This window comes from Bubalus bubalis, chromosome 2, assembly GCF_019923935.1.
Source record: "Bubalus bubalis isolate 160015118507 breed Murrah chromosome 2, NDDB_SH_1, whole genome shotgun sequence".
Lineage (NCBI taxonomy): Eukaryota > Metazoa > Chordata > Mammalia > Artiodactyla > Bovidae > Bubalus > Bubalus bubalis.
In genome coordinates this window covers 117565069-117637157 of record NC_059158.1, presented here as the reverse complement: position 1 = coordinate 117637157, position 72089 = coordinate 117565069, and the positions used below count along the sequence as shown (strand labels likewise).

The window sequence follows — 72089 nt, the reverse complement described above, 5'->3', positions numbered from 1 at the left end:
ACATAACAAACAAAAAAAGAAATGTGATGTTTCTAAGACACATTATTTTGTGCTCCGATATTCAAAACACACAATGTGTTTTACTTAATTCCATCACTGTTAATGTTTGCTGGTCAGGACTGAGATAAAATTCTTGACTTACCTATAAATATATGTCATTGGCACAGATATTTTGTCACTGTACCACCAGGCAAGTCCTGGTATAGAAATTTTGGATGCAGCTAGATATCTACATAGCTTATTTGCGTGGTCATAATGAGATGGTCAGTCTGCCACCCTTAGGTTGTAGCAGCTGAGTGTCTCTAGCTTGAGCTTTTGCTACATGGACAGCCTCCTGAAGATGACAATTGAAATAGCCTGAAACAAAAGACAGAACTCTGGCTCACATAAAGCCATGTGTGTGTGCTAAGTCGCTTTAGTTGTGTCCAAATCTGTGCGACACTATGGACCATAGCCTGCCAGGCTCCTCTGTCCATGGGATTCTCCAGGCAAGAATACTGGAGTGGGTTTCCATTTCCTCCTCCAGGGGATACTCCTGACCCAGGGATCGAACCCATGTCTCTTGTGTGTGTTGCATTGGCAGGTGGGTTCTTTACCACTAGTGCTACCTGGGAATACTGTCTTTTCTAAGACATCTTGTTTGATGGCTAGGAAGGCATCCTTCGATCTGTGGACTGGAGCATTGGTTTCTATGCCCTGCTACAGTTATACCGTCTCTGTCTCTATTTGGCCAGGGATAGTTGAGGCTCAGATGTACCCTGGCAGAGGCAGCTGAGAAGATGGTGGCTGCTGTTATGGGCCATTGCATGTCCCTGGAGATGCTTTCTGTTGTACTGGTAGATGTTTCTGAGTTTGAGCTGGCTGCACTCACTAGTGCTGATGATTAATTGCATTTGGGAAGAGGAGCTTGATAGCTATTAGCTTAAACCTGGCAGGAACTTTTAGAGATTTGGTAGAAAGATGACAGAAAGACATCCTGCTTATCTTATTTGGCATAAGAACCAGCATGTCTGCTTAACGTTATGTTCCGAGAGAAACATACATATGTCACGAATCGTTTATCATGGGGAAGAGGGGAGTGCTCTTAATATCAATACCCCAATATCAATGGGGGAGTGAAGAGGCAGAAGGAAAAGATGAATTGCTATCCAGTCACAACAGAGGACTCAACTGATAGCTTATGGAGCTCTGGACCTATGAATTGTCCTGATGGAGGTAAGCGTGTCTTCATTTTCATCTTCCTCCCACCCCATCTTTAGATGAGGGTTGCCTACAGGGCAGTGACCTTGGGTGAGGCAATTCTCTGGTGATTTAGCTGAGAGTCATCAGCCTTCAATATGCTGGTAGCTAGAGAAGTGAAGGCTGTATTCCTGAAAAGATGATGCCAGAAGAGGGGAGAGTTAAACCTTGCAGCATATGACCACATCCACCACAGTCTGTTTTATGTTGGAAGGAACAAATGTGTCCCAGATAAGAGATGTTTGTAATAAGTTTATAAAATTAGGCAACTCAGGCAACAAAGGAGAACTCTTGGCAGTTTGCCTATGACCACATGTATCAGTACAACCGTCATTCAGCATTCAACAATAATTGTGTTGCCCAGTGAGCTCATGGCCACCTCAGAAGCAGGCACATTGTTCCTACTCTTGCTTTCAACTCCAGAATGATTGCAATTTAGCTCTTCTCTCTGAACATGCCCTCCTCTGACCTTTTCTACTGTCCTGTCTTTCCACGTTTTCCAACTGCTCTTTCTTTTGCATTCATATCTTCCAAAAAGAGGCTATATTGGGGTTCATTATTGAAGTTGCTCAGTCGTGTCCGACTCTTTGCGACTCCATGGACTGTAGCCTATGAGGCTCCTCCATCTATGGGATTTTCCAAGCAAGAATACTGGAGTGGGTTGCCATTTTCTTCTCCAGATTGGGGTTCATTAGTCACCCTCTAATATAGATTGTCCCAGTTAAGTTGATTTTGAGACAGGACCACCCCAACCTATGTAAATTGGTTGCCTTTGGTCAGTGAACCCATTTTTATTTCATTTCAGCTGTGGTCTTATGACACTAAGCAAGTCAAGATATTTTTAAGGAACTGCCTAGAATCCCTCTGCTCAGAAGGAACCAGCATCCTGCCAGGTATTCAGTGTTTGAATGCTTGTTACACAGTGGCTTCCAACTTCTCTGAAGTTTAATACTGACACATGACTTTTTATGAATAGCACCAGAAGTAGCAAAGGCTGAAATGTTTAGAATAGTATAGAGATGGTCCTTCCTTTAAGAAAAACAGGGCTCTGTCCCTACCTCCCCACTCTTCTTTCCGTGCTTATAATCTTTTGGCTATTCCTTTTATTTGTTACAGTTCATATTGCTGTTTCTTTATCAATTCTAGGCATTGTCACATTTTTATTATAGTATATGGGAATTATGAGTTATCTTAGCCTTTCTTTGGATTGGAAAATTATACTAAATTCAACTGTCCGTAAAGAATTTTGAACACTAAATTTCTAAAAGCCATTAATATTTAATATGAAAGAACCCTTCAAGTTTTTCCCCATTTGATGGCTAGCTGAGAGCACTTTGGAGAAAGTTTAGTGTTTACACAGGAAAATAAATCCAACTGAGAGACACAGAGTGAAGAGAAAGATGAAGGATGATTTCTACTCTTTTAGCTGATGGTTTTGATGTTTGCCTCTGAACCCCTAAATAACCTGTCACTATATTCGGCGTAGTCACAAGATCACAACTAGCTGTAATATTGGACAGAAAATACAATCTTTTAGCTGGGCACCTGGTCACAGTGAATAAAATCTGGGTTCTATTGGAATAGAAGGAGAGAGGTGACCACTGATCACTTCCATGTCAGTGTAATTTAAAATATTTTTCCTATTCTTAAAAATGATGGCATCTGATTCTCTAATGGAAAAAAATGGTGGGGAATGCTAAAAGAATTGGAAACAAAAATTTCTTTTTGAATAAAATAGCTCTAGATTTCCTTTAAAAAAACATTTTTCATGTATGTAGAATAGTACTAATTCCAGCAATTCTTGCTATTACAGAAAGCTCTAAGGTTTCAAAGTTGTTTCAGAGAACATTGTGGCCACTGATGGTCCTAATAGTCCTGCATGGTAGATGAGACAGAAATTGTCATCTTTATCATACAGGTGATGAAACCAAGGCACAGAAAGAATATGTCTTCCCCAGGGTCCCATGGCTGTAAGTTCTAAATCATTCTTTAATTTCCCCACTTCAGCATCAGGTGGGAGCATTGCAGAAAAGAGAATCTTCCATGAAAGGCCTTGGTAGTGTTGTGAAGGGGAGGGAAGTTGGTTCATGCAAACATAGCCGTCAATGTCAAAAATATTTGTCTTTTCCTCAAGCATTTCTTCTTCAGAATCATTGCATACTTCTCAAATAAGGCTGGACACCCCCTATCTGCTGCTTAGGACTCTCACTCACGGTAGTGTAACAAATTTTAGCATCAAATCTTGTACAGATACGGGATAGATTTGGGATCCTCTGTAAGGCACAATGCCAATTTGGTAGTCATAGACATTTAGCTATATAGTAATATAAATGTTAGTCGCCTGGCCTCTGTATTTTTATGCATAGAGAGAGATCAATATAGAAAACTGATTGTTAAGGATTGCAGATTGTTCAAAAATAGACCTAGTAATATGAAAATTCAGAGTTTGGGAAACAGAAAATCCAAGGTACATTTTACGCACTCAGATGTCATGCAATTCCTGTTTTTCTCTAGTTATTCATTGAGTTGTGCTTGCATTAGAGATTTCGCAAGTGATAGATCTAAATGAAAGGAAAAAATGCAGTCATAGTGTTATGCCTAAAGGGAAAAATGTGTTTACTAAAGCAGGTAAATTTTTAACTGAAAAATAGTTGAGTTTCCTGGAAGGATTTTACCACTGTAACTATTTAAAAGTAAACTTTTAAAACCTCATAATCAAGCAGTCAGTTGAGGTTTGTGCTGTACTAGGTATCGAAAGCACTTTACACACCATTAAAAGTATTGACAATATTTCAAATACAAGATATTTGTAAATTCATATCATATATACAATTGTACACCAGCAATCTAAGGAAATAAAATTTTCTCCTTCAAATTCCAAATACCTAAGTTCCTAGCTATAAAAGTAATTTATTTCAGTTTTCTCAATATTTAATATCAGTAAAGATACACCAAATGCATCATACAGAAATGTTTCTAGTGATCTTTTCTTTCTTTCGCTATTGCATAGCTTTCAGATAAAAGAAAACTTGAACTTTTAAAAATAACTTTTTTGTGAAATTCCCTGGCAGTCCAGTGGTTAGGACTATGTGCTTTCAATGCTGAGGACTCAGGTTCAATATCTGGCTGGGGAACTAAGATCTCATAAAGCCACAGGGTGTGGCCAAAAAAATAAAACAGGTAAAAATCGGAGCTTCTCTGGTGATCCAGTGGTTAAGAATCTGCTTTGCAACGCAAGGGACACCGGTTCAATCCCTGGTCCCAGAAGGTCCCACTTGCCTTGGAACAACTAAGCCCAGGCTCCTCACTACTGAGGCTGCATGCCTAGAGCCCGTGCTCCACAACAAGAGAAGCCACTGCAATGAGAAGCCTGTGCACTGCAACTAAGAGTAGCCTGGCAACTAGGGAAAGCCCTTGGGCAGCAATGAAAACCCACCACCGCCAAATAAATAAATAAATCTTTAAAATATTTTATTTAAAAAATGCTGTTAAAAAGCATTTCTTTTTATGGGAAATTTCAAACATATATGAAAATAGAATAATACAGTGAACCCCACAAAGCTATCATCCAGCTCCAGTAATATTCATGACGTCCTGTTTCATCAACACCCTTATCCCCTCCTCACCCCAATCATTTTGAAGTAAAGCTCAGGCAGCATACTTTTCATCTGTAAACCCTTTGATATATATGTCTAAAAATAAAGCTTATTCTTTTGAAAACATAGCTTCTGTGGTAGATTATAGATGACCCCACATTTTTACCACTCCCTCCATTGAGAGGTGGAGTCTAACTCCCTGCACCTTGCATTTCATCCATAGTGACTAGCTTGACCAGTAGAATATGGCAGAAATATCAGACTGGCATTTTCAAGGTTAGCCCTTATCTGGATCTCTTGGGGCTTGAGCTGCCAAGTAAAGTCTGACAACCTTGAAACCACCACACCGAACAGGTCACACGTAGGTGCTCTGGTCAGAAGTTTCAAGAATCCAGTCTTTCTTTCTTGAAAATTAAAGAAAAAAAAATTTTGGCCCACCACACAGCATGCAGGATCTTAGTTCCTTGACCATGCCCCCTGCAGTGGACCACCTGAAAATTACCAACTTAATTTTTAATGTATCTGGACTTTGTTTATAATTGAGAGATTAAGTACTTTTGTTACCAGCATGAATTATGTAAAAAGCATGCTTTAAACATTTATATTACTTAATATGGGTTTCCCAGGTGGTGCAGTGGTTAAGTGGTTAAGAATTTGCCTACCAAGGCAGGAGAGGCAGGAGGCACGGGTTCCATCCCTGGATTGGGAAGATCCCCTGGAGGAGGAAATGGCAACCCACTCCAGTATTCTTGCCTGGAGAATCCCATGGACAAAGGAGCCTGGTGGGCTACAGTCCATTGGGTCGCAAACAGGTGGACATGACTGAGCATGCATGCAATTACATAATATGGTGATGAGATTGTTTTCCTTATATTTCAGAAAAAGAAGCTAAGCTATATTTGGTGAGGACTGACTTCAGGAGAATAAGGTAGAAAGAGCACCATCATGTCTTATGTAGCTTCATCCTCTTTTCTGTCTTGCAACAGGGACCTAAGATGGGATGTCTTGCTTATTATTTATGCCAAGACCTGGAACTTATCTTTGGCTTTATCCAAACTGTTTTAGAGAGCAGGTATATTTCTCCTGTCACAAATGTATTTAATTCGTACTCAGTGTAATTCAGCAAGTACTAACTGATCTCTGCTGCTGCTGCTGCTAAGTAGCTTCAGTCATGTCTGACTCTGTGCGACCCCAGAGATGGCAGCCCACCAGGCTCTGCCGTCCCTGGGATTCTCCAGGCAAGAACACTGGAGCCATTTCCCTCTCCAATGCATGAAAGTGAAAAGTGAAAGTGAAGTCACTCAGTCCCCCGTCCGACTCTTCGCGACCGCATGAACTGCAGCCCACCAGGCTCCTCCGCCCATGGGATTTTCCAGGCAAGAGTACTGGAGTGGGGTGCCATTGCCTTCTCCAAATAGATCTCTAGTATTATGCAAAAGCAACCAGCTGGGCTCTGTGTGAAATTTAGAGGAAATACAGAAGAAAAATAAAATATATATATTCACTGCTCATACAATCAAACTGGAGAGACAAAATAAATTTCAGGAAGATCATGTTCCAGGGTAATATGTAATTTTGTGTTCAAACAAGTGGTACCAACACTTATTATTATTAGATTTCAGAAGCAAGCTAGATTAATTAGTGTGGTCTGAGATATTCTTTGATCCAAACCCTGAAGAATGAGTGTTATTTCCATGGGCTGAAGAAGGCAGGGGGTAGAGGAACAAATAAGCAGTTTTAAAGGTGAGAATAAAAATGACACAGAGGACATGGGAAGGCAAGCCACCTCACTATGGAGGGAAGGTGGGTGGGCATTAATACATTTGGAACACATGGGCCAGAATAAGTTCTCTGGCAAGTCTGAGTGGGAGGCTGAAGAGATTAGATTTCAGAAAACTGTCTGTGCCCTTCATTTCAGATGCCAAGGTCTTTGCTGTTAACCAGCATATATATTTCTGGAAAAAATCCAGGTGTATAATTAAAGATGGAAAAGAACTATCAGAGTTTGAAGTGGTAGAGGAGAGACATGCATAATAGAGACTTAAGTGCATGGCAAGGAAAATGAGGTGGTAAACTCAAGGAGGAAAGTCTGTATTTATTCAACAAATATTTATTGAATACATACACATGCAAGTCATGCGTTAGGCACAGAGGAGAGAGAAGAACATTAGTCATTAAGAATTTGTTTGTTGTCTGAAAAATTGAAGAAGAATCAGCACTTTGATGTTGATGACTTGATAATTTAATCCTTAACAGTAGAATTTCAGGGTATATAATAGTCCAGTAGAGAAGGTATTTTTTGTCACAGTTGCTGTTCCTATCACCTCAGTAGATGGGCATCTATCTACTTTACCACCAATGTGTAATGTCAAACTTGAAAAGTAAATGGATCTTTTCCAAATTGTTACTCTCTTTTTTCCCTCTTCTTGAACCTTTGGCCTTTATGAGCTCCAAGGATTGTAAATCAATCATACTCTGATAAACAACAACAACCAGTTCCCAGGAGAACAAGTGAACAGTTAACAGCAAGAGTTCTGAGGACAGTGGTTCTGAAAACATTAACTGTAGGTTAACTACTCTGGAGTAGGGAGCTTTGTTTAGAAAATTTGTCAGAAAGTATTAGTCATGAATTAACTCCATCAGTCAATATTAATTTAGCTCCTTATAAGCTTTAGGCCCTATCTAGAGGTGGGGCATGCAGTGGTGAACAAAACAGAAAAAGTTCCTGCACTCCTGGAGTTGATATTCTGATGGAAAACAAAAAAATGCATAAATATATACTGTATTTCCAGTTGGTGATAATTGCTATGAAAAAAAAAAGTATATAACAGAGTAGGAAAATGAAAAGTGATGATGGTGTGGGGTGGGGTGGGGGGGAATAACTGTAGATTGCGTGGGTTGTGGAAAATCTCTGAGGAGATGACCTGGAACACTTCAGGAGTGGTGTTGCAGGGGAAAGCAATGGCCAGTGCAAAGGCCCTGTGGCAGGAAGGGCTAGGGGTGATGGAAGAACAATCATCATAGAAGGTAGTGTGGTTGGAATCTTGTGAGCTAGGTGGTAAATGATAGGAGAGATAGTAGGAATGCCTTTGGTTGTCAAGGTGAGAGGTGATAGTGGGTTGGGATGAGGGTGTGAGAAGTAGCTGGACTTGCATTTTGAAAGTGGAGCTGGTAGAACTTGATATCCTTGGGATGAAAAAAAGAGGTGAACAAGATTAACACTGCTCCACAGAGAATGAGGCTGGGAGAGGAGGAGGTTTGGCACTCAAATATTTGTTGAATGATCCAATAACTCAATCAATGATGTTCCAAACTTATGGTGATGAGAAAGAGAAGTTGTTTACTTCTTTGCTGTTAGGAGATGTGAGTACATAATTGTCTGGAATCACTCTAGATTGTGATAGAGTTTTTGGAGTTTCAGGTATTGGTGGTATAGATATCTTTGAAGAAATACAGAGCATTTAGAAATGCCATGACAGAAAAAAATTAAACTAGTAGTCTAAAAGAATTAGCCCTGGACTGGAGTCAGAATATTTTCAGTGCTTGAGGTGAGGGATGGAAAAAAAAAAGCAACAGGCCTCTAATTACTTTTACCATGCATGCATGCTAAGTCGCTTCAGTTGTGTCCGACTCTTTGCAACCCCATGGTATAGCCTGTCAGCCTCCTCTGTCCATGGGATTCTCCAGGCAAGAATACTGGAGTGGGTTGCCGTTTCCTCCTCCAGGGTACTTTGACCATGTTCTTCCACTAATCTACCATTTTAGAGGTTCAAGGAGGAATACAAAACACATTTTTTTTTTCTTGAGAGTATAGGAATAAGCATTTGGACACTGCCCTTTCAGCTGGAATAGGGAACTATAGAGTCTCTCCATCCAAATTTTATAGGCTCTCATCCAGCTTTAGATTTGGGAGACGTTGCCTAATCAGAAAACATGACACTTCTTAATTGGCTAAATTCCATCTCACACTTGAACCTTGCTGTTTCCACTGTAGCCACATAAGTAATTCATGCTTATAGCAGATGGCAAAGGTGTAACTTTCAGGAAAGTATCTTTCAATCTTCTTTGCTCTATGGCATTCAGGCAACTACCAAGCTCCAGTTAATATTTCTCAGAATATTATACATATGTAGATTGTAAGTCTTTATTTTGAAAGCTTTACAGGACAATTGCAAAGCAGAATACAATAAAGAGTCATACACTCTTCCTCTAGAGTCTCTAATTGTTAACATTCCACCATATTTGCTTTATCACCAACTTTTTATATCTATCCGTACATACAAGTGCACATATACATGTATTATTTTTACTACTATTTGTGTTGTTGAATCTTTTAATAGTAAGCTGCAGATATCTTAACCCTTTACCCTTTCCTAATATATCTCCAAGAACAAGGACATTCTCATACATAATCACAGGATGATGACCAAATGTGGTCAGTTTAACTTTGACGCCATAATACTACCTAATGGTCAATCTGTATTCAAATTGCACCAGCTGGCCCAATAATAGTCTTTCTAGGGTTTTCCCTTTCTGAACCACCTCATTGTGCTTAGTTATCATCTTATGACATATTTGATACTCTCCTCCTCCTATCTCTGTATTTGGAGCTTTTATGAGTCTTTCTTTCGTCTATTTAAGTCCTTAAGCACCAATTGTTTAGCACTTGTTAAATGGTTAGCATTACATTAGGCCAAAGGAGGACCAAAAGAAGATGAGATGAAATTTCATATTGTATCATCTCTTGGAAAGACAATATTTCCATTCATAAAATGATTAGACTATAGCTTCAAAGCTTTATATAGTAAAGTGTGAAGTAGATTGTACCTAACTGCTCAAGGAATTTAGAGGAGAAAGAAAGAAAGGAAAAGAAGGAAAGAAAGAAAGTTTAAATATCCCTATAAGTTTTACTGGACTGTCTCCACTACAGTTTTTCCCTGTGGGTAGGACCTGAGATAGCCCTCAACTCTGTGTTAGGTTTCACATTTCCCTACTATATACCTAGTACAGGTGCAAACTGGTCATCAGAAGTTTTTAAAACTCTCTTTGGAATTCTACATCAGACCTTAGGTTGAGAATCATTGCACTAGAATTGGAAAACATCACAGTGAGCAAAACCTCCTATATATTCTTATACCTTCTTCTGATGTTGGCTGGACTTATTTCTGTTTGCAGGTTTGAGATGTCTATATAAATCCCAAACACTTCATTCTAAGTGATGATTTCCTGCTGGGAATCTTCCACAGAGGATTTAGTTTACTGTCCAGTAAATCTGTAACATATTTCCATTCATTAGATCAAAGCAGCTCAACCTCAGCACTATTGACGTTTGGGGCAGTGGCTATTTGGGGGCACCATTGGCATTATTATGGAGCTGTCCTGTGTATTAGAGGCATTGAGAAGCCTTTCTTGCATCTACCTACTAGAGGTTAGTAGTGCCTTTCCTGTTGTAACAACCAAAAATTGTGTCCAGATGTTGCTAGATATTCTTTGTAGGGGGATAAAATTAGCCCATTGAGAACAAGCACATTAGATGGAGCTCTGCAAGAATGGGGGCCATTGCTGATTTATTTACTATTATGTGGCAAGCACCACACCTGGCACAAAGTAAGTACAGGATAAAGAGCAAGCTAATGAATCAAAGCACTAGATTCCTGCTAATCTGTTTAATTAATCCCACTGTGTTTGTACTGAACTGTCTCCACAACAGTTTTTTTCCAAGAACTGTGTGAGAAAGGGTTGGGTTGAATCCAAGTAATCTTTCTCTTTTCATTTTACTAATTTTTTATTGGAGTATAGTTGCTTTACAATGTTGTGTTAGTTTTTGCTGTATGGCTAAGTGAATCAGCTATATGTATATCCACTTTTTAAATTTCCTTCCCAGTTAGGTCACCACAGAGAACTGAGTAGGGTTCCCTGTGCTATACAGTAAGTTCTCATTAGTTATCTATTTTATACATAGTATATATATATATATATTTCGGAGAAGGCAATGGCACCCCACTCCAGCACTCTTGCCTGGAAAATCCCACGGATTGAGGAGCCTGGTGGGCTGCAGTCCATGGGGTTGCTAAGAGTCAGATATGACTGAACGATTTCACTTTTACTTTTCACTTTCATGCATTGGAGAAGGAAATGGCAACCCACTCCAGTGTTCTTGCCTGGAGAATCCCAGGGACGGAGGAGCCTGGTGGGCTGCCGTCTATGGGGTCACACAGAGTCGGACACGACTGAAGTGACTTAGCAGCAGCATATATATATATTTGGAGAAGGAAATGGCAACCCACTCCAGTATTCTTGCCTGGAGAATCCCAAGGATGGGTGAGCCTGGTGGGCTGCCGTCTGGGGTCGCACAGAGGCGGACACGACTGAAGCGACTTAGCAGCAGCAGCAGTATATATATATCAATCCCAATCTCCTAAATCAGTCCACCCACCCCTTCTCCCCCTTGGTTTCCATACATTTATTCTCTACATCTGTGTCTCAGTTTCTGCTTTGCAAATAAATTAATCTGTACCATTTTTCTAGATTCCATATATAAATGATATCATACAATCTTTGTTTTTCTCTTTCTGAATTACTTTACCCTGTATGATGGTACATTTTGATTAAAGTTCAAGGCTTTAGTTGACCAATAAGGCACAGGCAGATACATCCAGCATGGTATGCGATTAGTTTCAGAAAATGTATTCCTTTCATTTACTTAAGGAAAAAAGATCATTGACAGTGTAAGTCTGGCTGGGAAGGTGGGGGAATGAAGGCAGCTGATACATCCTACTGATAACAGGAAAGTCTGTGAAATAGCATAGGAGCTGCTTTAGTGACCAAGGGGCAGTGATCGACTTGGTCTATGAGGAAAATCGAAGGGTAATCATGATGAAATATCAGAGACTTATCTTAGCTGCAATAAATGCATGTTGTGAAAAACAAGTCTTCACTTGTTTATCTTTGTCAGTCAAGAAAGGCATGAAAAATTGTATTCATGTAGAATTTAAAATACTGTTGATCTGTTTAGGGATGTTGGTAGAGGGGAGAAGTTGAGTTGGAAGGATTACAGAGAAATTCTTTGTATTTTCTACTTAATCTGATTGTGAAAATAAAACTGCTCTAAAAAAGTAAAAAAATTAACCTTTGCTAAGATGTTAATGCTAAATTTAGTGCACTCTAACCACATTTTTCAAATGTTTCTAGTTTATGTGTCCTTCTCATACCTAATGACCTCAAAAGTCTATTTCAGTGACAACAGCTGCTTCAAGGAGCCATTAATGAGGCAAATTCCTGGAGGGGAAGAATCTGAAGTTAAGGTCATTCTAAGATGAGGATTTTCTGAGAATTTTGGCTGCTTGGTCTTCTCACCACTCAAAAATTCTTGATTTTAAAAGTAACTATTTTATATCTTAATGCTTAACTGAACTGCAATTAACAATTCTGGAAATCACAATACAGAGGACTTCGGAAGGTGAAGCAGGACTGTGGGTAATTTAAAGTTTGCAAGGTTTAACTTTTAAAATCTAACCTAACAATATCCATGAAAGCAAATTGCTCAGTGCATAAAAAATTTCAACCTAGAGATTCTTTTAGAAGGCAAATTAAGGACATTTTCTATAGGATTTACATTCCCTACCTCTTGCAAGACATGTCTTGGTTGCTGTGTATGTATGCCCTCAGTCACTCAGTTGTGTCCGACTCTTTGTGACCTGGAAGTTTTCCAGGCAAGAATGCTGGAGTGGGTTGCCACTTCCTCCTCCGTGGGATCTTCCCGACCCAGAGATCGAAACCGTGTCTCCTGTGTCTCTGCATTGCAGGAGGATTCTTTACCCGATGAGCCATAGGGACTCCTTATCAAATCCAAGACTGTCATCTTCCTCAGAACTCGGAAAATAATCTTTTAATTTCTTCCTTTTCCCTGTATCCACCCTCCTATTCATTCTTTATATGGCAGCCAGAGTATTTTTTTTTTTTTTAATTTTGTGTTGGCCAGTGCTTACCAGTTAACCCATCTTATACCTCTTCTTGGGAGAAGGCAATGGCACCCCACTCCAGTACTCTTGCCTGGAAAATCCCATGGACGAAGGAGCCTGGTGGGCTGCCGTCTATGGGGTCGCACAGAGTCAGACATGACTGAAGTGACTTAGCAGCAGCAGCAGCAGCAGCAGCAGCATACCTCATCTTGCCCACTGAGGCCTCAGCCACACCTGGTCTTACTTCTTAAACCACCTGTTATTTTCTCCATTCCCACAGCTATTCACATTTATGGTTCAATCTCAGCCTTCTGAACACAAGTCACCTCTTTAGACAGGCCTTCCCTAACAGGTCCACTGGAAACTGGTCTCTTCTACTTACTATCACATCTCCATCTTTATTTTCTTCAGAGTACTTATCACAGTCTGTGTTTACTTGTTTTTGGTTTTGTTTATTTATTGTCTACTCCCCACCTCTAGAAAATAAATTCCAGAATATAAGGGCTTTATTTATTTATTTTTAAATATTTATTTATTTATTGCTTGACTGATTTGGCTGTGCTGGTCTTAGTAGGGCCATGTGGGATCTACTTTTCTGACCAGGGACTGAACCTGGGCCCTTGGTGTTGTAAGCACAGAGTCCTAGCCACTGTACTACCAGGGAAGTCCCCAGGGGCTTATTTATCTTATTTACTGTTATGTCTCCAGTGCTTTGAAGTTAAGGTCATTTTCAGATAGTCTATTGTCTTGAATAGAGGGTGGAACGTAACAGGCTCTCAATAAATATTTGTGAGTCAATGAATATATTCCCCACATTGTCAGTGGTTATAAAAGAGAGCATCAATAAATAATTTTTGATCAATGGCCATATGAGGACCTATGGTAGGAAACAGTATCTTTTCAGACTTACAAAATGTTTTAAGTTATAATTCTAGACTATTTTATTCCTTGGAATTACCAAGAATTATAGTGTTATAAACTTATGGTGTAAAATATTTAGTATAGTAAATAATATATATATACATACATTTGTACATACTTGTATTGCACACTTTTTAAAGGATATTCTGTGCATAAAAAGGTACTTCTAAATATTTAAAAATGTTAAAAATTTAAAAATTAAACCCCTTCTTGGATCACAGCCTTGTCATGGTGAAGGGGCCTGTGTATCTGAATGAAGCAATGAGCCATGCTGTGCAGGGCCACCCAAGATGGATGGATCATGGTGAAAAGTTCTGACAAAACATAGTCCACTGGAGGAGGGAATGGTAAACCACTTAAGTATTCTTGCTGCAAAAACTCCATGATCAGTATGAAAAGGCAAAAAGATATGACACCAGAAGATGAGGCCCTCAGGTCAGAAGTTGTCCAATATGCTACTGGAAAAGAGCATATTACTAATAGCAATTAGCTCCAGAGAGAATGGCACCTGGGCCAAAGCAGAAACAGCCCTCAGTTGTGGATGCACCTGGTGGTGAAAGTCCGATACTGTAAAGAACAATATTGTATATGAACCTGGAATGTTAGGTACATGAATCAAGGTAAACTGGATGTGGTCAAGCAGGAGATGGCAAGAGTGTAACATTGACATTTTAGGTATCAGTGACCTAAAATGGATGGAAATGGGCAAATTTAATTCAGATGATCATTATATCCTACTGTGAGCAAGAATCCCTTAATAAAAATGGAATAGCCCTCATAGTCAACAAGAGAGTCCTGCAATGCAGTACTTGGGTGCAATCTCAAAAACAATAGAATGATCTCGAATAACTGACTAGTTCCAAATTGGGAAAGGAGTACAGCAAGGCTGTATATTGTCATCCTGTTTCTGAAGCCTCCATGGATAAAGGATAAGGCAGAGCAAGGGTACCAGGGAAGGGACAGAAAAGGTCTTGGCTGTAATATGACATCTGTGACTTCTGAGAATAGTACAGTGATGGATGCTGAAGTTTGCCTATGTCATTTCTCAAGCACTAATTGTTCAGTTATTAGGAATTTTGTATGGTTGTTAAATCCAGTCATCATTAAAAACTAAATTATGGACTTCCCTAGTTTTTCAGTGGTTAAGAATCCACCTGCCAACACAGGAGACGTGGGTTTGATCCTTGGTCCAGGAGGATTCCACATGCCATGGTGCAATTAAGCCCATGCACCACAGCTATTGAGCCTGCACTCTAGAGACTCTGATCCACAACTACTGAAGCCGCTACAATGAGAAGCCTCTGCACAACAATTAGAGAGTAATCCCTGCTTGCTGCAACTAGAGAAAGCATGTGTTCAGCATTGAAGACTCAGCACAGCCAACAATAAATAAAATGAAAGACTTTAAAAAAAAACTAAATTATACATAATGTGCTTAGTCGTTCAGTCATGTCCAACTCTTTGTGACCCCATGGACTGTAGCCTGTCAGGGTCCTCTGTCCATAGGATTTTCCAGTCAAGAATTCTAGAGTGGATTGCCATTTCCTACTCCATTTATATATATATATATACTTACAGTTAAATAATTTTTTAAAAATCAGGGATAATATGCAATAGCTCCTAGCTGCTTGATTACATTTTTCTATTATGTCTGGGGCTTCCCCAGTGGCTTGGTGATAAAGAGTCTGCCTGCAATGCCAAAGATGCAAGTTCAATCCTTAGGTCAGGAAGATCCCTTGAAGGATGGCTTGGCAACCCACTCCAGTATTCTTGCCTGGACAATGCCATGGACAGAGGAGCCTGGCAGGCTACAGTTCATGTGGTGCAAAGAGCTAGCTGGATATGACTGAGCAACTGAGCACACACTTTATCTCTGTTCTTGTCTTGAGTTTATTTACATCTACTGTATCTGCATGGTAAAAACACTTTATAATGGTGTCCTACCATGCATCTTTCCCACATAAGTTGGCTGTGGCAGGAGACAGGAGCCAAACAATCACACCATGGAAGGCAGAAATGCTACAAATCTGGACTCTTCCTGACGACCAGGTGGTAAACCTTTACTGGAACACCACTGGCATGGTATACTCCAAATGCAGATCTTGATCTCATGGAATGCTTCTGCTGGGAAATATTTTCCTTTTGTTCCCTTGGCACAATCCTGTTTCATTTACTCGACCGCTTACAATTCCCCTCACCCACCAAGTAGTCCTCTGTTACAGACCTCATCTCTCTAGGCAGACCTAGTTGGTAGAGTCACTCTTAAGAAGCCCAGTATGCAATAAAAACTCATTTCCTGCTGTTGATAATATATATAAAAAAAATAAGGTAAATAAGTAATAGGGATGTGATGTAACAACATGATAAATACAATTAACATGGCTGAATGTTATATATGAAAGTTGTTGAGAGCAAATCCTTAGTCCTCATCACAAGGAAGAAATTGTTTTTCTGTTTCTTTAATATTCTTTCTATGTGAGACAATGGATGTTCACTAAACTTATTGTGGTAATAATTTTATGATGTATGTAAATCAAATCATTATGCTTAAACTTATACAGTGTCATATGTCAATTATATGCCAATAAAACTTAAAGAAAAAGGGAAGAAAAAGAAAGAAACCCAGTATGCTTCCTTCCTATGTGGTCCACTTTTGGCCCAGGAGAAGTTCATCTTAATTTTTGTGCCTGGAAATATAGGCCATTCCCATCAGAATTCTCTTTCCTTGTCCTGCAGACCAAGCAGCAAGGCTCCTATAGGCCCTAGTTACATCCTCTTGCCCCTGAACTTGGGCACCATACTTTGTGTTCCTTAAATTAAGAGAACGTGTGCCAAGACTCTGGAATACTCTCTTGAAGTGCCTGCCTCCTCCCTTGCTTTTCTTGAGATGGGGAGAAGCAGACCTTCCAAATCTATACAGGGATGCTGATGGGAATATTCAGATCATGTGGCAACCCTCTTGAAACAAATGCATATTTTCCCATCTTTAGATCCTTCTCATGGATTCATAGTGTACATATACACCCTGGATACAAGCGGTGTGCTAACAGTAAAACTGGGTTAGGACACCCTCTTTGCAGTCTAATACCTCACCTTAGAACATGACTGTCTCTGCTACTTATTTTTATTCTGTGTTTTGGGGCCTCTGCTCAAAGCAGGAGACAATACAAAGAGTCACATCTAAGAACCTATTATATATATCACAGCCTCAGTTTGCTTTTTGTAAATTTTCTCATTTGAACATTGAGGGAACCTGGGCTATTCAGGGGCCACATGGGCTGTGGAAGTGTTCCAGGTACTGTGAGGCACAGGCTGTGTGGTTTGCTTATAGCCTGGCAGCAGATGGGAGTGCAGGTGTTGGTGAAATGATAAGAAAGACCCAAGGTTGTACTGGTAGAGTGGTATCAGATATCAAGTTGTTGATATCAAGTATCAGAATCAGAGCATAAGACCAAAATGGGAGAAGAAGAGAGAAGCTGAGGAGGTCAGGATCATATTGGGAAGTGGATGCAGCTGTCAACGAGCTCCTCATTACTATGCTGTAACCTGCTGCTGAGGCTTCCCTGGTGGCTCAGACGGTAAAGAATCTGCCTGCAGTGCAGGAGACTCAGGTTCAATCTCTGAGTTGGGAAGATCCCCTGGAGAAGGGAATGGCTACCCACTCCAGTATTCTTGGAATTCCACAGACCGAGGAGCCTGGTGGGCTACAGTCCCTGGGGTCACAGAGTCAGGCATGACTGAGTGACTAACAACCACAACCACAGCCTGCTGGCATGGGCGACTCAGTTGGCAGGAAGCTGATCAGCTGGCTGAAAGCACAGGGTGAGCATGCACAGTGCCACATTAGATTCCTCAGCACCAGTCAGACGGGGCCCTTATTTCCTTATCTACATCCTTACCAAGTATGCCTTCAACAGTAAGATATAAAATGAAGTCATACTCAAGTGAGACCATTTTCAAAAAAAGAGCATCAGCGTCAATCTGGTGTCTGGCATGGTGCAGAGTGCTAAGAGGATACTAGACATATATGTTTAGATTCAGTATTTTCTAGCTTAGCAAATACCTGCCTTAATTAGATAATCAGTTTTGTCTATAACATGGTTTCCTCAAGTGTGATGTCTTATGTAGTGCTCTCTTATTTAAAAGCTCTTAGTTTCTCAAAGTCCAAACTCTCTGAATTAGTTTCTGCAGCTAGTAGAACCTTGCCATGATATCTGCAACCCTTGACGAAATTTTAATTCCTATTGCTTCTCTACATACATGCTGTGTTCTGCCAAGTGTTTTAGTTTTTATTTGGCTGTGCCAGGTCTTTGTGTGTGTGTGTGTGTGTGTGTGTGTGTGTGTGTGTGTGTGTGCCAGGTCTTAATTGTGGCACGTGAGATCCTTAGTTGCAACATGTGAACTTGCAGTTGTGGCATGTGGGATCTAGTTCCCTTCAGTTCAGTTCAGTTCAGTCGCTCAATCGTGTCTGACTCTTTGCAACCCCATGAATTGCAACACACCAGGCCTCCCTGTCCATCCCCAACTCCCGGAGCTCATTCAAACTCACGTCCATCGAGTCAGTGATGCCATCCAGCCATCTCATCCTCTGTCGTCCCCTTTTCCTCCTGTCCCCAATCCCTCCCAGCATCAGAGTCTTTTCCAATGAGTCAACTCTTTGCATAAGTTCCCTTACCACGGATCAAACTGGGGCCACCTGCATTGTGAGTGCAGAGTCTTAGCTACTGGCCCACCGGGCAAGTTCCCAGCCAATTTTTTAAGTTGCCTCTGGACATGTCTTTTTCTCTTGCTCATGTTGAGGACCAGAATATGTCACTTTGATATAAGGAATATATTAAGGGCTTCCCTGGTGGCTCAGATGGTAAAGCATCTGCCTGTAATGCGGGAGACCTGGGTTTGATCCCTGGGTCAGGAAGATCCCCTGGAGAAGGAAATGGCAACCCACTCCAGTACTCTTGCCTGGAAAATTCTATGGAGGGAGGAGCCTGGTACATGACAGTCCATGGACTTGCAAAGAATCAGACACGACTGAGCAGCTTCACTGGTTCACTGCATTGTGAATGCAGAGTCTTAGCCACTGGCCCACCAGGCAAGTTCCCTGCCAAGTGTTTTATAAGTTGCCTCTGGACACGTCTTTTTCTCTTGCTCATGTTGAGAACAAGAATATGTCACTTTGGCATAAGGAATATTTTAAATGAAAGTGAAGTCTCTCAGTCGTGTCTGACCCTCAGCGACCCCATGGACTGCAGCCTACCAGGCTCCTCCGCCCATGGGACTTTCCAGGCAAGAGTACTGGAGTGGGGTGCCATTGCCTTCTCCATTCATCTCCATAAGCAACTGCTTCTCCCAAAACTCGAGTCTTTGAGTTGGGAGTCAGCATTTGTCCCAAGATATATATCACATCCTTCCAAGTGAGGTCATAAAGCAGAGTAACACCTTTAAAAGCTCTAATATATTTTTCTGGGTCCTCTAGTCTCCCAGATCCTCCTTGATTCTTTGTATTTCTTGATAAGAAAAAGGCTTATTAACTCTCACAGACTGATTATTTCTCCAGGTGGGTGTTTCATAAAGAGGCAACAGCTTGTGTGGCTGTTCCTCAGTCTCTCTGGCTGCTCTGCGCCTATGATCCCAGGGATAGATTGGAGAAACCTGTTTTTCTTCTTCTCTTTGTCTCCTGTCCTCCATCTCATCTCTTACTTTGATGGTCTGAGTTTCTACTGAAACCAGAGTAGTCTGAGGTCGTACTGAGATAGGAGTTGTTTGGACCTCCACGTGGGCAGCTTGAATCTCAGTTTGGATTTCCACTGAGACCAAGGCAACCCTTCTGAGGGGGGTTCTCTGGCTTTCAGTTTGCTCAGCTTGGAGCCCCAGGTGCGGGGGCAAAGTAGGAGGACAGGAGGGAGCTGAAGGTTTCACGCCCAAATCTATACCCTTAGGACATAAGTCTGGCATATTTCGCAGAGAGATAAAGGGCAACACATATGCTACTTCTACCCATTTCCCTTGTTCCTTACAGAACTGGTCTAATTGTGGAACAGTATTATACTTACAAGATCCTCCAACTGGCCACCGTTCGCCGTCCTCCAGTGGGTACCGTGGCCATGCAGTAAGGAATATTTTAAGTTGGAGGCAAATTAAAATCAATAGATGCGGACTAAGTTCCTGACTAAAAGCATAAACTTCTGAAAAGGACTGCCATACACACATTCCCTCTCCTTGGTAAGTTTTTAAAAAAAAAAATTAATTTTTTTGCTATGGTGGGTCTTCATCGCTGCTCAAGAGGTCTTTCTCTAGCTGCAGCGAGTGGGGGCTACTTTCTAGTTGTGGTACATGGGCTTCTCATTGTTGTGGTTTCTCTTGTTGTGGAGCATAGGCTCCGGGCATGCGGGCTTCAGTAGTTGTGGCTCATGGGCTCTAGAGTGCGAGCTCAGCAGCTGTGGCACATAGACTTAGTTGCTCCACAGCACATGGGATCTTCCCAGACCAGGGATGGAATGGGGGAAGCCCTCCTTGGGAAGTTTTACAGCCATGAAGATGACAGAAAGCCAAGATGGAGCTGCACAAACAAACCTTATTCTATTAGCAGCCCCACATATTAATATTTACCTTCCCATGGTTTGCCACTCCTGAGAGTCTGAAACTCTTTTTCTTTATCACATCTCTATGAATTATTCTTGTTTTGTTAAAGATGCTATATTAGCCCACATTCTAACCACCAGTTTGAGTTACTCTTCATTTAGATTCCTCCCTAATGATATGCCCTCTATGTGTTAATAAACTGCTTGTTTTTCCCTTGTTCACGTGGCTTTTGTCAGTCTAATTTTGTAGGACCCCAGCTGGAAAACCAGGAGGGTAAAAGGAAAACAGACTTTTCCTCCCCTACACTCATATTCTTTTATTCTTAGAAAAAAAATCATTCCTCTATTCCATCCCCATCAAAATTCTACCCATTATTAAAATGAAGTTCAGATCCACCTGTTTTCTAAAGCTTTCTTTATATTTACCTGAAGAGATCATGCCTGCAGAACTCTGGTCCATACCCTCAAGGGCATGGCAACGAGTGGCCATGAATCAAGCGTTGTCTTAAGATGCCTATTTTATGGGTGTTTAGAACTTTTATTCAATTCTCTGTTGATATTTTTCTCCTCCAAACTGCCTGTAAACCCTTTAAAATGTAGGACTTGATTGTACACAATAAACCCTTAGGACCTTAGATTTAAATCTCAGAACCTCTCAAGGTTCTGACTTACCCCGTAAAATGCAGTAATTCAAATTCAAAAGCAGTCTCTTGTGTACAGTAATGAAAACTGAATCGTGAACGCCAATCCATTAGACCATGTGTTAGATACAAATCAAATCAATTATTTATTGAGCTTTTGTGCCCAGCATTCTAGTAGAGAATATGATGAAATACAAGCGACAAGAGTAGACTGTTGGTCAGCACTTGATCAATAACTGCCAGCTTCCTAAGTTTTTGTCTTGTTTCCAACTTAGAACCACAGCAAGGTAAATATGTATCCCTCCAACCACAAAGGATGCCTTGTTTCTGGTTAGCTTTCCTTGTTTCCCCATGCCAACCATCAGGGTATACCTGAAGCCTTTCCCTGTTTCTACTGGAAAACTTTTACACTTCCCCGTCTTTGAATCTCTGCCAAATGCAAGTGATGTGGGCTGACTGCCTTGCTATAGCAAGCTCTGAATAAATGTCTTATGCTTGTTCTCACTTGAGTGTTCTTTATTTCCACGCTTGGAATTCACAGAACTATTATAAGTGGTTTCAACTATTAACTGGAAGCTCCAAAGACTCATGACATAGCCATTTGTGATTTTACTAAGGCTTGTATTTGAAATGTAATCTTTGATACTGGTGTACAGGAGTGAACTACTGACTGCCCTGTACACTCACACATGATCTTATCTTCATATTCATATTGTGACACATGTAATTACTGAGGAAATTATATTCTCTATATTTCAGGTAACTTTTTTTTAAGATATTAGACTTAATAACATGAATTTTAAGGGTCTACTACTGAGAGATTTCAAAAGGACTTAAAGAGTGATCAACTTTGAAGAGTAAAAAGGAAATTAATAAAAATGAAAAATCAATCTTTTAAGACTGTGAGACTACAAAAATAGTGGTACCAACAAAAATGAAGATATGAGGAAGAAAATAGGCTTTAAAATGTCAAGAGACAGTGACATGTTCCAGTTCATCCAAGACATTGACCACTCTTCTGTGTTAAGCCCTAGTCTAGATGCTGAGGGTATAGTGGAGGATAATAAAGGCAAAAATTCTTGTTCTTGTGGAATTTATATTTGAAAATGTAGACAGTTGGGATTTTTTAGGGAGGGAAATGTAAAGTTCTTGCATCTAAGAATTAATCACAGAAATAAGAGTGAAAGTTATACCAGAAAGCAGCTTTCTAAGACTTCGAAGTTACTAAGGGCTTGGCCTTGGACAAGACGTGGGGACACAAGAAAGAAATGCCTGAGTTCAGGATGCCACACCAGAGAAATCACACCAGGGTCTGTTGACTCAGAGTAGTCCAGTGGAATTTTCCTCAGAGTGTGCTGGGAAAACATGTTAATGGAAGATTAACCTAGGACTAGAGGCACTGTCCTTTAACAGATGCTCTGGAAATAAGTGGTAATAATGGTAATTTATATACATTTACAAAGTACGTACATTTGCATTATTTATTTAAGAAATAGGTAACAGTATCAGCATATTTCTAATGAATTGAGGTAGAGAGAATAATAGTCCTCAAGATCACGGAATAAAGTGTGGTCAGATTAAGAAGTACAACCTAATTTTCCTGGTTCTTAGATCCTGGAAGGTATTCATAATGCTATTATTTTTTTCAGTCTACTATGGGTCTGCTACTCTAAAGAAACAAGAATAAAGCATCTACTGGAATAATTTGATCAATGTCTGCAAACAAATTTCCCCTAAGTAATTTAAATGGTTAAGATTTTTTTATTCTGCATGATACTTTTCTAAATATTTATTAGAGGACCTTAATGCTGATAGTTTATTAGAAACTGGGTCAACAAAAAATGTTCAATGGTATTGCTTTACTAGTTAACGGAACAAATTCAATATATTCAATTTCAATAAAACAGGAGAAATATAGAAGGTAAGAAATGCACTACATTGTGATTACAAAAGAAAACTTAAATTTCTTCACACCACCTCATAAAGACGTTACAAATGTGCTGGTAGTAGACAACTCCAGTGAAGAAACTTCTGGTCTCATTTTCATTTTCTAAATACATATCAGGACGCTGGTCAAGGCTTTTTCTTATGGGATATTCAAAAGCTAATCTAAAAAATCTGTATAATTTAATAATTATTAACATTTGTGTTCTACTGTATGAATTATCTAAACCCTTCACATTTGTATGCTCAAGTAACCCTAGCATATATACAAATTAATAGACGAGGCAGGTCCTATTATTATGCCTACTTTTCAGTAATCTGAGGACCAGGGAGATGAAATAGTTTGGCTTTACTGACAGAACTTCTAATTCCCGAACCTGGAATCTATTTTACATACAAGAGTTTCCAGAAAGCAAAAGTTCTCCCAGGCCATTCTGCTCTTCCGTCCTCTTCTCGAGAAAGAACTACTGAGAGTTTCCTGACCGAATTTTGTTAACAACTGCAGTTGTTAGCTCTTGTCTTGGTGCGGGGCCATCTGGAGGCTCAGGCACCTCCCTCGCTCCACTTCAACCACCCACGTCTTCTTCCCTCTTCTCATTCCACCGCGCCCTGCTTCCCTTCGTCCCATCTCCTCTCTGCCTTCCCAGCGGCGTCTTCTCGCTCTGTGCCCAGCGCCTGTCAATAGACAAACCAACCTAGGGGTACACCCTTCCGCGGCCTGCAGTCGCGCAGTCGTGACGAAACCCGTGCGCCACCGCCCTTGGGCTGGAGAGAGGGGCGGGGCCGCAGGGCGGGCTGGCAGGCTGGCCGGCCGGAGGCGGGGCCGGGACCAGGGTCCAGCTCCGGGCCTCCGCGGCCATCGCTGCCTGCGCGGTTCCTTACCTTCGCCCGCCCCCAGCCCTCCCGAACCGAGTGGAGCCGGTTGGCGTCCGCAGCGTCGCCCCGAGGCCCACCGCGGCTTCAGGGGCTAGGCCTGCGCGCAGCGCAATGACAGGCGGCGCGAGAGCTCTGTGAGTCCGAGGCCGCGGCCGTGGCCCTGGGCGGCGGCGGGTCCGGGCCGGGTCCGCTCATGGTGCCGCCACGACACCATCCCGGGGCAGGAAGGCCAGGTAAGTAGGCACAGGAGGGCCGCGAAATCACTCGGAACTGAAGCCGGGGACCAAGGGCCCCGAACAGCCCCACTCTTCAGCCTCTGGTAGCAGCCGAGGTGCTCTGACCGAAATGGCCACAGTGTCTGGGGACCTATCGAGGTGGAGGCTGACAGGGGCGCTCGAGCCCAGTCTAGACTCTGGTAGTTGAGGAAGCTGCCCGGCGCCGCCGCCTCAGGGCTTTAATCTCCCTCCGGGGAGACCTCACTGCCTTAACTTTCTTTTTTTCCCTCCTCGAAAAAAGGAAGATTCCCTTGAACAGCTGTTTCCCCACCCACCTCCTGAATGACTATTTCGGATCGAAATAGTAGACACACTGAAGGGTGGGTGGGGGAAGCGTGGAGGATCCTTTCCCTTGACCACGTGAGGTGCTTGGAAACGTGCCCTCAATACACAAAACAAATCACTTCCTCTCAAATCTGCCAAGTCCACTCAAGATCTGGGACGGAGAAGACACTTAGAAACAGGCGCGTGTCTAGACACTGTCCGGGGGTTGGGTACCTCTGGAGAGTAGCAAGAGCGGCGAATCCAGTTCTGTCTTTATGAAACTATTATGAAGCTGTTCTTCACTAGCGAAGTATTCTTAAATATGCTGTTTGTTGAATTTTGCTATTTTTCTTTGTACCGTGTTCTTTGAGTATAATTTGAAATGTATAGTAGATAACATAAAAGTGTAGAGAAAAATGTCAGTTATATTTCACATACTTCCATATTCTTTCATTTGCTTTCATTTTAAAGGTGAAGAGTGAAAAAGAGCTTATGAGTCTTATTTTGAGTGGTTGATGTTTTCACAAGCATTATTCTGTGGTGATTTTTAGGTGCGCTGAGTTCTTCACCTCCGTTTAGACTCAGATCTGCTAAGTTTTCAGGCATTGCTCTTCAAGATCTCAGAAAGGCCTTTAAAATAAGGTAAATTCAACACTTTAAAAAAACAAAAATTGTATGACTTTGAACATTAGCTTAACAAATGTCATACTTCTGTTGTACTTATATTCTCATTTTTATATGGTTATTTTTTAAAGATCCTTTCTAATGTGATCTGTGTTTTTCTAAAAACAGACTGCAAATGGTGTGTGTGTTTATCATGAACCGAATGAATTCCCAGAGCAGTGGTTTCACTCAGCGGAAGCGAATGGCTCTTGGGATTGTTATTCTCCTACTTGTTGATGTGATATGGGTTGCATCCTCAGAACTTACTTCGGTATGTAAGCCTTATCTAGGAATGATGCTGTGTTACCGAAATATCATTATATATATCTCTAGCCATTACTGTCTCTTATGCCCACTTAAGCGGTATTTTGAATATTGTTAAATTTTCTTTTTTTTTTTTTAATTTTATTTTATTTTTAAACTTAACATAACTGTATTAGATTTGCCAAATATCAAAATGAATCCGCCACAGGTATACATGTGTTCCCCATCCTGAACCCTCCTCCCTCCTCCCTCCCCATTCCATCCCTCTGGGTCGTCCCAGTGCACCAGCCCCAAGCATCCAGTATCGTGCATCGAACCTGGACTGGCAACTCATTTCATACATGATATTTTACATGTTTCAATGCCATTCTCCCAAATCTTCCCACCCTCTCCCTCTCCCACAGAGTCCATAAGACTGTTCTATACATCAGTGTCTCTTTTGTTGTCTCGTACACATAAAATTTTCTTTTATAACGAACTAGTATCAATTCAAGTTGAAGCTGAAAGGATACTGTTTTTATTGTTTCATACAGTTTTCTTAAATCCCTAAAAGGAGGTTATGTAGAAAATGAGATACATGCCTATTTTCTTAATATTTGTGGGGTTTTTGTGTTTTTTTTCCCCTAAATTTATTTCTTTTTTTATAAATGCTATTTTCTAGTGGAACAGCCATCCAGGAGTCACCATTTAGTAGAAAGTAAAAATACTTTTGGACAAACGAGTGAAAGTGATCCGAGTTTTCATGTATGGTCACTATTGTACACATACATTGGTGCATGGACATTTATGTGTTTGCTGATTTAAACGTTCTTGTGAAGTACATGTATAGAGTGATTGCCTTTAATTAAATTTTATTTTGTTTTTATTGATGACCTATTGGTAGTAATGTGGTATTTTGAGTTCACAAGCTAGTTTTTCTTTCAACTTGTATAGGTACTTTATTCACTTTAGTTAATGGTCCCTGCAAAAATTTATTTTCAGAAATTACTGTTTCAACTTACATGTTGCTATCTTAAGGCAAAAGGAAGACTAGCATTTATAAAATGAATTTAAATGTCAAAGGAAGCAGTGTGATACTGCTGGTCATCCCACATGGTAGCTAAGTAAATAGTTGACATTGGCATTGTATCTGATGAATAAATTTTTAGCCTTTTTGGAGTTAGACTCTGGAATACATTAGGCCATTGATTTTTCACTCTTCTACAAACTTTTTTTTAAGATTAGCATCCTGTAGTTTAACTACAAAGAAATCTGTTTAATATTGATAGGGAAATAAGCTTATCTTTAAAATTTTATTTTAGTTTTAAATAGTTTAGTTTTTATTTATTGTGTTGGTTACTTCCTTTGACATCATAGCATGAGGCTGGTAATGGCTACAAGTCTTACTTTGAATGATGCCAATTTGAGCACTGTAAGTTCCTCATCAGTCTTTACGTAGTTGTTGAGTATCCATTATGATTATTGTCCAGATAGAGTATTTCACTGCTGCTGCTGCTACTGCTGCTAAGTCGCTTCGGTCGTGTCTGACCCTGTGTGACCCCATAGATGGCAGCCCACCAGGCTCCCCCATCCCTGGGATTCTCCAGGCAAGAACACTGGAGTGGGTTGCCATTTCCTTCTCCAATGCATGAAAGTGAAAAGTGAAAGTGAGGTCGCTCAGTCCTGTCCGACTCCTAGCGACCCCATGGACTGCCTACCAGGCTCCTCCGTCCATGGGATTTTCCAGGCAAGAGTACTGGAGAGTGTTTCACTAGAGGTTATAAAATGTTGATTTTTCTAAGGATCATTCCTTCTGCATTTATTAGTTGGAATTCTTTAAGGAGAACTTTTCTGCAACTACTGTTTGGTTATCCTGAAACATGGTTCATATAGGAAAGTTTGGATACATCTTTATTCCTTTTCTTTATTCATTTTGAATTAATGTTACCTAGCAACTTCCAGAAATAATCATTGAGCATTTTTTGTATATCATTATACATTTAGGGATTTTTGTATGTTTGATGTGTTTTAAACAGTTGTGGTTATTATTTTATGTAAAATTAGATAGCCAATGGAAATTTGCTGTATTTGCTATATGACACAGGGAGCTCAAATCCACTGCTTTGTGACAACTTAATGGATTGGTTGGGGTGAGAGGCGGGAGGGAGGCCCAAGGGGGTGGGGATATACATATATACCTATGGCTGATTCATGTTGATATATGGCAGAAACCATTACAATATTTTAAAGCGATTATCCTCCAATTAAAAATAAATAAATTTAAATTTAAAAAAAGAAATAGGATTGTGCTTATTATCCCTTTGATGCTTAAACTGCCCTATCTTTGGCCAGTGAGAGCACCTTTAAATTGTCTCTAGTGTCCTTTTTCAGTAGGACCCCATCCTGTTTGCCTTCTGACACAAAATGTCCTAGACTTATGTCATACATTCCTGCCTTGGATTTGACCCTTTTCTTCAAGGATCAATGGTTTTTTTGTTTTCAAAATGGTACAGATTATCATCTGGATTCTTGTGGTGCTCATTCCTTATGGGTTATTTTTTTCTAGGGCTTTCAATGTGCATAACTAGGATTTTTGTTTGTTTATTTGTTTTTATTCTTTTTTTTCTTATTTTTTAACTTTACAATATTGTATTGGTTTTGCCATATACCAACATGAATCTGCCACAGGTATACACGTGTTCACCATCCTGAACCCTCCTCCCTCCTCCCTCCCCGTACCATCCCTCTGGGTCGTCCCAGTGCACCAGCCCCAACCATCCAGTATCATGCATCGAACCTGGACTGGCGACTCGTTTCATATATGATATTATACATGTTTCAGTGCCATTCTCCCAAATCATCCCACCCACTCCCTCTCCCACAGAGTCCAAAAGACTGTTCTATACATCAGTGTCTCTTTTGCTGTCTCGTATACAGGGTTATTGTTACCATCTTTCTAAATTCCATATAGATGTGTTAGTATACTGTATTGGTGTTTTTCTTTCTGGCTTACTTCACTCTGTATAATAGGCTCCAGTTTCATCCACCTCATTAGAACTGATTCAAATGTATTCTTTTTAATGGCTGACTAATACTCCATTGTGTATATGTACCACAGCTTTCTTATCCATTCATCTGCTGATGGACATCTAGGTTGCTTCCATGTCCTGGCTATTATAAACAGTGCTGCGATGAACAGTGGGGTACACGTGTCTTTTTCAATTCTGATTTCCTCAGTGTGTATGCCCAGCAGTGGGATTGCTGGATCATAAGGCAGTTCTATTTCCAGTTTTTTAAGGAATCTCCACACTGTTTTCCATAGTGGCCATACTAGTTTGCATTCCCACCAACAGTGTAAGAGGGTTCCTTTTTCTCCACACCCTCTCCAGCATTTATTGCTTGTAGACTTTTGGATCGCAGCCATTCTGACTGGTGTGAAATGGTACCTCATAGTGGTTTTGATTTGCATTTCTCTGATAATGAGTGATGTTGAGCATCTTTTCATGTGTTTGTTAGCCATCTGTCTGTCTTCTTTGGAGAAATGTCTATTTAGTTCTTTGGCCCATTTTTTGGGTCATTTATTTTTCTGGAATTGAGCTGCAAGAGTTGCTTGTATATTTTTGAGAAAAGTTGTTTGTCAGTTGCTTCATTTGCTATTATCGTCTTCCATTCTGAAGGCTGTCTTTTCACCTTGCTTATAGTTTCCTTTGATGTGCAGAAGCTTTAAAGGTTAATTAGGTCCCATTTGTTTATTTTTGCTTTTATTTCCAATATTCTGGGAGGTGGGTCATAGAGGATCCTGCTGTGATGTATGTCGGAGAGTGTTTTGTCTATGTTTTCCTCTAGGAGTTTTATAGTTTCTGGTCTTACGTTTAGATCTTTAATCCATTTTGAGTTTATTTTTGTGTATGGTGTTAGAAAGTGTTTTAGTTTCATTCTTTTACAAGTGGTTGACCCGTTTTCCCAGCACCACTTATTAAAGAGATTGTCTTTAAGATTTTTTTTTTTTGAAATAAAAATTATGAGTTCTTTCTGATATTTTCAATTTAAATGATGATAACAAGGATATCCTATGTAGTGCAGGGAACTATATTCAATACAATGTAATAACTTATAATGGAAAAGAATCTGAAAAAATAGGTAGTTTATATATATACACACACACACACACACACACACACAACTGAATCATCTTGCTGTATACCTGAAACTAAGACAGCATTGTAAATCAACTATACTTTTAAAAAAATCAAATACTTTCAAAAAAATGATAATTGCAGGGTTGTTTTTTTTTAATAACTTCCTAATAACTTTAAACTTCATGCAGTTTTCTTAATAGCCCATACTTTTTCATTGGCTTTCTTTGTGCTATTTCCTCTGTTTGGGCTATTATTTAGCCTTTCAGATACGGATCAAGAATAGCTTCTTTTGGAAAACTTCTATAACCTTCAGAATGATCTTTGTTTGGTATTCCCGTGGTACCCTGTACCCCACTGTCATGGTATTAGCATATTACACTGTGTATTCTTCTTATCTATATCTATCTATATATAAAATTTGGATCTTTATATCTCCTCTCAGGAAAGCCTGTCTTATTTTGCCTTAGTCCCTAATATAGATACTGTTGCATAGTAGGTTTTCAGTGCAAACTAAAAACTTTTTTTGCAAGTTGTTTAGAAATATTATGCTTTGCATGTAAGAAAAAGACAATATTCAGAAATGAATTAAAAATATTTTTGTAATCTCTTTTGATCTTTCCAAATGAACATTTAGAGCTAAAAATCATGTAATAATCTTATTTTATTGGAAATGAGTAATGAGGTTTGTCTCATAGTTTGTGTAACTGTTTTCCTCCACAGTATGTTTTTACTCAGTACAACAAACCATTCTTCAGCACCTTTGCAAAAACGTCTATGTTCGTTCTGTACCTTTTGGGCTTTATAGTTTGGAAGCCTTGGAGACAACAGTGTACAAGAGGATTTCGAGGAAAGCATGCTACTTTTGTAAGTTTTAAATTTCAAGTGTTTGTTGGAGAGGGGGTTTTCAATTTTTCAAAGTACTAGTTTCTCGAAAGATGTCAGATTTTAAGTTGTTCAGTTAAATGAATGAAAATAGTATGATATAAGAAAAACCTACTTTTATCGATACTTTAAAATTTTTTCTAATCAGCTTGGTGTCAGAATATTTTGTGAAAGATCAAAGGTACATAATCAGTTTCTTTCCCTTACCTTGTGATATCCTCTGAGTTGTTAAATATTATTTCAGTTCAGTTCAGAACATGTGGAGAAAATGATGGAAGAGAAGGGATAAGAAGAGTATCTAAAGTTTTGGTCATTTGCAGACCAGATGAATATCATCTAATTAGTTGATTATAGAAGAAAATAATTCAAAGTTTGTATGTTAAAATGAAAATAACATATTTCAGAGCATTTTTCAGATATTTGGCTAATCAAATTATATTCTTTCATTAATGTGACATACATGCTTGTTTTTAAGTGTTGGAAAAAAATGACAGTTTATATAGTGATATATCTTCCTTGTAGTGGAAACTCAAATTTTGATAATAAAGAATATAAAACTATCTCTTACATTATTCTTTTCTTTTTCTTTTGTTTTTAGATTCTCTATCCCTCTCTTTCTTTGTAAAATTTTGGTAACATATACATACCATCATATTTACCATTTTAATCATTTTTTTCTTTTACCCTATTTCTATTGTATTCAAATATATATAACATAAAATTTACTATTTTAACCATTTTAAAATGTGTAGTGCAGTGGAATTAAGTACATTTATTTTTCTGTATAACCATTACCACTATCCATCTCCAGAACTTTTTTGTCATCCCAAGCAGAAACTCTGCTTGAATGCCCATTCTTTCCTTCCCCCAGCGTCTGGTAACCTATGTTTTATTTTCTGTTTCCATAAATCCTTTTCTTTTATGTGTACTACTTTTTGTGAATTAAAACAATATTATTTCTTGTCTTAGCTAATGAATGCATGCTTGAGAAATGAACTTTTTAGATTTTTATCGGGCTTTTCAGTAATTTTGGGGGTAAAGACTGGACATTATACTCCTGTGCACAAAAACTTACCAAAATTATGAATATGTGTAGTTTTTACTTTGTAAAAGTTAAGATGTATACATTATAGAAATGCACATTCATTGTAGTATTACATGTAGGAATATGTTACATGTGTATTAATACATGTACATTGTTGAAAATTTTAAAGATATAGACGAACAAAACAAAGAATTCAAGGAATAATCTCTAACACTATTTTGGCATATATACTATCATTCTTTTACATGTGTGTATTTTTGTTTCACTTTTTATAAAAATGAAATTATACTGTTACATCCTGTTTTATTACTTGCTTTTTGTGCTTGATAGTATATCACGAACAACTTTTTATGAAACTTAACATTGCTGGAACATTTTTCAGTGTTAAGTATTTTTTAATTGCAGTAGTAATAAAGTTCATTGTTGGAGACAAATTATGTTAACAGGAAGAATAAGAATAATCTATTCGTACTCTTACCATTCTAAGACCACTATAAATATTTGATACTATCTGTAGATATCTATTTATATGTATATATATTAAAAAAGATTTATAGCAGAAATAGGTTTGGTCTATATATATTGCTTTCTAACCTGACTTGATTTTTCATTTACCATATCATGAATACTTTTCCAGACAAATAAACATTTGTTATCATTGTTTCCTATTTTATTTAACAATTTTTAGAGTTGTTTTCACTTTCTCTTTTGTTGTAAATAAATAGGAATGCCTTTGTATTCATATGTAGTTATTTAGTTAGGCTGAATTCCTGAAAGCATAATTGCTGGGTACAACACCAGTGTCATTTTATGGCTTTTGATTCCTTTCACTAAATTAGCATCTGTAGTAGTTTCACCGGATTCATGTCTGTTAGCAGTGCATAAGATTGAACTGTCAGCAAAACCCTAATCATCTGCCAGTAGGGTAGGTAGGCAGTGGTATCATGTTTAATTTGCATGTTTTTGGTTACTTTTTTCATGTATTTGTTGCATAGAAGAATTCTTCTGTGAGTTGTCCATATCTTCTCCATTTTTCTACATTGACTCTTTCTTACTGATTTGAGCTGTGACTCACATCAGTTCTAGTTTGTAACATGAGTTTAATTGAATTTTATGTCTCATAATTTGTAGTTTGCAGATGCTGAAGGGTACTTTGCTGCTTGCACAACAGATACAACTATGAATAGTTCTTTGGTAAGTGTTTCTTTTCTCGTCAGGGAGAGACTGGGTGGAGTTGACCGTGGTGGGAAGGACTGAAATAACTTTGATAGCACCACAGCTATGTTAAGATACTTATATCTCCATGTTTGGTGCTCTCCACAAGAGTTGTAATTTGGTACTTTCTTTTTTTTTTTTTTTTTTGGTACTTTCTTTCCTTAGCCATACCTGGGGCCCAGAAGCAAGCAATTCAGCCACCTCTAAGGGGAGAAGGGAAGAGGAAATTAGTTAAGGAGTGAAAAGAGAAAAGGAATTCCTTTGTTTCTTACCAGCTTTGTCACATCATGTTTGCTATATTTTATCACTTAGAAGCAAATGCATTTACTTGAAACAGACTCTGTAAGCAGATTGTGTATTCATTTCACAAATTTTTAAGAGCACTTAATATATTAAATATTTCTTCTAGACTCTTGAAATACAGCTTATGCTCCAGGGTGTGTTTGAGGAAGGGAGAGAGACAGATAATAAACAAGCTTACAAAGGAATTAACATAGTCACTATTGAATCTTGTTGGAGACAGTATGTAAGAATACTCTTTTTAGATCATTACTAAGTTATGTATTTAAAATGTATCATTCCAAGTGTGGTATTCTATTTGAGAAAGATTTTAAAGTAACTCTAAAATTTAGTACCAATTTATGAAGCACTATAGGTGACCTTATTGACTGTTTTTTAGTTCATCTGGCTCTTAGAACTACGGTTGCTTGCAAGATAGGGTATTCGGCACAGTGTAGGCTTTGTTAAACTTAGAAAAAGTGTCATTTATTTTCTCTCTCTGATCTTTAGTGTCAACAAGACTAGTAATTGGGAATTCCCTGATGGTCGAGTGGTTAGGATCCTGTGCTTTTAGTACTAAGGGTATGTGTTTGATCCATGATCAGGGAACTAAGATATCACAAAGCTGTGCAGCGCAGCAAAAAACAAAACAAAACACAAAATAACAACAAAAAGAAAACTAAGGGAAGAAAACACAAGACTAATATCAGTTGTCTCTGTTAGCGTAGAAGACAAGAGTTGAAATGGCAACCTACTCTTCTGCTGCTGTGCTGTGCTCATTTATGTCTGACTCTTGGGACCCCATGAACTATAGGACCCCATGAATTGTAGAGCCCTCTAGGCTCCTCTGTCCATGGGATTTTCCAGGCAAAAATACTGGAGTGGATTGGTCTTCCTGACCAAGGGATCAAACCCCATCTCTTGCGTCTCTTGCATTGCAATATTGTAGATGAATTCTTTACCACTGTGCCACCTGGGAAGCCCTACTATTTTGCTAAGTTTTGCCGTTATCTGTAAGATGGACATGTCAAATTGTTTTAGGTCAAATGCTGTAATGCAACAAAGAGACTCTATTTCCAAATCCTGTTATCTCTTCATTTACTGAATGTTTTTAATTGACAGAGTCTGTATCAGGAGTTAAATAAAAATAAAAAATATTTTATGTTGATTTAAGAAACAGTGTCTTTGAAGAATTGTACCTTGAATACAGATCATCTGAGAAACATTTGCAAAATCAGTTGAGGTGTTTAGAACCACTTAAAATGTAGAAAGAAAGCTGAGCGCTGAAGAATTGATGCTTTTGAACTGTGGTGTTGGAGAGGACTCTTGAGAGTCCCTTGGACTCCAAGGAGATCCAACCAGTCCATCCTAAAGGAGATCAGTCCTGGGTGTTCACTGGAAGGACTGATGTTGAAGCTGAGACTCCAGTCCTTTGGCCACCTGATACGAAGAGCTGATTCACTGGAAAAGACCCTGATGCTGGGAGGTATTGAGGGCAGGAGCAGAAGGGGACGACAGAGGATGAGATGGTTGGATGGCATCACCAACTCAATGGACATGAGTTTGGGTGAACTCTGGGAGTTGGTGATGGACAGGGAGGCCTGGCGTGCTGCAATTCATGGGTTCTCAACGAGTCGGACACGACTGAGCGACTGAATTGAACTGAACTGAAAAATGTAGATCTTTAGAGCATGGTTAGACAAACCTGAATTTAATTCTGTTGTCTACCACTCGATTATTTTATATCTCAACTTCTAGAAAAGTTCCATTAAAATTCCATTTTATAAAGTTGTTGTGAGGACTAATGAGAAATGTAAGTTTACCTGCTATGGACATGAGAAGTAAGAACTGGTAAGAGGAAGCTATTTTTCTATCTATTAATCTAGTTCAGATTTTTAGGAATTTTTGGTTTTAGGTGACTCAAGTAGTAAGGGGAAGCAATTTGGCAAATTTGTATACATATTATACATGTGATTATCTGTTCATTGTCTGCCTTCCCCATTAGACTGACTGATCATTGAGAACAGAGATTTTGTTTCTATTCACTGTTATATCCCCAGGACCTAGAACAGTACCTGACATAGTAGGCACTCGATATATATATCTTAAAAGAATGAATGAAAAGGAATGGGAGATAATCTATTAGCTGAGAGAGGTCTGTTTTTATGATTTTTAAATGTTAAATATCATAATGTGCCAGTGCTGTCCGATTACATTTCTAAACTTTAAACTTACTCTTTCTGTCCTTGTACCTGAGTGGATCATTTGAGTTTCCTTTTTAAGTCTCGAAAATGCATTTTAGGAAAATTATGCTGTATAAGCATGGTGGCGAAAGGCTCTCTTTTGGGTGGTATCTGTGTCTATAAACCATTCACTTAAATTTAGCCAGTGTATCAGATATTATACTTGCCGTTTGTATTTGTTTCTGTTTTTGCTGCATTCCAGAGTGAGCCTCTATATGTTCCTGTGAAATTTCATGATCTTCCAAGTGAAAAACCTGAGAACACAAACATTGATACTGAAAAAAGTAAGCAAAACTTAGAATTTCATAACTTAGAAATGGATGAAAATTTTAGCTTTTCATTCAAGCCATTCCAAAACTTAGTGGTTCTGTGGGTTGCCTATTCCATGTGGTATTGGTTCAACCTGTAGTTGTCTGGTAGTTTGACAAAGTGTTCATTAATTCAATGTAAATAGCTTCCAAATACCAGAAATCTCTATGGTGTTATTATAAACATAGATTTATTTTTTAATGAACAATATTTTCTCCAACCAGGCCATCAAAGATGTTGATAGCGAATTACAGGAGTTTTGCTAGTTGTGAATGTGATAAGGAAAGCCAGCTTCAGTGTAAAGTGCAGAACTTATCCATGATATTCTCTTGCAAGTAGGGGAACTGTAGAAGAATGTTTTGCATGCTTGACTAGGAAAATAATTCTCATAAATTGAATATCTATGAGGAAAAATCCAAATAAGCTTTTACTATAAATGCCGGGCTGGATGAGTTACAAGCTGAAATCAAGATTGCTGGGAGAAATAACAACCTCAGATATGCAGATGATACCACTCCAATGGCAGAAAGCGAAGAGGAACTGAAGAACCTCTTGGTGAGGGTGAAAGAGGAGAGTGAAAAAGCTGGTTTAAAACTCAGTATTAAAAATGTTAAGATCATGGCATCTTGTCCCATCACTTCATGGCAAATAGAAGGGGAAAAGATGGAAGCAGTGACAGATTTCCTTTTTTTGAGCTCTAAACTCATTACTTTACTGACAAAGGTCCTAGTCAAAGCTATGTTTTTTCCAGTAGTCATGTATGGATGTGAGAGTTGGACCAAAAAGAAGGCTGCGTGTGAAAGAATTGAAGCTTTTGAACTGTGGGGTTGGAGAAGACTCTTGAGAATGGACTGCAAGGAGATCAAACCAGTTAATCCTAAAGGGAATCAGTCCTGAGTATTCATTGGAAGGACTGATGCTGAAGCTGAAACTCCAATACTTTGGCCACCTGATGTGAAGAACCAACTCATTGGAAAAGACCTTGATGCTGGCCAAGGTTGAAGGCAGAAGGAGAAGAGGGCCACAGAGGACAAGATGGTTGGATGGCATCACCGATTCACTGGACATGAACTTGAGCAAACTCTGGGAGATGGTGAGGGACAGGGAGGCCTGGCACGCTGCAGTCCATGGGGTTGCACAGAGTTGGACATGACTTTGCGACTGAACAACATAAATGCTAAAATAATATTCGTACTATATCCTGAATCAGGCAGTTGTGCGTGTATACAGTTGAAGAAACTTTATTTGAATATTGGTCTCATTTTAAAATCATCAAAATGTTTCATAAATGGAAACATTTTTTCCTGCAAACTCTTTTGAATAAGCAGAGCTGTCCCATATAATAATGTAACTGTTTTTTTTTTTTTTTGACTATTCAAATGTGATCATAGATATATTAAATTATGTGCATTTATCATTATATTAAAACTTGTAACTTTTGTTGGGTGTGAGGGGAAATGTTTAATGATTTTGTATTATATTTTTCCTTTTAAGTTCCCAAAAAGTCTCGTGTAAGATTTAGTAATATTATGGAGATTCGACAACTTCCATCAAGCCATGCCTTGGAAGCTAAGTTGTCTCGCATGTCATATCCTACTGTGAAAGAACAAGAATCCTTACTCAAAACTGTAGGGAAACTTACGGCAACTCAAGTAGCAAAAATCAGCTTTTTTTTTTGCTTTGTGGTAAGTCTTCTCTCTATTATATGTTTGGAATTTGAATTTTAAGACAGTATACATACCAACAATATACTATGGAAGTGTAAGACAATTTAGGTTGCTTAATCATGACTCTAAACTCTGTTATCTGTCATCAGAGGGAAATTAGAGTATTAAAGTTAATAATTACTAGTCATATGTGAAAGAATGTAATAAATACCGTACACTACAACTACTCATATGTATTTAGAATTTGAATAATAGTCATTTTATACTATGATATATATTAATACAAATGCTAGTAAATATCCAGATAAGAGTTTGCATTGACTGCATTGATTTCTTCAAATAATTGCTTTTATAGTTTTACTTTAAATTCGTATGTGTGCTGTCGCTTCAGTTGTGTCTGATTCTTTGCGAACTTATGGACTGTAGCCCACCAGGCTCCTCTGTCCATGGGATTCTCCAGGCAAGAATACTGGAGTGGGTTGCCATTTCCTCTTCCAGGGGATCTTCCCAACCCAGGATTGAACCCGGGTCTTTTATATCTACCGCATTGACAGGCAGGTTCTTTACCACTAGTGCCACCTGGGAAGCCATATAAATGTGGTCAAAATATTACAAGTATTTATAGTAAACATTTTTTCAGAATATTTTATTATATTATAGCTTCTCAATTATTTTGATTTAGAAGCCAAAAAATATGCTTAGTGTTTCACATAAAAAATTCATTTAGCAAATAAAATATTATTTTAGGCTAATCTTGGATTAGACAACTTGTCTGAGTTAGTAAAAACTCTGATTTACAATTTAAAAATGAATTTTAATACTTAACCTAGTCCAAGGTTGTTTTGTATGAACCTTTAGGATTTAAATATATACTGAGCATTTAAAAAAATTAGGTAATGATGCAGTGCTAATGTCAATATTATTAGCCTGATTATTAGATTTTCTTTTTTTTACATTACAGTTTTGCTTCCTATATACTGCATAGCCAATTTTTCACCATCCTCTGCCTGAATAACCTCTGTTTTAGTGATACCTTGATTAATATATTCAGGAATGAAAATCAAAGAATCTTTGGGAGTTATAATATGGTAACTACATATGTAATAAGGTTAACTTAAATTAAGGCTCATGTATTTAGATTATGCTATTATGATTTCCATTACCTTGTTTTAAATGTGTAAGGCAAGACTAAAATTAATTAATTTTATCTCTTAACTTTTAAAGGAGACATGAGGTGAAACGCAAAGAATCTATATAGTAAAAGTTTAAAAGGAGGAGAGAGATAAGAACCAGATTAAACATATAATGTCTGTATAGGGGGCAAACTGACTGTGGAATGGGTTGATTATGTCAGGAACTTCCACTAAAAGAAAGCACACAATTGATCTCTAGGCAGTTTGACAGGAAGGAAAGAAGGAGACCTTTCTGATTTACATATTTTGTTGTCTATTAAAAAGAAGTACTTCTCTTTATTGATAAAGTTAACTTTTCCCAATTCAAAACTGAGAGACTAAATTTCATAGGCAGTAAGACATTATTCGAGAAGGCAATGGGACCCCACTCCAGACTTTTGCCTGGAAAATCCCATGGACAGAGGAGCCTGGTGGGCTGCCGCCTACAGGGTGGCACAGAATCGGACACGATTGAGCGACTTCACTTTCACTTTCCACTTTCATGCATTGGAGAAGGAAATGGTAACCCACTCCAGTGTTCTTGCCTGGAGAATCCCAGGGACGGGGGAGCCTGGTGGGCTGCTGTCTATGGGGTCGCACAGAGTCGGACACGACTGAAGCAACTTAGCAGCAGCAGCAAGATATTGTTCTGTATAGCAGATTTACAGGTAGATATCTGCAGATAATAACCTTTTGGAAAGATTGAAGTAAAATATACATATCACAAAGCTTACTATTTTAATTATTTTTAAGTGTACAAGTCAGTGGCATTAAATACATTCACACTGTTTTGCAAACATCTCCAGTGCCTGTCAGGAGAACTTTTTTCATCTTGCAAAACTGAAACTCTATACCCATTAAATGATAATTTCCCTTTCCCACCTCCCTTAGCTGCTGACAGCTACCATTTTATTTTTTGTCTCTGTGAGCTTAACTGCTCTGAGTACCTATTTAAATAGAATTATACAACATTTTTCTTCTTGTGACTGGCTTATTTCACTTCATAATTTAATAAATTATTCTTATTCTTCAAGGTTTATATTTGTAGCATGTTCAGAATATTTTTCTTTTTAAGGCTATATAATAGTCCATTCTGTGTATGTACCACATTTTGTTTATCTGTTCATCCATTGATACACACTTGGATTGCATCCACTTTTAATAGTTTTTTATGAAAAATCAGTCTTAAGTAAATTATTGATATAAGAGCAGGGAGCTATGTTAATCTTTAGTAAAGGCATTTGTATAGGAAATCAGAGTAGTACAGTCCAGGAATTCAACTTTTTAGAAACCTAACCTTATCAGTAGAGCGATAAGCTTAGTTGAGGTCTAGAGTAGTGCTATTCAGTAGAAATATAATGTGAGCCTCAAATATAGGTCATATATGTATTTTTAAATTTTCTAGTAGCCCATGTTAAAAAAAGAGAAAGTTATTTTTTTTTCTTGTATCTTTATTTGAGAATTATTTGAAAATTTAGCTGTTTCAGAATTTTGCCAACCATAAATGAGTTTTTGTATTCCATCAACTGCAGGGCCCATAATGAGGCTTTGTACTTAGTATGATGTCTTTCATCTTTGGCCTTTGAAACACTTTATAGGCCTTAATTAATTCTTTGTTTTTCTTTTTTTGGAGTATAATTACTTTACAACATTGTGTTAGTTTCTGCTGTGCAGAGTGAATCAGCTATATGTATACATATATTCCTTCTCTCTTGAGCCTCCCTCCCACCCGCTCCATCCCACTTCTTTAGGTCATCACAGCACTGAGCTGAGATCCCTGTGCTATATAGCAACTTCCCACTAGCTATGTTTTCCACATGGTAGTGTATGTATGTCAATCCTAACCTCCCAATTCATCCCACTCTCCCCTCCCCACTGCATCCTCAAGTCCTCTCTCTAAGTCTGCATCTCAGTTTCTACCCTGCAAATAAGTTCATTGGTACCATTTTTCTAGATTCCATATATATTCGTTAATATATGATACTTGTTTTTCTCTTTGTGAGTTACTTCACTCTGTGTGACAGACTCTAGGTCCATCCATACCACATAAGTAAAGTTAATTTTAATACTATATTTTTATTTAGTCTACTGTATGTATATAAAACACTTGAACATACTATTGACATAAAGATGATTGATGAGATAGTTTGCATTCTTTTTTTTGTACTAAAATCTCCTAAACATTTCAATTTTTAAATATTTGTTTCTATTTCATTTCATTTTCTGTTTTTATTTCAATTTCTAAACATTTAAATTCAAGCTAGCCATATTTCATTTGCTTAATAGTGACATGTGGCTAGTGGCTAGTGTATTGGACATTGCAGTTCAAAAGGAGTTAATAATTACTGTATTTGCCAGCCCTCCTTTAATTATTTTGTCTCATTAGGGCTTATGGTGTTACAGTTTTTTTTCTGTAAAGTACAATTTAGGTCTCACAGGCTTTTACGCTAGTTTTAAAATCAATTACCACTCATGAAATAATGAAGTATTATATAAATTATTTGTGATAGCTCAATTATTAGCAAGTGATTGTCCTCAACTCTGAAATAATGAAGAGAAACATTGGAAAAATAATTTTTGCTGGAGGGTAATTGAGATGGTCTTACTTTGTGATGAGGCTGCCTTGAGTTTGAGAGCCAGAGAATGGAATTTGGGGAGAACTGGAGAATGGGAAGATTTTTCTGGAAAGAGTTCATAGCTAATGATGAGTAGTTAGAATCTTTGCATTCCTACCATCTAAATGGTCTTATTTTATTTCTTTATCTTGCATTAGCAGAGAGCAGTGAGATTGTTTGGAAAGTGAGCGCAGTATTTAAGTATTAAAATGGTAAGGGAAGTAGGTCAAGAAAGCTAATTATCACCTGATAAGCATTACCTATTCTTGCAGAAAATCTCCAAAAGATAATTAAAGGGCAGAATCTTCTGCTTCTTGTTTAGTGCATCAACTGCAAGCAATTGTGGCTCCTATTGCATATATATTTGATATTGCCCATCCTACCAGTTGCTAACCTCATTTTTTATTTAGATAGTCAAGTGAAATTAGGATGTCAGAAGACTACAGATGGAATCAGAGTCTCTTCTGTGCTTTCAGTCTGGCTTTAGCTTACAGTGTAGACTGAATGGAGACTTCTAGGCTCTCAACCATCCGCTGCCTCCTAGCAGTGTGCTAAGATCATGTGTCTATACTGCTTCTTTGAAATATAAATGCTGATAATCAAGTGGTAACTCACTTAACTAAAAGTTCTGAAAGAGATCAGGAGATGTCCCTCCCTTAACAGAGACAAATCATTCTCCAGCAGAACATGATTATCCAGTCCATCTGTTTAACCAACAGAAAACAGGTAGACAAGCAGTTAATTTACTTAGACCAACAATCTGCTTCTTAATGTATGCTACATTAGGGACACTCCTGCACATGTGTCCCAGGAGGCATATGCTAAAATGTTCTTGGTAGCATTGTTTGGAATAGTCAAAAAAATGTCCACCAACAGAAAATAGATAAGTTGTTGTAAATTGCATTAGAATATATGATGGCAGTGAAAATAACTTTGTATGCACATACACACAAACATCAGGCTTCATCAAAAGAGGCCTTATTTCTTATTCTCTAAATCAAAGTGGGCCCAGGGTTGGGAATATAAGGATACCCTAGCCTAGATGAGCAAAAGGGAAGAAAGAAGGGGAAAAAAATTCCCATAACTGGAAAACCTCCAGTTTTGAGAATCAGAGAAACAATCACAGTTAGCCAGTAAATCCACAGTATTCTTGGACATTCTAAAATTTCCAAAGTGAATACAGCCTTTGTCTGTATCAGTCTGGCCAGTTCCATCTCCTTAAGCATCACCTGTTCAATTGATTTCTCTTAAATTTGATTTAGATAAATTTAATACTATCAGTGCTTAGATAAATCAAATTTCAATGTTGATTTGATATTAAATTTATCATAATTTTTAAAGAAGCCTGAAGAGTGCTAATTTTTAACCAATTTGTTCATTTCTTAAGAAAATTGGGTAGCAAAGATTTTTGGTCTGATATAAATGTGTGTCTTCTTTTTAGGCCTGTGATTTTTCAATACAAAACAAAATTTAAAACTTCTTATAATAGTATTTAGCAGGAGAAAAGAAGGAGGGGACTATAAATTATAATAACAAATACAAATAAGTCATTTATTAGGTTTCATTATTTTCTGTTTCTTTAGTGGTTTTTGGCAAATTTCTCATATCAAGAAGCACTTTCAGACACACAAGTTGCTATAGTTAATATTTTGTCCTCAACTTCTGGTAAGAAATTTGTCTTATCTGTATTATAACTCGAGGCCTATTTCTGATATATATGTGTACATATAAATATTTTTATCTTGTTATAAATTATTTCATTCTTTTTAACATATATTAATGTATTGTAACTACTACTTAGTCTTTAAGTTTAGTACCATATCCTTGTACTGTTTATATTCCTTCTAATGCTTTACAGTATTTTCTATGCAACAAAAATACATTGTATATAAAGTTTTATAGGCTGACCCTTTGTATTGTAGCTGTCTTTCCTTTCACATATTCTTTCTAAGGATATTTTTTTCGACCCTTTGGCGAAATGTGGTTGCTTATTTCAGATCTATAATTTGCTTTATGAAGGATGTTTTATTTTTAAAATTGAATCAACTTCCAGGTCTGGAAGATAAAAAAAGTATTTTTGAGCTGTAAAAATAACTGTAGTACACATACTTGATTATGATGAGGTCAGAATATTACTGTGAATGCTGAGTTTAACTCTCTTGGTAGTTTTAAAATAAATAGGACTGTATTTGATCTGTATTGGTGAGATAAACAGTTTAATTTGGAAACTGTTTCCTTGTATGGTCTTTGAACATTTCAACCTAGGTAACTGTAGTCGTATTCTTAGTCATTTAAAAATGACAAGATTTAAAAGTTAGGTAATAAGTAATTTACTTATTTAAACAATCAAGTTGGTAACAAATAATTTTGACAGTGTTTATTTAAGCGAATGTATCTTTCTTTAAATCTTTTTTTTTCCACAGGACTTTTTACCTTAATCCTTGCTGCAATGTTTCCAAGTAACAGTGGAGATAGATTCACTCTTTCTAAACTTTTAGCTGTAATCTTAAGGTAAGAATATAGTATAATAGCTAGTTTGTTCTTAAAAATGCAGTGTTTAAAGCATTTCTGGTAGTGATAGAGGAGAGTTTATATTATAATATCATATATAGGCAGAGAAAGATGAAGATAAAAGAAGGTTTTAAATGAACATCAGCTCTGCATCACATCCTTGGCTAGTTTTAGTTTTCAAAACCTTCCTAGGGAGCATAACTGAAGGGAGGATGTTTGGTTCCCATTCATGAGACTGTGAACTTAACCAAGTATTGTACTGACATTCACATGCAGTTGTCTCTGATTGTCTCAGCCTTAATCTTTTAGTTATTTTCTGTATAAGCCATCTGGCAATTATGTATTACTATTTGTAATATAATACATAAGTACCATTAGTAACTAATTTAAATCTTTTATTTTTATTTAGCTTTGTATTTATTTGTCTTGTCTTCCCTAGGAGATTTTAAACCATTAAAGGCTAAATCCTTGTTTTCTGCTTCTTTGTGTTATCAAAGGCCTAGCATAGGGCTTTGCTTACAGTCAGTATTCAAATAGGTATATTGATTTGATGGAACTCTTGTTTTTGTAAGAGAAAATCAGAAATCAGAGAAGGTACCAGAATAATTTACCAGAAAGGTTAATGTTTTTGAGCTATCAGAGCTGGCTTTGAATCAGAGCTCTGTTTGCCCCTGGCCACTTCCCCTTAACTCTCTGAGAGGATTTCCTTGAATGCAAAATGATGATAGTATCATCTAATTTACAGTTTTGAAGGATGTATATAAAAAAGTAATTATAATAGAGACTGGTTCTTGGCAGTCACAAAGTGGTGTTTCTCTCTTTTAGATACAAGGGTAAATTGACAGTGGTAGTTTTCATGGGCAGTCTGGTCGAGCCAACTGATTGACCATTTAGACTTCATGGATGCTAGAAATTTATTCTTTTACATGACTGGCCCATGATTTAGCCAGATGAATTTTTACACTAGGAAAATACAGTATATTTATATTAGGGAAGTAATGAGGTTTATCCAGCTTTGTTCACAATTCATGCCTATTTCTAACTGTTCTTTGTGTTGTCTTAATAAAAGTAGAAAGATGCACAGAAATAGAAGGACAATATAAGGCTCCGGGAGGATGGGAATCACATCTCTCTTGTTCATTGCTTAACCCAAACTATTGCTCAATAAGCAACAGTTGAATGAAGAAATAACCTCTGATTTCTCTGCCTCCTTTATTTGGTCTTATTTTATCCATTAAAATGATGGAATTATTTATTTAAATATTTAAGAATAATTTTACTGTTAATTATGATTTTACCTGGTGGGTTAGTGATAAAGAACCTGCCTGCCAATGCAGGAGATGAAGGTTTGATCCCTGGGTCAGGAAGATCCCCTAGAGTAAGAAATAGCAACCCACTCCAATATTCTTGCCTAGGAAATACCATGGACAGAGGAGCCTGGTGGGCTGCAATCCATGGGGTTGTACAGTCAGACAACTTAGTGACTAAACAACCATAACAATATCAAGAGTTATTACTATTGCTAGGTTTATATGCGTTTAATACACATACATTTCAAAAAAAAAAGATTGAAGGAAGGTTGACAAATTGACTTTTTCCTAATTGAAAGGCAGAAGATAAGCATAGCAAGTTAAGAACACTAGACTCCGGAAGTAGACTGCCTGCATTTCAATCCCAGCTATGTGATTTTGGTCAAGTTACTTCATTTTTTTGTGCGTTAGTTTTCTCATGTGTAAAATGGGAACGGTAATGATTAATAATACCTTCCTTATAAGGTAATGTCAGTCATTTTATGTGGATTAAATGAATTAATACAAGTACAGCACTTATAGTATACTGATATTGCTGCTGCTAAGTCGCTTCAGTCATGTCCGATTCTGTGCGAACCCATAGACAGCAGCCCACCAGGCTCCCCCATCCCTGGGATTCTCCAGGCAAGAACACTGGAGTGGGTTGCCATTTCCTTCTCCAATGCATAAAAGTGAAAAGTGAAAGTGAAGTCGCTCAGTCATGTCCGACTCTTCACGACCCCATGGACTGCAGCCCACCAGGCTCCTCCATCCATGGGATTTTCCATGCAAAAGTACTGGAGTGGGGTGCCATTGCCTTCTCCGATACTCATATTATTCAGTATTAATTAAATCATGAATTTTTTGATGGTTTGACCTAAAGTTAAGATTAGTCTTTATTACTTGTAAATAACTTTGATCTTTATGATTAGTCTTTTAAAGGAATTTATTATGTTACTCGTCAGTAATGACGGTTATTTCTCATAGCATTGGAGGTGTTGTGCTGGTAAATCTATCAGGATCTGAAAAGTCTCCTGGAAGAAACACAATAGGTAAGTATCTGACTCTTGAATTCTTCCTGTTAGAGTATACAAGAAAGGCCTGTGCATATCATTGTGCGTGTGCACATACACACACGTGCATGCATATGCACACATGTGCACACAGATACACACACAGAGGGTGGGCACTAATAAGGCTTTTATTAAAAAAGTTTTTCCTTTGGAAATAATGTAAGAAAATTAAAAAATAGAACACAGAACTCTCATATAACCTTCACCCAGATTCTCTTAACTATTTATAACATACATAGCTACAGTATAGGTTTAAAAATCAGGAATTAACAGTGATTACAGTCATTTTTATTTAGTCTGTAGGTTCTTTTCAAATTTCACCATTTTTCCCCACTAATGTTCTTCTTTTGGTCCAAGATCATTTGTTGCGTTTAGGTATGTCTCCTTGGTTTTCTTTAATCTGTGACTATCCCACTGTCATTTTTTGTCTTTCATAACTTTAATATTTTGGGAGAATACTGTCCACTTTTTTTGTAGAATGTCCTTCAATTTATTTTTCTGGTATTTCTTTATGGTTAAATGAATATTGTGCATTTTTGGCAAGAATACCATGGAAGTGATACTGTGTCCTGACAAATCCATCATATCAAGAAGGCTCATGATATTTATTTGTTCTATTACTAATGACATTAATTTTAAAGTGATGTCTGTCAGGTTGCTCCAGTGTAGCTCCTAGTTTTTCCCTTTGTAAGTAATAAGCATCTTGTTAGAGATATGGAGACTATACATATATCCTGCCCATCATGCTTGCAGCCACTAATTTTGTTATGCTCTTCTGATTCTTACCTGAAACAATTACTGCTATGGTAAGCACTTAGTTTTTGATCCATTGTTTAGATTTAACAGAAGAATCCAGCTTCCTTGGTTTCCTTCTGTATACTTTCTTTAGATATTTAAAGTCCATTGAATAGAATAATGCTTTCTAAACTATTCCTGGATAGTGCCCAGGGAGCTGTGTCTCTTGAACTGTCTTAGCTTTTTCTCACCTAGAGCAGCTCTGTATGTTTAAAACAATATATGTGTTTTGTGTGTGAGATTTTGTTGACAGGCTATCCTTTAATAGCAATAATAAATAAATGAAACATTGAACTTTTGAATAATTGATTTAAAGTATTGAATGTGGTCACTTGGCAAATAGCACCTTATTATAGCTGTTTTTAAAGGCTTACTTAAATGTTTTTGAGAGTGAGTTAATATATTAAAGAGAATCAATATTCATTACGCAGGAAGGAACTGCTAGTGCTACATTATGTTAGATATTTTAGAACATTAAAAAGTATAAATTATGTGTTTGCAGTTGTCAAGAAGTTTTTTCTTTTAATCAATATATATGATTGACAAAATGAAACCCCTAGAGAATAAAATCATACTAGATTCAACTGTAGTAAGTATTAAATTGTCTAAAATAGAAGACAAGTAGGATGGAAGTTTAGTGGAGTAGAAAGAGGATGCTTGGTGACAGTGTGGGACTTTAAAACAGTCTTGAAAATGGTGGTAGATACATGGCAGTGGGGGGAACAAAATAAATAGCCTAGAGTGGGAAGAAAACATTGTTAAGTTGGCTATGTCAGGTCTCAAAATTGTTTATGTACGGGACAATAGGAAGTATGCACTTCAAAATTAAATACCAAAGTGTTGGTATTATAACATGTATAACTGATTTGTTAAATCATCAAGGTGAATGATTTTGTATTTGTTGGTTTACACTTTAAAGTCCTTCCTATATTCCTGGAGGACATGGAAAAGGTGGGTTATACTTTATCTTTTCATATTTGAATAGTACTCATTTCTTGAAATAGGACCTGACTGTGTCAGATTTTAATTAAGTATGTGTTGAATGAGTTCGTGAACAAATACTTTATTATATTGACTTTTACAGGTTCCATTTGGTCTCTTGTTGGAGCCATGCTCTATGCTGTTTATATTGTTATGATTAAGAGAAAAGTAGACAGAGAAGATAAGTTGGATATTCCAATGTTCTTTGGTAAGAATATGTTTAACTTGTTGAGACTATGTACCCTGAATGATTAACTTAGGGTTTTGTTTTTGTTTTTTGGAGGGAGTAGGAAAGGTTCCCTTTCCACTCCCCCTTGTAATTCTTTAAAATCATTAGACTTTAAAGATGATGAAGTCCACTCTCAGTGTTTTTCTCTTATCTTGTTCTGCATAATTGTGGACCTGGAGGAAATGTTCACTCTCTCAATGTGAGGTAAAAGAAATTCTAACATACCTTTTTCAAATTAATATCTTTAACCTGTAAATCAGATATTTTCCTCATTGATATCACTGGTTATGCTGTTATAAGCATGTGAGGGTTTACCTGTTGTATTATACATTTTGCCATTTTTGAATTGTTAGAAGCATAGAATTGGGGAAATTGCCCCAAAATGATGTCTAATACTATTTCTGTCTATGAGCTAATTTTTACTAAAAATTGTAGGTCATTTGTACTGTAAAACTCAGACTCTTTTATGACATAAATTTTTTAAATTACCCAATTACAGTTTTGGGCATCAATTCTTAATTTTGGTAAATGCCTAATATCATTTATAAATTCTTATTTGCCTGAAATGAGCTCAGTAAAGAAGTCTGATATCTAGGATTACAAAAGAAGAGTACATTGACATGATATGTTCCAAATGATATCTAAATATCAGTAGATAATGGAGCCTAGGGATGAGAATTCAAAGTACAGCTTATAGGAAACTAGGAGACCTGAACTCTAGCTGTTGTAACTTCTTTTATCTCATAGTCATCTGAAAATGAGGAGATTCGACTAGGTTAGTAGCTGATTTATGAAGGATCCTGGGAAGATTGGAAGGAAGTGGAGTTGTATGTGTGAGTTTGGTTCCCAGACTGCTCTGCTGCTTCTACTGAAGCAATTCTGCTTTGTTGTTTTTTTAGCATTATAAATTAATTTGTAGAAATGATTTTTCTACTAAAAGTAGTTTGAATATCTGCACCTAATGATTAACAAAAATAAAGTCTTTGAAAACCCACCAGACTGGGTGATCACTCAAGTTGCTTTCAAGTAGAGAATTCCTAAGTATACCTTAAATATGAAGATAATTTTAATGACGTCTTATTTTGAAGTCATAGCAGAGTCCATCTGGAATGGATTGAAATGTTAATATTTTGCAGTTTTGTTTTTTTTTTTTTAAGATTGGCAGCTTTGAAGAAAAATTGCTTCTTTACTCTTACTGGAGAGTATGTGTAGACATATGCCATGATATGTAAAGCAATATGAATTTGACCTGGGCTTTAGAATAGACAGAATTAGAGAAGAAGTAGTTAGAATTGAGATGTGGGAAGTTCTTTGGGCATCACGGTGTGAGCAGAGCATAGCAGGAAATAGTGAGTAGATCCAGTGTGCTGGAGCATTCAGTTGAGGAAAGAGGAGAAGCATATGAGGCATATGAGAATCTGCAGAACCGGTGAAGTGATTTGGACCTTTCATCTCTAGATCCAAAGGTTGTCACTTCATGCGGAATTTCACAGGCTTCAAGTTCAGGGAACAAAAAGAGATCTGCTTCCTGATAATGTCAAAGTGAAAGTGAAGTCACTCAGTCGTGTCTGACTCTTTGTGACCCCATGGACTGTAGCCTACAAGGCTCCTCCATCCATGGGATTCTCCAGGCAAGAATATTGGAGTGGGTTGCCATTTCCTTCTCCAGGGGATCTTCCCAACCCAGGGATCAAACTCTGGTCTCCCGCATTGCAGGCAGATGCTTTACCCCAAAGTTTGGTGTTTTAAGTACAATGATTTTTTAATGTTATACAAGCCTTTTGTGTGTGTGTTGTTTATTTTTATCACTAGGTATCTTAAGTTGGTTTTCCTGGAAGCAGAATATGAGACAGTAATTTGGTGTGCGAGATTCATGGAAGGGGTGCTCTGTAAGAAAGACTGACAAGCGAGTTAGATAAGCAGAATAGAGAAGGGGCAAGAACCATGTGATCTCTGGTGCAGCTGAGGCTTGGCCAGCTTGTTATAGGTCCCTGGGCAGGGAGCATAGGGGGAGCAGAGGCAGTCCTCAGAATTGTCCTAGCCTAGAGCCGTTAGGATTTGGCTGCAGAGGGTGTGGAGTGGGGAGAGGGTGGGATCTTTTGGGGAAAGACAGACTTGGTCACTCACTCTCCAAGACAGTTCTTCAGAGAAGGCAGGTACTGTAAGTCTTAGTGGCAGATAGAGAGTGGGCATTCCCTCCCTATTACAATTTAACTAGGCATCCTAAATACAAGTTTATTATTTAGCAGCAAATATAAAATATATATCGACTGTAATTCTCTTTTAGGGAAGCTCTATAATTACCTTTGGATCTCACAGTGAAATTGTGATGTTAAACTGTATGCTAAGTCACTTCAGTCGTGTCCGACTCTGTGTGACCCCATAGACGGTAGCCCACCAGGCTCCCCCGTCCCTGGGATTCTCCAGGCAAGAACACTGGAGTGGGTTGCCATTTCCTTCTCCAGTTAAACTGTATAGAAAGTCCAATAAAAACTTCTATAAAATTATAACATTTGTGTCTTTACATTTTCATGTGTGTAGTCATATATAAGCTCACATTTCTATATTTAAAATAATGGTTAGCATTTGTTAACTGTTTATTCATGCCATGTACTGTGTTGTATTTTTGTCTAATCTTCCTAGTAACCTAATTAAATGTTATTTTATACTTACAGATCAGAAAACCGAGGTTTGCAAGAGGTTAGCATGTTGCCTAAAGATTACAGTAGTAGTGAATGGTAGAGTGGGATTGGATCCCAGGGCAGTCAGACTGCAGAGCATGCACTTAACCACTAAATGTTATACCCATCCTTTACACATAGTCCATGTTTAGTTCATACTTACATAGCTATTTGTGTATGTATGTAATCTCACAGACTAGCTTATGAGCTCTAGGAAGGCAGGAAACAAGAATTTTATCTTTTTTTGGAACCTTCCTCCATTATCCCTAGCATAGCATGGGTGCTTTAAACATAAATACAGATTGAATCAGAGAGTAAACAGTGTATGTAGTTCATCGTAATAATTTACTCTGAACACGTGCACACACAGATATGCACGAGTTATTCCTTTTACATTCCAGGACACTATATTATCATAATCTAATGTTGACAGCCAATCTTTTTGAATCATTGTAAATGTTTTTTCTTCAGTAGTTGCTCTATGCAGTAGGGATAGTTGAACCTTGAAGACTCCGTGATCCCCAGTCGCTTGATAAAGTTTTTGCTTGTGTTCATCTCTCCACAGGACTTACTTAAAAACAGAAGTAACAGAACTTTCAGTTAAGGAAACCTAATGAAGCTCATTATGGGAAACCTAATGTTTTCTGATTGTAGAGTTGCAATTTTGAAAGATTGAAATAAATCACAGTTACTAACTTTTTGTCTCTTTTATACGTGTTTAGGTTTTGTAGGTCTCTTTAATCTGCTGCTCTTATGGCCAGGTTTCTTTTTACTTCATTATACTGGATTTGAGGACTTTGAGTTCCCCAATAAAGTAGTGTTAATGTGCATTGTCATTAACGGCCTTATTGGAACAGTGCTTTCAGAGTTCCTGTGGTTGTGGTATGTACTGTTTATTACCCTGTGATTTATTAGTTATGAATTTATTGACTTTTGGCTAGTTTAAGCATTTCTATATTTTCTGTCTTCTGATGGCCCTTCCTATGTACTTTCTCACCTTATATACTTACAACTTAATACAGTAACTCCATTAGAGCAGGAACTGTTTTAATTTTTGTTAATTTCTGTGTTCCCATTGCATAGACTAGTGGCTTGCATATAGAAGTTCATAAATCTTTGTTGAATGATTAGATGGATATGAATGACCTATATTTATAGAACTGTTTTATAAAGTACAGTGTTATGCAGATTAAAGGCATCATTTTCTAATGGACACTCACACTTAGGAGATGTGTATCCCAGGTATGCATACATGAGTTCTAAGTGAGATTCTGGGAACTTTGCTTATTCAGGAGTCTTTGAAATGTCTGTTTGATTGTTCAGATTTTTGTTTTGTTTATTCTCAGGACTTTTCATATGAGTGAGGCAGATATATAAACCCTAAGCTTTAGGGTTTGATTAATTTGAGGTTTTAACATACTTTAATGTAGTATCAACTATGTTGATATGTGATAATAATCTTAAAATATTTTGAAGACAATATCTTATATAGTGTTTAAGAAAACCTTCAAATATCGAGCTTAATACTTAGTTCTATTTCCATCTAATAGAAACTTAGAAACACAAATTGTACTTAAGCTCCTGACTGAATTTTATTGCATACCATTTAAACTACTGATTAGTTTTCCCTTGCAAAAGACTGCAACAAAAATAGCCTTTTCCATAAAGTCTTGCTTAATATGCTACCTGCACTTGTCTCCCCTCTCCAAATAAGGAAGTATCTTTTTCCTTGATGTCCTCCACTCTCACTCCCTTTTATGTAGTACTTAAAGGTTTAGTTTATATTGTAGTAATTCATGTAGTTGGGTTTTCCAGGTAGCTCAGACAATAAAGAATCTGTCTGTAGTGCAGGACACCCGAGTTCAACTCCAGGGTCAGGAAGATCCTCTGGAGAAGGGAGTGGTTACCCAGTCCAGTAGTCTTGTCTGGAGAATTCCAGAGACAAAGGAGCCTGGCAGGATACAGTCTGTGGGGTTGCCAAGACTGAGCATGAGGTTGTTAGACTGAGTAATACACACGCACACAATGTATGTAATTATCTTAAATTCCTTTGTTGATCTAGAACCCTTTGGTATCAAAATCTATTTCCTCATTTTGTACAAATTATTTTAGGTGCTCTTTTTTTTTTTTTTTAAAACAAAAGGACTTACCTTTTTTATGTATTAATATGTATCATTTGTCTTGTTCTTTTATCCTATCACTTCTTTTGTTATATCGTTTCTCTTGCCTCCTTCCACTCTTGGTTCTGGGCTGATGAAACTACTTACTGGTGATGTTTTGAGTGTACTTGGTTGAACCCTAGAGAATTGTTGATTTTCAACCATTTTTGATGGCTGTTTAAGAGGGTTCAACGCAGTGAACCCTATGCTTTAAATGATTATTCAGTCACTGTATTTTAATAGAAGTTTATATTCTGTACTATTCTAAGTTTAGTTTAAATTAGAAAATTTCAAAGCAAAGAGTTCTTACATATTTGAAAGAAATAATTTAAAAAAATTTTGGATATTGGACTAGAGAAAGGTTTAGTATGGTTCGTATTACATTAAGACTTACAGTAAACATGGACAGTGCCACTTTCAAATGTTAAAATACTCATTCCTTATTGAGAGTTTTATTTTTAATAAATATATAGAATAGAGTTTCATTATGCCAGCAGATTTTAATGTAGGCTTTGAGGATGAATAAATACAAGTTGTGACATATGTAAGCTCTCTAAGGTGAGCATTCTAAGTTTGCACCCTTGGAAAATTTTACTCTTAAATAATAAAATAACATGTTTTGAAGTATTCTTTTTTATATTTAACTTTTTTAAAATTTAAAAAATGTACAAAATGGATTATAATGAAAAAATAATCTTTCTCTCCTACCCCAAATTTTCATTTCTTTTTCTCAAAGGCAACCACTGTTAATTTCTTAGCCTTCTACAATACAAAATTATCTGTACATACATAAGTGTGTATCAATCTCTTGATCTCCCCCCTCCAATTTGTTTTATTTTTGACATGAAAACTATGGATATCATTCTTTACTTTTCTTTGTTCCCACAAATTGTTGTCTTGTAAATCCTTACATATCAGCCACTAGATTCATTTTTTTAAAGCCTGTCTAGTATTCTAATCTGTTATGCTCCAATCTATTATGTAACATAATGCATAGAACATAATGTGTTTTACCAGTTCCTTCTTGAGAGATGTTTTTGTTTGTAGTCTCTTGCTTTGAAAGTAATATGGTATTAAGCATCCTTATATTTTTGCATATACACGTAATTATTCTATAGGATAAATACTGAAAAAAACTGAATCAAACACATGGACTTCTGATTCTGATAGAGAGTTACAAAATATCCTCCACAGAAGGAACACAGTTTATATTCCCAACTGTGTATTTGAATCTTTGTTGTTATAAAACTGAACACTCAAAGTCATATATTATGATCAAAGCTACCTGGGCTGGATTTTTCAGGACTTCAAAAAAGTTTTATTTTTCAGATATACTTCTATACTCAAGCACTTAAGAATATGTTTAGTAACAATTCAGTAGCAGTAAGTTAATCTGTAATGGAACAAATTTCATGTCCCTTAAATTCTAGGTGTTATTGTAACTCAAAACAACTATAAGAAGCATATCTATATGTTTTATATCATTTTATATCTTAAAAATAATTAAATCAGAAGTCATAATCTACATGTATGATGATTTTTTTCTTTTTAGGAAGGCAAGATTATGTTAACTATAAATAGACAACTAACTTTAGCATATATATAATCATGTATGGAGTAGCATACTAAAGATTTAAAAGTGCAGTTGTAAATTTTTTTGGAAATTAGAGATGTGTACTTGTCACTCATTGTTTATTTAAAAAATTTTTTCAAGTGCACCATTAGCTCCATATACTGTACTGCTAGTGTAGATGTGAGGTTATCCACCTAGTCCTCTGTCTCAGCATTTCCTGAAGTGTCCTGAATGGATAATAGATCAAATGAATTCAGCCATCAGCTAAATTGGGAAACCTGCTATAAGTCAAATGGGTTTTTTAATACTTCATCTCAGACTCGGTCTGATATTACTTTGCATTATGAATTTCTAAGAACAAATGTATTTTAAAAACCCAGTATTTCCCTGGTGGTCCAACAGTTAAGAATCTACCTTCCAATGCAGGCAGTGCATGTTTAGGATCCCTGGTCAGGGAACTAAGATCCCAAATGTTGTGGGGCAACTAACCCCACATGCCACATCTAAAGACCAGCCCACGTGCTGCAACGAAGAGCCTTCGAGCCACAAAGAAAGATCCCACATGCCACAACTAAGACCTGACACAACCAAATAAATAATTAAAAAAAAAAAACAAAAAAAAAACAGGGAATTCCCTGGTGATACAGTGGCTAGAACTCAGTGCTTTCACTGCCAGTCCCAGGCCTTGGTTCTGGTGAGGGAACTAAGATGCTGTAAGTTGTGTGGCCAAAAAAGAAAAGACCAATAATAATTTTTTAAACCCAATATTTGATCCCCAAATACTCTTTTCACAGAGAAGCTTATGAATTGCAGGCATTCCCTTGAATCTCTTTACCACATCGATAAGAACTAATTGTCCAGCCTCTGTTGAACACTTAAAGTGACACACTTTATCAAGAGTTCAGTTCAGTTGCTCAGTCATGTCCGACTCTTTGCGACCTCATGAATCGCAGCATGCCAGGCCTCCCTGTCCATCACCAGCTCCCAGAGTTCACTCAAACTCATGTTCATCGAGTTGGTGATGCCATCCAGCCATCTCATCCTCTGTCGTCCCCTTCTCCTCCTGCTCCCAATCCTTCCCATCATCAGAGTCTTTTCCAATGAGTCAACTCTTCGCATGAGGTGGCCAAAGTACTGGAGTTTCAGCTTTAGCATCATTCCTTCCAAAGAAATCCTAGGGCTAATCTCCTTCAGAATGGACTGGTTGGATCTCCTTGCAATCCAAGGGATTCTCAAGAGTCTTCTCCAACACCACAGTTCAAAAGCATCAATTCTTCGGCGCTCAGCTTTCTTCACAGTCCAACTAACTCTCACATCCATACATGACCACTGGAAAAACCATAGCCTTGACTAGACGGACCTTTGTTGCCAATGTCTCTGCTTTTGAATATGCTATCTAGGTTGGTCATAACTTTCCTTCCAAGGAGTAAGCGTCTTTTAATTTCATGGCTGCAGTCACCATCTGCAGTGATTTTGGAGCCCCAAAAAATAAAGTCTGACACTGTTTCCACTGTTTCCCCATCTATTTCCCATGAAGTGATGGGACCAGATGCCATGATCTTGATTTTCTGAATGTTGAGCTTTAAGCCCACCTTTCACTCTCCTCTTTCACTTTCATCAAGAGACTTTTTAGTTCCTCTTCACTTTCTGCCATAAGGGTGGTGTCATCTGCATATCTGAGGTTATTGATATTATCAAGAGTTAGCCTCTTTTATTTCAGGACAATATTGTTAACCCTAACAGCTAGAATTTACTTACCTATAATTTCCATAGTTCTATAGTCCTAACTATATATATATTACAGCTTTATAATTAATTTTTATGCACTCAATATCTATTCAATACAATGCTTTTCTTGATTTTTTTCATTCAGTTATATAAAATTATATGCAGTTGGTATGTCAGAATTTGATACTAACATTGATAATTCAATGTGAAAATAAAATGAAGAGCTTATGTTTTGGTTACATCAATTACTAGAAAAATGAAAAACAGCAAGGAAAGATCCTTAAAAAATACTCAGTTTTTTTTTTTTTCTGATACTAAGCCAAACCAAAAGAGCAACAAACATCTAAAGAGTACTTAATTTTTAATGAGGGCAAGATATTTTTGCTTTAATGATAGACTCACCTGTTGGTTATCACTTTCTTACTGTGTTATAAGTTATTGTTCTGAACTTTTATTATAGCTGTTTCCTTTGTTATCTAAGTGTCATTATCACAAAACTAAGAATTCTTCTGACAGTTTTATAAAAAGTGTTAACAGAATATAAGTTATACATTCAAAGTTGAATATCATCTGTAAGCAGATTTAGAAAATAGTATAAAATCTTTTGAAATTTGTATATTTATATATTGGATTTTTAATATTTAAAGATGAATTTTGAGAATTATCTTAGTAACTTTATTTTTTATTATGTTAGTCCGTCCTAAGCTTTTATCCTGATCTCTCTTGCCTATACGGTAGGATAATTTTTATTTTTTAAGATTTTTGGATGTGAACCATTTTTAAAATCTTTATTGAATTTGTTACAATATTGCTTCTGTTTTATGCTTTGGATTTTTGTACACAAGGCATGTGGGATTTTAGCTCCCCAACCAGAAATCAAACCTGCACCGCTTGCATTGGAAAGTGAGGTCTTAACCACTGGACCATCAGGGAAGTACCCCCCGCGAGGATAGATAATTTTTGGTCATTGTTTTTTGTTGGTTCTTTTGTTGTTTCAGTATGGCAATGTATATTTTATTTCTTTCCTTTTTTTTTAGGGGCTGCTTTCTTACCTCATCATTGATAGGCACACTTGCACTAAGCCTTACAATACCTCTATCCATAATAGCTGACATGTGTATGCAAAAGGTAAGGCAAACTATTTACTATATATTTTAAGTATATTATTAAATCAGAGCTAATAATGAAAGTTAAGGGATGTGACTAAATTATAAAGATGACCATGAATAATACTTGGTGCCTTCTCTTCCAAGCTGTTTTACTACATAGAGATATAAAAAGTACCAAAGAAATGGTCATCTTTGTAATTTAGTCACATTTAGTTTTTTATTTAAAAAACAATTCTTTGTTATTTAATTTTGTTTTCTGATTCAGTATATTATGTATTTGCTGTGGTTAAGAATGGAAATCTTTGTAATTGAGAATTAATTATTCTTCATATACCATGATTTTCAAAGAATGTGAATATTATAAAATATATATAACACTAAAATCATACATCATATAATATCCAGGCCTTTCTACATCTTCAGGTCATAATCTTGAATATCAACCAAAATCAGTGAAACTAGGGAAATGATGCTTATCAGACGATTTTGGTAGCTGCTGTGAAAATGAACTTTACCATACTGATATTTTGAAAAATCAGCTTTTTTGCAGATTTGAAAAATAAAAATTGAAGTTTAATTTTATTTTTGGATTTTTAAGAAGACCTGTAATAGCGAATTTAATTTTAGTAAATGATACTGTAATTTGTTCAAATATTTTAAGATGGAGGCAAAACAGAAGGGAAAATATATGTATATATAATTGATTAGAAAAACACACTGACAGTCATTTCTTGATTGCACATCAGGCATTTAGTTAAATGAGTAGGCTGAGCCTTTGGTGGGAATTAAGGGCAGAAGAAACATTCTGGAAAAAGTAGCAGGGTGTGTCCCAGAACTGCAATAGAAACATGGTGGGAATAACTTACTTTCTTAGGTTTTTTATAGATATCAATAGCTTCTGAAAATTTTTGCATTCATTAATTTTATTTATTGTGCTTAAGATACATTTTGTTTTGTTTTGTTTTTAACTTATTGATATTTGGTATAATAGGAAGCATCCCTGATTGCATTCAGACTTGTATTCAGATATATTCAGGAATTAGACGTTTTTTGTTTACGTGGGCAGTTTTCATTGTTAATAAATGTCTTCATTTTTTTAAAAAAAAATTTGTCCTCATAGCTTGCTGGAATTCAAATTAGAAGTTTTTTTATTATTTGGCAACATAAAAATAACTGCATGGTTAAAAATGAACTTTGCCTGTAAAAGTCATCTAGAGTTTCACCTACCTTTATGAAGTTTGGTTTTTTTCAGTAGGATTTTTTTAGTTGAATAGTCATGATATCGTTCTGTCAACTGTATTTGCGTTTTTAACTCTAATTAGTCATAAGTTTTTATACTGTATTTTTTCTGTTCTTGGGTCATTTAAATTCATCATGTTTTTTTCTAGATTATTAAATATCCTGCAAATATTCCAAGAATATGTTACACCAATAGTTTGATAACAATGTGAAGACTTTTTAGTACTGACTGCTAGGTGTTAGGCTGACTCAGCCTGTGTATATGTACCATATGAGAAGAATGTGCGTGCTGAAATTTATTAGTGGTTTTCCTTGTGTTATGCATTATGAGTCCTTTATAAATAAATAATTATTTTCACAAATACTTTACTCTGACTAAAGCTAATATGAAATGGAATAGTATATGTTTCCCACAAGAGGGAGTCTTGCCTTTGATTCTAAACCTCATTTCTTTAATACTTAGAAAGAGTAAGCAGTTCTTCTTCCCTATTTTAAAGATAGGAGTTACTGTTTTCATCATTATTTTGACAGTAAACTACCAGTGTGTTGCAGCTGAGTCTCAATAATTAATCAGTGTAGGCTTTTTTGGTAATTGTTTTTGATCCTAAGTTGAATCTAGGTGGTAAAGGAAATAATTTTTTTTTTTTTGGTAACTTTATGGGATCTTATTATTTTTAATTTTCTTGATAATCCAGGTAAAATGATGGTTTGGAGGGTCAGGATTAGCAATCTGAGAGCTCCTCACCACTGAGGCTTTGCCTGTCTCCTTTGGCTCACATTTCCTAGTAAAAGTATTTCTCTTTGTAGTCTTTACTTTACTTAGTTGTGATTTCCTTTGAAATCTTTTTCTTTTCAAGCTGTATTTCATCAGTAAATTGTTTGCCAAAGTTTCACTTAAGAGTTTCATCTGTTTTCAGTACTGTCATAAGAAAAGACCCATAACGTAACACAATATCACAGCTATAGCATAACTTAGTTTTTTATAAATGGGAATTTTTTAAAAAATGACTTCAGAAACTAGAGGGGAAGAATCAACTTGAGAATAGTCAATAATCAGTAAAGAACAAATGGGCAGTGTGATATGTAAGACAGATGCTTAAAAATTCATAATTCTATTTCTGATGTATTTTGCCTAATAACTGAAAAGCATGGTTTCCTGCCTTTCCTTTAGGATATTTTCTAAGTAAGAAGTTATTTTTTTGGTAATTGAAGCAAGTGATTAGTATAAGTAAATCCTTATATTTAATAATAACATTCTTAATATATTGTCAGTGCTTAGTATTATTTTCTTGGTGTTTTAATTTATTTGTCCAAGTTATCACAAATGTAAAAGTTGTGTTTAAGGGAATATTGTCTTAATGATAATTGTGGGTTTTTGTTTTTTTTTTCTTTTTTCCTATCTCTTATTTTTAGGTGCAGTTTTCTTGGTTATTTTTTGCAGGCGCTATCCCTGTATTTTTTTCATTTTTTATTGCAACTCTCCTGTGCCATTACAATAATTGGGATCCTGTGATGGTGGGAATCAGAAGAATTTTTGCCTTTATATGCAGAAAACATCGAATTCAGAAGTAGGTTAAGTTCCAATATAAATTTTTCAAATGTTTGCTAATCATACTATGCTGACCTAGCTTTTAGAGATTCTATGAAGAATTTTTAAAAGATTATAATATTATATATACAATGCCAGATAAAAGAATCTGTTCAGATCTATGGGTGATAGGATAGTTTCTTCATAACTGCTGTTTTGTAAAAAATGTTTTAATTCACAGGTGAAATCAAAGTGCTTACAGTTTTGCTGTAACAAATTTAAGTGTAGAAAAAATTTATTGATGTGAACAAAATTCATAATAAAATATGGTAACATTGCCTCATTTTCTTTTTCTTTTTTTTTTTTTTTTAAGAGAGAAAGCATTTTATATTCTCTAAAACATTACATTACAGAATGTAAAGAACTTCTTACATTCTGTAAAGAACTTGGGACAGTTTGTTGAGCAGTCTTGCTCTAGTCTTAGGTCTGACCTCAGGCATTAGCCAGTGGAATAGATCATTTGTAAAAGTTCCTTTCAGGTCTAAAGCTTTCCTAACTATTGTCTTTTTTTTAAGGGTTCCAGAAGACAGTGAACAGTGTGAGAGTCTCATTCCTATGCATGGTGTTTCTCAGGAGGATGGGGCTAGTTAGCTATATTCCAGGTTTGTATGTTAGTGGACATTAGTATTGAATAAGGTTCTTATTCTTTTAAAATGTTTATTTATTTTTATTTTTGGCTGTGCTGGGTCTTCTTTGCTGTGCTGGCTCTTCTTTAGTTGTGAGTGGGGGCTACTTGGTTGCCATACGCAGGATTCTCATCACAGTGGCTTCTCTTGTTGCAGAACACAAGCTCTAGAGCACACAGCCTTCAGTAGTTGCAGCATCTGGGCTCCTTAGTTGCAGCACCTGAGCTCTAGAGCACAGTCTCAATAGTTGTGGCACACAGGCTTAGTTGCTCCACAGCATGTGGGATCTTCCCAGATCAGGAATCGAACTCGTGTCCCCTGCATTGACAGGCAGATTCTTTACCACTGAACCCCTGGGGAAGCCCAGGTTCTTATTCTTGTACTGCTCAAATACAGAATCGATTTCCTATAATTAATTTTTTTGAGAGTTGATACAGCTTAGAGGCTGAGAAAGTCCAACTCTAGAGTCAAACTGCCTGGGATCCAATTCCAGCTTCTGTGTGTACTAGCTGTGTGACGTTATGCAAGGTTCGTAACCTCATTGTGCCTCAGTTTTCTTCTCTGTGAAGTGGGGTTGCAGAAGAACCTCCCTCACAAAGTTGTTAGTATTGAATACTTGGTAAGTTTAAAACACATGAAATATGGTACCTGACCCAAATAAGTGATTACCAAGTATATCCAGTCCTTTCTCTATGCATTTGTGTGTTTACCATAACTGGCATGATACATCCAACATATCCTGATTCTCTGACTATGCTTTTCTCTTAACAGTGTTTCATGAACAGTTTTTTTTTTTTTTTTAATTTTAAGAAATAGTATCTTTTATATTTCTTACATGACAGAAAGAGTTTTGTTGTGTTTTGGCTGCTGTGTCTTCACTGCTATGTGTGGGCTTTCTCTAGTAGCCACAAGTGGGGGCTACTCTAGTTGTGATGCATGGGATTCTTGTGGTGGCTTCTCTTGTTATGGAGCACAGAACTCTCAGGCCTGCGGGTTTAGTAGTTGTGACACATGGGCTTAGTTGTTCTATGACATGTGGGATTTTCCAAGACCAGGGATCAAACCTGTGTCCCCTGCATTGGCAGGCGGATTCCTAAGCACTGGACCACCAGGGAACCCCTGATTGGTCCCCTTTTCTTCTAGTTTTTACTCTTAGGATGGCTATGCATGCAATAGTGTGAAGAGTTAGAGTTCTACAAGACTTCTTGTTCAGTGCAGCTGTCTCCTGTCCTGCCTATACTGCTCTCACTTTTTTTCCCACCCTGAGGAGTCCCTTTAAACTCCTCATTGATTCTTTCTGTATTTTCCTCTCCATCTAAGTACCATGCTTATACTTCTATTTCTTGATTTTTCAGTTTCAGGCATCTTCAGTTGATTTTCCCACTATGGCAGTATAAGATAGGTTACTTTCAGCTTCCCCCTCCTCTGCTTCCACTCCACTTGCTTGTCTTCCAACCCTGTATCCTTCCTTCATCCTCATCATCCAGGATAGTTACCGTGTGGTTTGGATAGATATGTTATCAGTGTTTACCAAGTTATGACTATATAAATGTTATTTTTCCTGAACTGTGTACGATTGTGCCTGGCATTTAACCAGTCCAAGACCCTTTCTTCCTACCCTCTTTAGAGAATTAACCTCAGATCTTCTCCTGGGATAGAGAAGAGGCACTTGACTAGCTGTGAAAAGTGAAGGGACGGCATCTGAGTATCTAATTGCCTTTTTCTATAAACTTTGTACCAATTTTAGTACGTTTTTAGTTGTACATTTTTTTAGTTTTTTAGTTGTATGTTTTTAGTCTACCTATTTTTAGTTGTTTCCTTTGCCTCTCCCTACAGAGATACCTGGTTGTATTTCTTCATTGCTAACTAAGAATTAGCTGCTATATTCTTGTCTCTGTTCTTTGTCCATGTGGTTTAAACCTTAAAAAAATCCCTTTATTGTCTTTCTCCTGAGGTTTTGGAGACAGTAGAACTAAATATGTATTTTGCCATATTTAAATTTTAAAAAGATGCAAATAGTTATTTAAAGCTTTTTTTATAAAATGCTTTATTTATTTATTTCACTATGTTGGATCTTAGTTGCTACACATGGAATCTATCAACGAGGCATGTGTGCTTCTCTCTAGATACGGTGCATGGGCTCTGGAGTGCACAGGCTCTCTAGTTGCAGGGCACAGGCTTAGTTGCCCCACAGCATGGGGGATCTTAGTTCCTTGACCAGGAGTTGAATGTGCATCCCCTGCATTGGAAGGTAGATTCTTAACCACTGAACCATCAGGGAAGTCCCTCTTTAAATCTTTTTAATGGTTTAATTTATGCATTTTTCCCTCCCTGGTATGCTGTGCATCATTTTCATATTCACATCCATACCCACTCTCACCCAGAAATTTTTAGAAGTGAGAGCGAGATAAAGGGAAGATAGTGAAGACTAAAGAAGATAGACTATAATAGAGTAGAATAAGGTAGGCTGGGTTAGGCAGGAGTCTTTATCTCCACAGGGATAATGGTAGGATGTATTATGAATAAAACTGTTATTTTGTGATCTTAAAATAGCATCAGATGTCAGTCAACATGTAGAACTCACTTACATCAGTTCTTAGTACTCACCTCAAGTTCTAGTATCCAGTTATTTAAGTATATAGACTGTTTGATATATATTTCAATGTTAAGATAATTTGCTTTTTAAAATATAAATTAGAAAATTAAAAATGACAGTTGTAATCTAATGATGATTATGTGTTTGTTTTTATTTTTAGCTTGATGATGGAGTAGTATACAGCGAAGAGACAATCTCTGGCAAGTTTTTGTAGAAAAATGTTTCAGTGCCTAGTCTGAAAAATAACAGTTTCAGTTCTTTGGAACTCTAAAACATATTTTCCTCATATCTTTTGTCTTCATTTTCATAATGAAGTACTTTGCTATGTAGCTGTGTACATACCACTACAGTTATAGGAAGTTTCGGTCTACAGTCCATCTAAAGGACCAACCTGCCTTATACATCTCAAGGAATTCAACTGATGAAATAATTTGAACTAATCAAAGAATAAAATTTTAATGTTCTGAAGACTTTATTTTCACTTATTATTTGTTAAATGCTGGACTATATTAGGAAAATGTTTTCAGAAATCATTTTAAGTATATAGATCAGTGTTTCTTACAGGTAAAATGCTAAAATAAGCTGCCTATAATAGGTACGAATTATATTTTTCAGTTTTGTAGAATATTACAAATTAACAAAACAAAAAATGTTTAATTTATGCAACAAATATGTTCACACAAATTTGGTAGGACTTTAAAAAGAATCAATGTTTGACAGATCTGTTTCATTTACACTGCATATACTGTATTATCCTTTCATAGCATTAGGTGCCTTGTACTTTAAATCTGTGACAAACCATGATGAATTTTTAAAGGGGAAGTATTACTGTAAAATGAAGAATTTATGTATTTCTAAAGGCTATAATGCTATAAATTGATAAAGCTCTGCTTATTTAGAGTTTTGAAGAAATATCCTCTCTTCAATTAAACATTTTCATAATGGAATGATATAAATTGAAGTGATAAAGTATTATTAAAATAAAATGTTTATATATATGTGTGTGTGTGTATTACAGATCTACCAATTGGTTTCTGATTTTTTCATATATAAATATGCGAAATTGTTCTAGGACTGGATGCCTCTTTTTAAAATAATTTTAGTTTTCCTAAATAAATTTTTATGGTTTAAAACCAAAGAAGGGAGGCAAGAAGAAATTCTACTTTAAAAATTACAGTTGAACTTTTCCTCTACCAAGATTAGATTAAATATAAAATACTCCTGATTTAACTCTTAGACTTACATCCTTATTGTGCAGCTGCTCTTGGACTTTACTCACTGTAGACCTCAGAGGATGAATGTATGTCCCAGAATCCATTCAGTCTTTTGATTAATCAGAACCCATTTCCTTCTCAAGTTTTGTGAGACTAGTTCATTTCTCTTTAGAATTTCTAAAGAATTGAATTATGATTCAGTTCAAAGAATTATGATTTTTAAGAATTCCCTTTGTAATGCTTAGCTTCAGTTTGTCTTATTCACATTCTTAAAATTGCTTTGGTGTTACTATAAGTCTAAAGTGAAGTTTAGCTTGTCCTGAGAATTTTTATATTACATTAATTTAAAAGATTGTTTCTTGCTAACATTAAATTTTAAAAAATAGACATCTGTTCTCCTATTTGGTGCCACCAATAAATCTTATGCTGAAAATCATAATTGATTTTGTTAGCTTGGCACAGGTTAAAGGCATGTAAAGAATGTGGACTTCTAAGAAATTTTATCCTGGAAAAAACTACTGAAGTAACATTTCAGTTACTCAAAGACTAAGTTTGGTTGAAATTTATTATCTGTATACTTCTCTACTTTCTATTTTTGCTGTTTTGACTGTTTGCCAGTACTTCGTGGCAATTACAGGATGAAAGAGTTGAAACAGTGATAGTGAAATTAAAACTTTAAATTATTCTCTAAATATGGTAGGAAAAGAAGTTGAAGTCAGAAGTTTTTAGTTGTCCATGTGCTCTGTGTTCATATGCCATACAGATCATGTGTTGTCACTCAGGATTCCAGAAGTAGTAAGCCTTGTTAATATATTGGAAAAATCTTGAGGAGGTCTTCTTCCACTTGGCTATTATGCTTTTTATCAATGAACAGCCTCTTTAGAAGGAAGCAGTATTATTGCTTACCTGAAAGTATGAATTACTACTGCTTTGCAGTATTATCTTCTCTCCTAGTTATATCTATCTCAATGATTTTTATATTTGAATACTGTAACCATGGCAAATGAGCAGTTGAGGACTTCCTTCCTGCATCTTTGTAGTTGAGGGTTCATCTTCTCAAGAAATAGTTATGGTAGATTACTTCCATGCTGTGATTACCTAGAAATCTAGGTATCAGGGCTCTGTCACAATGTGACTGCTTTGGAAATATTGGGAGAGGCTACACTGAGGTATTTGCTAACGTCCTTCATCTCTGTTGGAACAGTGTTGGCCTGTGATTATATTTTTCTGAATCTAAAGACCCAAATAGAGATTTCTAATATCGTTTCAGTCTTCTACTTTTCTTCCCATACATAATTTAAATCCCATTATTGTATAATGTTTCAAATTATGACCTTGATGAAAGGGAGTCTGCTGTTTTGTACTTTCTGTTAAACGAACATCAGAATCTCTACTAAAACAAAACCGAAAAATGAGGCAGCCTTAAAAGCTTAGGTAAACACTTTTTGAAGCTTAAAAAAGCCATTAGGGGTACATAAGACACCTATAATTATTCCTGTAAATAAATTTTGATTTAAAAAAAATTGATTTTTTTATTGACTTCTATCAGCCTAATTAACCCCTTAAACTGATTTTTCCACTGGCAAGGAATGAGTAAAATTCATTGTTTCTATAGAAGTGAGCTTACAAGGTAAAATGAATGTTCTCAGAGTTACACAGTCTTATTTCAGAAAGAATGCTAATGCTGCTTTATAGTCATTCATGCAGAGCCAATTTGGGGTTGCAAGGTATGACTTCTATGGAATCCAAGGTTTTTCGTCAGGCACTTTGGTAAGATCTGTAACACTAATTCTCAGTGTGCTGGTTGAAGAAGCAAAATGTCCTTAAGGAAGGATAAAGTAGGAATTAATTTTAACATATATTTCCCAGAATCATATTAGAAAATAAATGAAATGTTATTTTTATATCAAGCAATTCTAGTTGTAATCCTGCATCATTTCTGCCTACTTTCTTTTTGAAATAGTTATTACTAAATATTATAGGAAGAGTGAAAAAAAAACTGAGAAATGACTGTTATCTGTGACATCTGCAGATTTAACTTATATGGCTAACATAATTGTGTGCTGACTTTTCTTCAGTAGTGACAAGGCATACATGCAGAATTTGAAGGTAGGGTTCTACTTTATTAGTATGTCATGTACCAAAGATTCCATTTAGATAAATTGAGGTACTTTTTTTACATAGACTTGCAAGTTTTAGACCCACCCCATTTCCTTTTTAATACTATTAGTTTCATTCATCTGTGGAAAAATTAACAAGTATTTCATAGGTCATACTCTATAGGAAATTTCCTTTTAAATATTGGGAACCTTTAAAAAACTGGAGATAGAAAACGGGTTCATTATAAATTTGAAGCAAATAATGACCACCGAGAATTTATTGTTATATTAACATGAAACTTTTTTATTTTTGCCATCAGGCACCAAGAGTACATGATAATTGAAATCTCTAATTTTAACTCATTTTAATGATTACCTTATTTTCATTGTGATTTTTTTGTTTTCTAAGAAAAATTGTGCTTTATGTATCTTAGAAACTAAGCATCTTTTAATATCATTGCATTTATAAAACAATGCTTTCCTATAAAATTTCCTATATGAAATATATATATTAGAATGACAGCTAATGAAATCATTGACATATATTTAAGGGAAAATTACATATGAAAAGAAATTAGTATTCTTTGGTTAGGCATATTTGCCAAAATACTAAAATGAAATGGAAAAATCTCCAATGAGAACATTTTGAATTTTTGTGACAAATGATTTTATTTTTCATATGGGGGTTTGGAGTGGAGAAGTACTCAGATGATGACATGATTTCCTTCATGATACTAATATTTTAAAGGTGGAAAAGAAAACCCTCCAAATTGAAACTTTGCACAAGGTAATTCACTAAATTCCTACTTGGTTTTCCTATACCTAGTTTTAATTATGGCAAATAGTAACAAAGTCAGGCACTGGTATTTGTTAACTTCAGTGGATCTTTGTAAGACAGGCAGAGATTTTTGTTTCAAGAATCTTTTTTTGGACATAAGGTGAAAACAGCCTCAGAATCTTACTGCCAGTATTTGTTTATTCAGAGTAGCTCTCAATTTTCTTTTTTTCTCAACAAAAAAATTCAGTGTCAATCAGTTAGATCATGTAACATCCAAAGCAGAATTTTGTGGAAGGCTATCTGTGTCATGATATTCTGGTATAAAGGGTACTACACTAAGTTCTTTTGACCTCTGCAGTAGTTTAGTGTAAAATTATATGTATTTTAATATACGTGTTCCAAGTAGAATTTTTGAGAGACAACGTACTAAAAGAGCAGTGGCTCTAAAACTTGAGGATTTCACCAGCATCTCTTGCAGGGCTTGCTGGTCCCCACTCCACAGTTTCTGATTGAGAAGTGTTAGAGAAGGCCTAGGAATTTGCATGTCTAACAGTTTCCAGGTAATGCTCCTGCTGCTAGTCCTAGGAATCATTTGTGAATCATTACCCTGAGGAAACAGTCTTGTTCTGATGGGTGGGGCCATGCTCAGTAAATCTTTAATCCAATATTCTGTCTCCCATGGGTGGGGCTGTGTTCCCTTCCTGTTGTTTGACCTGAGGCCAAGCTCTGGTGGAAGTAATGATGATAATGGCAACCTCCTCCAAAAAGAGTATTAAAGATTTACTGAGCATGGCTCTTCTGCAAAGAGAAAGCACTGGTCTTAGCAAACACCCTCTTCCAACAACACAAGAGAAGACCCTACTATACATGGACATCACCAGATGGTCAATACCAAATTCAGATGGATTATATTCTTTGCAGCCAAAGATGGAGATGCTCTATACAGTCAGCAAAAACAAGACTGGGAACTGACTGTGGCTCAGATCATGAACTCCTTATTGCCAAATTCAGACTTAAATTGAAGAAAGTAAGGAAAACCATTAGACCATTCAGGTATGACCTAAATCAAATCCCTTATGATTATACAGTGGAAGTGAGAAATAGATTTAAGGGGCTAGATCTGATAGACAGAGTGCCTGACGAACTATGAGCATAGGTTCCTGACATTGTACAGAAGACAGGAATCAAGACCATCCCCAAGAAAAAGAAATGCAAAAAGCCAAAATGGTTGTCTGAGGAGGCTTCTCAAATAGCTGTGAAAAGAAGAGAAGCCAAAAGCAAAGGAGAAAAGGAAAGATACACCCATTTGAATGCAGAGTTCCAAAGAATAGCAAGGAGAGATAAGAAAGCCTTCCTCAGTGATCAGTGCAAAGAAATAGAGGAAAACAATAGAATGGAAAAAAACTAGAGATCTCTTCAAGAAAATTAGAGATACCAAGGGAACATTTCATGCAAAGATGGGTTCAATAAAGGACAGAAATGGTATGGGCCTAACAGAAGCAGAAGACATTAAGAAGAGGTGGCAAGAATACACAGAAGAGCTATGCAAAGATCTTAATGATACAGATAAGCACATAGGTGTGATCACCTAGAGCAAGACATCCTGGAATGTGAAGTCAAGTGGGCCTTTTGAAGCATCACTAGGAACAAAGCTAGTGGAGGTGATGAAATTCCAGTTGAGCTATTTCAAATCCTAAAAGATGATGCTATTAAAATGCTGCACTCAGTATTCCAGCAAATTTGGAAAACTCAGCAGTGGCCACAGGACTGCAAAAGGTCAATTTTCATTCCAATTCCTAAGAAAGGCAATGCCAAAGAATGCTTAAACTACCGTACAATTGCACTCATCTCACACGCTAGCAAAGTAATGCTCAAAATTCTCGAAGCCAGGCTTCAACAGTACTGAACCGTGAACTTCCAGATGTTCAAGCTGGTTTTAGAAAAGGCAGAGGAACCAGAGATCAAATTCCCCAAATCCACTGGATCATAGAAAAAGCAAGAGAGTTCTAGCAAAAACATCTATTTCTGCTTTATTGACTATGCCAAAGCCTTTGACTGTGTAGATCACAATAAACTGTGGAAAATTCTGAAAGAGATGGGAATACCAGACCACCTGACCTGCCTCTTGAGAAATCTGTATGCAGGTCAGGAAGCAACAGTTAGACTGGACATGGAACAACAGACTGGTTCTAAATAGGAAAAGGAGCACACCAAGGCTGTATTTTGTCACCCTGCTTATTTAACTTATATGCAGAGTACATCATGAGACATGCTGGGCTGGAAGAAGCACAAGCTGGAATCAAGATTGCTGGGAGAGATATCAATAACCTCAGATGTGCAGATGACACCACCATTATAGCAGAAAATGAAGACGAGCTAAAGAACCTCTTGATGAAAGCGAAAGCAGAGACTGAAAAAGTTGGCTTAAAGCTCAACATTCAGAAAACTAAGATCATGGCATCTGGTCCCATCACTTCATGGCAAATAAATGTGGAAACAGTGGGCTCCAAAATCACTGCAGATGGTGACTGCAGCCATGAAATAAAAAGATACTCCTTGGAAGAAAAGTTATGACTAACCTAGAGAGCATATTAAAAAGCAAAGACATTACTTTACCAACAAAGGTCCATCTAGTCAAGGCTGTGGTTTTTCCAGTAGTTATGTTAGATGTGAGAGTTGGACTATAAAGAAAGCTGAGCATTGAAGAATTGATGCTTTTGAACTGTGGTGTTGGAGAAGACTCTTGAAAGTCCCTTGGACTGCAAGAACATCCAACCAGTCCGTCCTAAAGGAAATCAGTCCTGAATGTTCATGGAAGGACTGATGTTGAAGCTGAAACTCCAATACTTTGCCCACTTGATGTGAAGAACTGACTCATTTGAAAAGACCCTGATGCTAGGAAAGATTGAAGGCAGGAGGAGAATGGAACGACAGAGGATGAGATGGTTGGATGGCATCACCAACTCAATTGACATGAGTTTGAGTAAACTCCAGGAGTTGGTGATGGACAGGGAGGCCTGGAGTGCTGCAGTCCATGGGGTCTCAAAGAGCTGGACATGAATAAGCAATTGAACTGAACTGAGCTTTGTCCAGGACCCAGAGATTCATCAGAGACTGTGACATAATTGTGTTTGAGTGTCTCCTGTGGAGATATGGGTCAGTGGTAGTCTGCTGCAGGGGCAAGGGCTCTGGGTGCTGTAGACTGGTGTGTCGCATAAGCCCTCTTGGAGGCCATTGCCATTAATTCCATCATAGTGCTGCCAGAACGTACCCAGGACTGGGGAAACAGACTCTTGGTGGTTATAAACAAAACATTGTGTGCGCCAGGACCAGAAGAAAGGAGCAGTGACCCCACAAGAGACTGACCCTGACTTGCCCAGGAGTGTCCAGGAGTCTCTGGCAGAGTGTGGGTTGTTGGCGGTGGCCTGCTGCAATATTGGGGGCACTGAATGCAGCAGTGCTTGCATGGTACCTTTTAAAGGAGGTCACAATTATCTTTAATATCTCCACCATAGTTTGGCCCCAGGTAAATGACAGGGAGGAACACAGCACCACCCATCAAGAGAAAATTGGATTCAAGGTTTACTGGGCATGGCTCTGCCCATCAGAACAAGATCAAGTTTCCCCCTCAGTCAGACTCTCCCATCAGCAAGCTTCCATAAGCCTCTTATCCTTCTCCATCAGAGGGCAGACAAACTGATAATCACAATCACAGAAAACTAACCAATCTAATCACATGGACCACAGCCTTGTCCAATTCAATGAAACTATGAGCCATGCCATGTAAGGCCACCAAAGACAGACAGGTCATGGTGGAGAGTTCTGATAAAACATGTTCCACTCGAGAAGGGAATGGCAAACCAGTATTTTTGCCTTGAGAGCCCCATTAACAGTATGAAAAGGCAAAAAGATAGGACACTGAAAGATAAACTCCCCAGGTCGGTAGGTGCCCCATATGCTACTGGAGATCAGTGGAGAAATAACCAGAAAGAATGAAGAGATGGAGCCAAAGCAAAAACAATACCAAAAAAAAAACAAAACAAACAAACAAAAAAAACCAGTTGTGAATGTGACTGGTGATGGAAGTAGAGTCTGATGCTGTAAAGAGCAATGTAGCATAGGAATCTGAAATGTTAGGTCCATGAATCAAGGCAAATTGGAAGTGGTCAAACAGGAAATGGCAAGAGTGAACATCAACTTTTTAGGAATCAGGAAACTAAAATGGACTGGAATGGGTGAATTTAACTCAGATGACTATTATATCTGCTACTGTGAGCAGTAATCCCTTAGAAGAAATGGAGTAGCCCTCATAGTCAACAAAAGAGTCCAAAATGCAGCACTTGGATGCAATCTCAAAAATGACAGAATGATCTTTGCTAGTTTCCAAGGAAAATCATTCAATATCACAGTAATCCAACTCTATGCTCTGACCAGTAATGCTGAACAAGCTGAAGTTGAATGGTTCTATGAAGACCTACAAGGCCTTCTAGAACTAACACCCAAGAAAGATGTCCTTTTCATTATAGTGGACTGGGACGCAAAACCAGGAAGGCAAGAAATACCTGAAGTAACAGGCAAATTTGGCCTTGGAGTACAGAATGAAGCAGGGCAAAGGCCAATAGAGTTTTTATAAGAGAATTCACTGGTTATAGCAAACACCCTCTTCCAACAACACAAGAGAAGACCCTACTATACATGGACATCACCAGATGGTCAATACCAAAATCAGATTGGTTATACTCTTTGCAGCCGAAGATGGAGAAGCTCTAAACAGTCAGCAAAAACAAGACTGGGAGCTGACTGTGGTTCAGATCATGAACTCCTTATTGCCAAATTCAGACTTAAATTGAAGAAAGTACGGAAAACCGCTAGACCTTTCAGGTAGGACCTAAATCAAATCCCTTATGATACAGTGGAAGTGAAAATAGATTCAAGGGATTAGATCTGATAGAGTGCCTAAAGAACTATGGACAGAAGTTTGTGACATAGTACAGGAGGCAGCGATCAAGACCATCCCCAAGAAAAATGCAGAAAGGCAAAATGGTTGTCTAAGG

General features: G+C 37.1%; 1 protein-coding gene across 2 annotated transcripts; it reads left to right on the top strand.

Annotated features, from left to right (window-relative positions):
- Positions 1-23664: 23664 nt before the first annotated feature.
- SLC35F5 (solute carrier family 35 member F5) lies at positions 23665-63942 on the top strand. Of its 2 annotated transcripts, none has more exons than XM_025277225.2 (16): positions 23665-23989; positions 24847-24937; positions 25088-25229; positions 30061-30204; positions 32399-32461; positions 35207-35288; positions 36808-36998; positions 42351-42432; positions 43191-43278; positions 45555-45619; positions 47520-47624; positions 51049-51208; positions 56824-56914; positions 59548-59702; positions 60238-60324; positions 63105-63942. In XM_025277225.2, exons 1-15 carry the CDS (start codon positions 23950-23952, stop codon positions 60311-60313), a joined length of 1575 nt encoding a protein of 524 aa, XP_025133010.1. In that variant the 5' UTR covers positions 23665-23949; the 3' UTR covers positions 60314-60324; positions 63105-63942. The 2 variants fall into 2 exon arrangements, with proteins under 2 accessions (XP_025133010.1, XP_044792170.1); XM_044936235.1 differs by lacking the exon at positions 23665-23989 and adding an exon at positions 24582-24605.
- The last annotated feature ends 8147 nt before the right edge of the window (positions 63943-72089 follow it).

What these genes read in the sequence shown, in the direction of transcription:
- SLC35F5 (XM_025277225.2), top strand. Translation starts at nt 23,950, where the DNA reads ATGGTGCCGCCACGACACCATCCCGGGGCAGGAAGGCCAG. An exon ending in AGAAAGGCCTTTAAAATAAG is followed by an intron (nt 24,938 to 25,087) that starts GTAAATTCAACA and finishes TTCTAAAAACAG; the next exon opens with ACTGCAAATGGTGTGTGTGT. An exon ending in CATCCTCAGAACTTACTTCG is followed by an intron (nt 25,230 to 30,060) that starts GTATGTAAGCCT and finishes TTTCCTCCACAG; the next exon opens with TATGTTTTTACTCAGTACAA.